Below are 72,089 nucleotides of genomic sequence, written 5' to 3' on the forward strand. Positions count from 1 at the left end.
CTTGACCCTATCCCATCCCACCTCCTCCCCAACATCACCATCACTCTTATGCTATCTGTTGTGAGTTCATTTTCCCCTTCACTACTGAGGCCCGAGGAACTCCCTCTTCTGGTAAAGAAAGGTAGTGAGCCTGATTATCAAACACCTGAGGCTGATGATGATGACTGGCTGAGTGGAGTTACTGACTGGATATAAGGCTGCCGACACCCTTCTGCCCTGCGGGTGATTTCTCTGTGGGATCCTTGGAGACCAGTCTGAATTCCTGCTCCTCTAAAGCTAAGTTTGCTGCTCAGCTTTTTGCATTTGTGCTTTGACTTTGTTTTGCTTTGTTTTTCTGGATTTCTGCCATTCCCTGCTGGGGTGTGCTGAATTCCTTTAGCTCTGTCTTCTGAAAATACCTGAGTGCTGATTTAGTTTTTGAAGCCTAGCTGCTTCAGGGCCTTTTTCTTATCAGCTTGTTGGCTTATGTTTTTGATAGGGTTTTGGCAGATTGCAGACAAAAGCCTTCCTGTCCTTTCCTGTCTAGCTAGTTTTGGGCCCCGTCTTTGCTCAGTCTATCTTTCTGTCTGTGTTAGTGTTTTCATCTTGCTTCACCGTCATTATATGTTGGGGGCTGCCTATTGCTTTGGGGTCTGCTCTGGGGCAGTTTAGATTTCCCCTTTCTTTCTTTAGGCCTATTTAATTCTCCGGCTGTGATCGAGGGGTCTAGGACATCGTAGGAACCCCCCACGGCTACTGCTAGTTGTGTTGATAGGTTCAGGGGTCTGCAATCTGATAGTTGCCAACTTCTCTGGTTTTCTGGAATTAGCTTGTATTTCTGTTTTTGCCTCCTACGGTGACTCATTCATAACAGAATCACCCCGCCATACCGCAGATCCTAGGGTACTCAATAGCAGGAAAGAATTGTAAAAAAAAAAAAAAAAAAAAAAAGTGTGTATATTTTTTCCTCTATATCTCTGAGGCCGTAGGGGGAATTTTTTTTCTCTCAATGTAGATAAAGCAATTGTCTGATCGTGTGGAGCAGCTCGCTGCGGAAGTGCGGGGAATTTCCGCCTACCTTGCTCATTCACATGCTGCTGAACCAAAGATTCCTACACCTGATGTATTTTTTGGGGATCGGTCTAAATTTTTGAATTTCAAAAATAATTGTAAATTATTTTTTGCCTTGAAGCCTAACTCGTCAGGGAGCTCCGCGCAGCAGGTTAAAATTGTCATCTCTTTGCTGCGTGGCGATCCCCAGGATTGGGCTTTTTCTTTGAAACCAGATGATCCTATTCTGACTAATGTGAACGCATTTTTTCAGGCCTTGGGGTTGTTGTATGACAAACCTAATGCCATTGATCAGGCTGAAAAGACCCTGCTGGCATTGAACCAGGGTCGTGATTCTGCAGAATTGTACTGTCAAAAATTCCGAAAGTGGGCAGTACTTACTACCTGGAATGATAATGCCTTGGCTGCTCTCTTTCGGAAGGGGTTGTCAGAAGCCGTAAAAGATACTATGGTGGGATTTCCTGTTCCCTCGGGTCTTGAGGATTCTATGTCATTAGCCATTCAGGTTGATTGGCGTTTGCGCGAACGCAAAGCTGCACGAGAGGTGTTGCCACCTGTTGAACAAATGTCTGAACCTATGCAATGTGATAGAGTTTTTTCCAGAGAGCAGCGTCAGGAGTTCAGAAGGCGTAATAAGTTGTGTTTTTTCTGTGGAGATGCCTCGCATATTATTTCTGTCTGTCCTAAACGAGAGAAACACTTTGCACACACGTTTTCTGTTGGGGGAGTTCAACCTAAGTTTCTTCTGGCTATTACTCTGATCTGCTCCCTTTCCACATTTTCCGCCAAGGCTTTTGTGGATTCGGGAGCAGCCCTAAACCTAATGGACTTGGATTTTGCTAAACGTTGTGGATTTCCGATGACACCTCTGCAGACGCCTATCCCTTTGAGGGGGATTGATGCTACTCCTTTGGCTAAAAATAAACCTCAGTTTTGGACCCAGGTGGTAATGCGGGTCGCCACAGACCATCAAGAAAATTGCAGATTTTTGGTGTTGCATAATCTGCATGATACTATTGTTCTGGGGTTTCCCTGGTTACAAATTCATAATCCAGTTTTAGATTGGAAATCTGTGTCTGTGGTGAGTTGGGGTTGTCGGTGTGCCTTTAGTGAGGCTCCGGTGTTTTCCACCTCTCCTCAGTCGCATGATGTTCCTGATTATTTGGCGGACTTTTATGATGTATTTAGTGAGAATGAGTCTGCGTCTCTGCCTCCTCATAGGAGTTATGACTGTGCAATTGAACTGAGCCCGGGGTGTAAATTTCCCAAGGGTCGGCTCTTCAATTTATCTGTACCCGAGCACGAGGCTATGTGATCCTATATTAAGGAGGCGTTGGAGAAGGGTCATATTAGACCATCCTCGTCACCCTAAGGTGCCGGGTTTTTTTTTGTAGCCAAAAAGGATGGATCATTAAGACCTTGTATTGATTATCGTGCCCTCAACAAAATTACTGTTAAATATCAGTATCCATTACCCCTGATTTCTGATCTATTCTCCAGAGTTAAAGGTGCTTGCTGGTTTACCAAGCTTGACCTCAGGGGGGCGTATAATCTTATTCACATTAAGCATGGGGATGAATGGAAGACGGTGTTTAATACTCCGGAGGGACATTTTGAGTACCTGGTGATGCCTTTTGGGCTCACTAATGCCCCTTCTGTCTTCCAGTGCTTCATGAACGATATTTTCCGAGATTTTGTCGATACATTTTTGATTATCTATCTGGATGATATTTTGATCTTCTCCAAGGATTGGGATTCTCATGTGGAACATATTCGGACTGTGTTCCGGATCTTGAGGGAGAATTCCCTGTATGTCAAAGGATCTAAATGCCTTTTTGGAGTACAGAGGATTTCTTTTTTGGGATTTATTTTGTCCCCGTCAACTATTGAAATGGACCCGGCCAAGGTACAGGCCATTTACGATTGGGTTCAGCCCACTTCTTTGAAGGCCCTCCAGAAGTTTTTGGGTTTTGCTAATTTTTATCGGAAATTTATAGCAAAATTTTCTAGTATTGCCAAGCCATTGACTGATTTGACTAAGAAGGGTGCTGATGTGTTAAATTGGTCTCCGGAGGCTGTTTCTTCCTTTCAGGGGCTGAAGCGAAGATTCACCTCCGCCCCGGTTTTGCGGCAACCTGGTGTCTCACTTCCATTCCAGGTAGAGGTGGATGCTTCTGAGATTGGTGCAGGAGCTGTTTTGTCCCAAAAGGATCCTGTAACATCTAAAATGAATCCCTGTGCTTTCTTTTCCCGAAAGTTCTCTCCATCTGAACGTAACTATGATGTGGGGAATAGGGAACTGTTGGCCATGAAATGGGCATTTGAGGAGTGGAGACATTGGTTGGAGGGAGCTAAGCATCAAGTCGTGGTCCTCACTGACCACAAGAATTTGATTTACCTAGAGTCGGCTAAGCGCTTGAACCCTAGACAGGCTAGGTGGGCCTTGTTTTTTACACGTTTTGATTTTGTGGTTTCTTTTCTTCCTGGAACGAAGAATGTCAAGGCAGACGCCCTCTCTAGGAGCTTCTTTGCTGATTCTCCTGTGGTGACCAAGCCTGCTACCATCTTAGGCGAAGGGGTAGTTCTTTCTGCCATCTCGCCCGATTTGAGACGTGCTCTGGAAGAGTTCCAGGAGGACAAACCTGAGCGTTGTCCCAGTGGAAAGTTGTATGTTCCTGACCAGTGGAAGAAGAGAGTGATGTCTGAAGTTCATTGCTCTGCTTTGGTTGGTCATCCAGGTATTTTTGGTACTAGAGATCTGGTGAGTCGGTTTTTTTGGTGGCCCTCCTTGTCTCGTGATGTCAGGAATTTTGTGCAGTCCTGTGGGACGTGCTCCCGGTCTAAATCGTGTTCTCGCTCTAGTGGGTTGTTGATGCCTTTGCCTGTCCCCAAGAGGCCATGGACCCATATTTCAATGGATTTCATCTCTGATATGCCTGTCTCTCAAAGGATGACTGTTATTTGGGTGATTTCTGATAGGTTCTCTAAGATGGTTCACCTTGTACCACTCCCTAAGTTGCCGTCTTCCTCTGAGTTGGTGCCCCTGTTTTTACAACAGGTGGTTCGTTTGCACGGGGTTCCTGAGAACATTGTATCTGACAGAGGAGTCCAGTTTATGTCTAGATTTTGGAGAACTTTCTGTTCCAGGCTGGGAATTCAGTTGTCCTTCTCCTCTGCTTTTCACCCTCAGACCAATGGGCAGACAGAGAGAACAAACCAGACCTTGGAGTCATATTTGAGATGCTTTATTTCTGCTGATCAGGATGATTGGGTTTCATATTTGCCCTTGGCCGAATTTGCTTTAAATAATAGAGCTAGTTCTGCCACTTTGATGTCACCTTTTTTTTGTAACTTTGGGTTTCATCCTCGATTTTCTTCAGGGCAGGTGGAGCCCTCTGCCTGCCCAGGTGTTGACACTGTGGTGGAGAGAATGCACCAGATCTGGGACCAAGTGGTGGATAAGTTATCTCTCTCCCAGGAAAAGGCCCAGCGGTTTTCCAACTGACATAGGACCATTGGTCCCCAGTTTAAGGTTGGTGATATGGTGTGGTTATCATCAAAAAATATTGCTATGAAGGTGGCTTCTCCTAAGTTTAAGCCTAGATTTATTGGACCTTACAAGATTGTGGAGATTATTAATCCGGTCTCTTTTCATTTGGCTCTTCCTGTCACATTTAAAATCCATAATGTGTTCCATAAATCTTTGTTGAAGAGGTTTGTTGAACCTGTTGTTCCGGGGGTGGCACCTCCAGACCCTGTATTGGTTGAGGGTAACATGGAATATGAGGTAGAGAAAGTACTGGATTCCCGTCTGGCTAGACGGAGACTCCAGTATTTGGTTAAGTGGAAGGGTTATGGTCAGGAGGATAATTCCTGGGTCTCTGCCTCTGATATTCATGCCAAAAGATTGGTGCGTGCCTTTCATCGGGCTCACCCTGATCGCCCTGGTGGCGTAGTTGAGGGTTCGGTGACCCCTCCTCAAGGGGGAGGTACTGTTGTGAGTTCATTTTCCCCTTCACTACTGAGGCCCGAGGAACTCCCTCTTCTGGTAAAGAAAGGTAGTGAGCCTGATTATCAAACACCTGAGGCTGATGATGATGACTGGCTGAGTGGAGTTACTGACTGGATATAAGGCTGCCGACGCCCTTCTGCCCAGCGGTTGATTTCTCTGTGGGATCCTTGGAGACCAGTCTGAATTCCTGCTCCTCTAAAGCTAAGTTTGCTGCTTGGCTTTTTGCATTTGTGCTTTGACTTTGTTTTGCTTTGTTTTTCTGGATTTCTGCTATTCCCTGCTGGGGTGTGCTGAATTCCTTTAGCTCTGTCTTCTGAAAATACCTGAGTGCTGATTTAGTTTTTGAAGCCTAGCTGCTTCAGGGCCTTTTTCTTATCAGCTTGTTGGCTTATGTTTTTGATAGGGTTTTGGCAGATTGCAGACAGCAGCCTTCCTGTCCTTTCCTATCTAGCTAGTTTTGGGCCCCGTCTTTGCTCAGTCTATCTTTCTGTCTGTGTTAGTGTTTTCATCTTGCTTCACCGTCATTATATGTTGGGGGCTGCCTATTGCTTTGGGGTCTGCTCTGGGGCAGTTTAGATTTCCCCTTTCTTTCTTTAGGCCAATTTAATTCTCCGGCTGTGATCAAGGGGTCTAGGGCATCGTAGGAACCCCCCACGGCTACTGCTAGTTGTGTTGATAGGTTCAGGGGTCTGCAATCTGATAGTTGCCAACTTCTCTGGTTTTCTGGAATTAGCTTGTATTTCTGTTTTTGCCTCCTACGGTGACTCATTCATAACAGCTATACCTAACCCACCTGATCAACCTATCACTAAATTATGGTAGCTTCCCTTCTGCTTTCAAACATGCCACAATCACACCTATCCTTAAACAGCCAACCCTCAATCCAACAGCCATGCCCAGCTATGGCCCAATATCGCTGCTCCTATTCGCTTCCAAACTCCTGGAACAGCACGTCCTTGCTGAACTTTCCTCCCACCTTTCATCTAACTTGCTCTTTGACAATCTACAATCTGGTTTCCGTCCCCATCATTCCACTGAGACAGCCCTTACCAAAATTACCACTGACCTACTTACAGCCAAAGCTAACGGACAATACTCTATACTCCTCCTTCTAGACCTGTTCTCTGCTTTCGACACAGTTGACCACTGCCTCCTACTACAGATCCTCTCCTCCTTTGGCATCAAAGACCTCGCCCTATCCTGGATCTCGCCATACCTTTCCAACCGCACATTCAGCGTCTCCCACTCCCACACTACCTCCTCATCCCACCTTCTCTCTGTTGGAGTCCCCTAAGGCTCTGTTCTCGGACTCCTACTCTTCTCAATCTATACACTTGGTCTGGGGCAACTCAGAAAGTCACATAGATTCCAGTACCACCTTTATGCTGATGATGCTCAGATCTACCTCTCTGGCCCAGATGTCACTTCTCTGATCTCCAGAGTCCCGGAGTGTCTATCTGCCATATCCTCCTTCTTCTCCTCTCGCTTCCTCAAACTCAATGTGGACAAATCTGAACTGATCATCTTTCCCCCTTCTCACAGATCTTCCTTACCCGACCTATTTATAACAATTGACGACATCATGCTTTCCCCCGTACCAGAGGTCCGCTGCCTCGGAGTAACCCTTGACTCTGCCTGTCCTTCAAACCTCCCATCCAAGCTCTCTCCATCTCCTGTCGCCTCCAGCTCAAAAATATTTCCAGAATCCGTTCCTTCCTCAACCCTCAATCTACTAAAATGCTTATGCATGCCCTCATCATCTCCCGCCTCGACTATTGCAACATCCTTTTCTGTGGCCTCCCTGCTAACACCCTCGGACCTCTACAGTCCATCCTTAACTCTGCCGCCCGACTAATTCATCTATCTTCTCGCTACTCCTCCGCTTCTCCCCTCTGCAAGTCTCTTCACTGGCTCCCATTCCCTCAGTGTATCCAATTCAAATTACTAATACTGACCTACAAGGCCATCTATAACCTGTCTCCTCCATATATCTCTTAACTAATCTCACAATATCTTCCCTCACTTAATCTCCGGTCCTCCCAAGTCCTCCTTCTCTCCTCCACACTTATTCGCTCCTCACCCAACTGCCTCCAAGACTTCTCCCGAATATTCCCCATCCTCTGGAATTCTTTGCCCCAACACGTCCTACTATCAACCACACTCGGATCTTTCAGACGGAACCTGAAAACACACCTCTTCAGGAAAGCTTACAGCCTGCCATGATCCCCGCTGCCTCCTCACCACTACTGGAGCTAGCGCCTCACCATCACTGGAGCTTCTGCAACACCCCAACCAGGGATGATTGTCAGTCTCATGATATTCCTGGCTATTTGGCTGATTTTTCTGATGTTGAGTTAATGCCCGGGTGTCAATTTCCCAAGGGTCGGCTTTTCAAATTATCCCTACCCGAACATGATGCTATGTGATCTTATATCAAGGGTACAGTGTATTTCTGATGTTTGATTTTGATATATGATCATGTCCCAAAATGGACACTGTACAAGGAGTCGTTGGAGAAGGGTCATATCATACCATCCTCTTCACCTTTGGGTGCTGTTTTTTTTTGTAGCCAAGAAAGATGGTTCATTAAGGCCATGTATTGACTATCGTCCCCTTAACAAAATCACTGTTAAATATCAGTATCCGTTACCCATTTTCCAGAGTTAAAAGTGCCTGTTGGTTTACCAAGCTTGACCTCAGGGGGGCATATAATCTTATTCGCATTAAGCACAGGGATGAATGGAAGATGCGTTTAAGGCCGGAGTCACACTACAGCGAGATACGGTCGAGTCTCGCAGGTTAAAACCAAGCTCTGTCACCGGCACTCCGGAGCGGAGCGTGCAGCTCCATGTATTGCTGTGCAGGTGCACGCTCCGCTCCGGAGTTCCGGCGCCAGAGCTTGGTTTGAACCTGCGAGACTCGGCCGTATCTCGCTGTGTGTGATCCCGGCCTTATACTCCGGAGGGACATTTTTAGTACCTGGTGAGTACCTGGTGATGCCTTTTGGGCTCACTAATGCCCCTTCTGTCTTCCAATCTTTTATGAACGATATTTTCCGGGACTTTGTGGATAAGTTTTTGATCATATATCTGGATGATATTTTGATTTTTTTCCAGTGATTGGGATTCTCATGTGGAACATGTCCGGAGTGTGTTCTGGATTTTGAGGGAAAATTCTATGTATGTTAAGGGATCGAAGTGCCTCTTTGGTGTACAGAGGATTTCATTTTTGGGATTCATTTTGTCCCCGTCTGCTATTGAAATGGACCCGGCCAAGATACAGGCCATATATGATTGGGTTCAGCCCACTTCTTTGAAGGCTCTCCAGAAGTTTTTTTCGTTTTGCTAATTTCTACCGTAAATTTATAAGTATTTTTTCTGGTATTGTTAAACCACTGACTGATCTGACCAAAAAGGGCGCTGATGTGGTGAATTGGTCTCCAGAGGCAGTCTCGGCATTTCAGGAACTTAAGCGGAGATTCACTTCTGCTCCAGTTCTACAGCAACCTGATGTCTCACTCCCATTTCAGGTGGAGGTTGATGCTTCTGAGATTGGTGCAGGAGCTGTTTTGTCCCAAAAAGATCCTGTGACTTCTAAGATGAATCCCTGTACCTTCTTTTCTCGAAAATTCTCCCCATCTGAACGTAACTATGACGTGGGGAATCGGGAATTGTTGGCTATGAAATGGGCATTTGAAGAGTGGAGACATTGGATGGAGGGAGCTAGACATCAAGTTGTGGTCCTCACCGACCACAAGAATTTGATTTATCTTGAATCAGCCAAACGCTTGAATCCTAGACAGGCTAGGTGGGCCTTGTTTTTCACGCGTTTTAATTTTGTGGTCTCTTTTCTTCCGGGCACTAAGAATGTTAAGGCGGATGCCCTTTCTAGGAGTTTCTTTGCAGATTCTCTTAATGTGGCTGAGCCTACTACCATTCTAAATGAGGGTGTAGTTCTTTCCGCCATCTCACCCGATTTGAGACGTGCCCTGGAGGAATTTCAGGAGGACAAACCTGAACGTTGCCCTATGGGAATATTGTCTGTCCCTTACCAGTGGAGGAAGAGAGTAATGTCTGAAATTCATTGCTCCGCGTTGGCTGCCTTATCTCGTGGTGTCAGGAATTTTGTGCAGTCCTGTGGGACTTGTTCTCGGTCCAAGCCCTGTTCTCATTCTAGTGGGTTGTTGATGCCCCTGCCAGTGCCCAGGAGGCCATGGACCCTTATCTCAATGGATTTTATTTCCGATCTTCCTGTCTCTCAGAGAATGACTGTTATCTGGGTGATTTGTGATAGATTTTCTAAGATGATCCATCTTATACCACTCCCAAAGTTGCCATCTTCTGAGTTGGTGCCCTTGTTTTTACAACAGGTGGTTCGGTTGCACGGTATTCCTGAGAACATTGTGTCGGACAGAGTAGTTCAGTTTGTTTCCAGATTTTGGAGAGCTTTTTGTTCCAAACTGGGAATTCATTTATCTTTCTCCTCTGCATTTCATCCTCAGACCAATGGGCAGACTGAGAGAGCAAACCAGACTTTGGAGTCCTATTTGAGATGTTTCATATCTGCTGATCAGGATGACTGGATCTCATATTTGCTCTTGGCCGAATTCGCGCTAAACAATAGAGCTAGTTCTGCCACTTTGATGTCGCCCTTTTTCTTTAACTTTGGGTTTCATCCTCGATTTTCTTCAGGGCAGGTGGAATCTTCGACCTGCCCAAGTGTGGACACTGTGGTTGAGAGAATGCAGCAGATTTGGGACCAAGTAGTGGTGATATAGTTTGGTTGTCTTCAAAGAATATTCCTATGAAAGTTGCGTCTCCAAAATTCAAGCCAAGATTCATTGGACCTTATAAGATTTTGGAGATCCTTAATCCCGTTTCTTTCCGATTGGCTCTTCCAGTTACGTTTAAGATCCATAACATGTTTCATAAATCTATTAATAAAGAGGTTTGTGGAGACAGTAGTTCCTATGGCGGCACCTCCTAACCCTGTATTGGTTAAAGGCAATTTGGAATATAAGGTAGAGAAAATATTGGATTCTCGTTTGGCTAGACGGAGACTCCAGTATTTGGTCAAATGGAAGGGTTATGGCCAGGAGGATAATTCTTGGGTCTCTGCTGCTGACATTCAAGCCGAAAGATTGCTTCGTGCTTTTTACCGGGCCCATCCTGATCACTCTGGTGGCGTGGAAGAGGGTTCGGTGACCCCCTCCTCAAGGGGGGTACTGTTGTGAATTCGCTTTCTGGCCTCCCTCTGGTTATTACTGAAGGTAGTGGAGCAGGTCAGATTGACAGAGGGGTTGTGAATTCTCTTTCTGGGCTCCCTCTGGTGGTTACTGGAGGTAATGGAGCTGATCTGATTAACAGAGGCTTGCCACCTGATAATGAGGACGATGATTGGAGATGGTTTCTGATTGGGATTTAAGACAGCCGACTCCCTCTTTCCCTGCTGGTGATTTTCTTCTGCCTCCAGAGGTCTGATCTTTCCAGCTCAGTCCCTGCATGTTCAGCTAAGTGTTCATTTGGTATTCTGTTTGCATTTGATCTGTTTTTTTTCTATCTCAGTTTTGTGTGGGTCAGCCAGCTCCGGCTGTGGCTGTGCTGAATCACCGTCCATATGTTACTGCTTGTGCCAGTTTGTTTTGTCCCTTATTAGATTGGCCTCTTTTTGCTCTGCTTTCAGAATATACCAGAGTGCTGATATAGTGGGCGAAGTCGTGCGACTTCAGTGTTTTTTGCATCAGACGTGTTGGACTTTTTGCAGGGTTTTTGCGTGATTGCAGACAGCGTCTTTCCTTTCCTGTCCTGCCTAGTCAGTGTGGGCACCATCATTTGCTCAGTCTATTTTCCTGCCTGCGTTTGTGTTTTCACCTTGTCTCACTGACAATATATGTTTGGGGGCTATCTATTCCTTTGGGGTCTACTCTGGGGCAGTTTAGATTTCCCCTTTTTTGCTTTAGGCTTAGTCAGCTCTCCGGCTGTGCCGAGGTGTCTAGGATCATCGTAGGTGTGCTCCACGGCTACTGCTAGTTGTGTGGATAGGATCAGGGGTCTGCAATCCGCTTAGTTACCAATCTCTCTGGTTTTCTGTGGCTTAGCTTGGGCTTGCTCTCCTCCTCGGTGACCCATTCATAACAGATTACCAAACCACCCCGTGTATCTACAGATACGGTTGGAGCTCCCGGAACTCTTCAAATGCCCATTTTGAGATAGATTGCTTGTTACAGCATTTTTTTGTGAAAATGTGGAAACCTATTTTTGTTGTTCTTGAATTTTTTCTGTTTATAGTGCTTACTGATCAGATTAATTGTTTTTATATTTTGATAGATCGGACTTTTCTGAATGCGGCTATACGAAATATGTGTATTTTTAATTTTTTTAACATCTTTATTTTCAATGGGGGGAGAGTGGTGTTATTTGAACTTTTAGTTTTTTTTCATATGTTTAAAACTTTTTTTACTTTTTACTGTTCTTGGTAACCCCCTCTTGAAAAAGCGATCATCCGATTGTATTTGATGTATGATACAATACTCCAGTGTCGCTGCATATAGCAGAAATTACAGTCTCCTTTGAAACCCTTTCGAAAGGTTTCTAAGGAGTTCCGCAATGACAAGAACGGGGGTCATCAGCTGACCTCTGGCTGTCATGACAGCCCATCGGAGACCCACGATCACGTCACGGGTGCAAGGTAATGTCGCAAGGGCACATATTTGCGTGTTAAATGCCACTGTCAGAGATTGATGGCGGCATTTAACAGGTTAACTCGTGGATGGAGCTCTTCTCCACCCACGAATGTTAGCGGCAGGTCCTGGCTTCACGAATGAGTGAAACAAATAAACCCCTTATGCCCTTAGCCTTTATGGCTATGTTGACGGAAAATAAAAAAAAAAGATATGGCTCTTGGTAGACGTGAAGGAAAAAAATAAAGTGCAGATATTAATGTCCAGGCCCTAAATCTTCATTGACTAATTGACTATGTCCAGTTAAACCTGTGCTTGTCAACTCTCCCAGAATGTCCCGTAGGCTCAGAGAAAAAGAGGAGACCTCCGGGACGCCAAGAGGAGTTGGAAAACATCTCACAACCTCCTGGTAATGCTTGGATACGTCATCATTAAACTGTTTCCTTCCATTCATACATGCCTTCAGTGGGAACGAAATGAGGATGTGAAATGGTCACAGCCTGTAAAAGGGATATGGTTATGCATAGGATCTCCCGTAAGGCCGTTTAAAAAAGTGGGCTGGGCAAGAATAGGATAACCTCTTTTCTAGGGATGATGTTCCTCTCAAAGAAGAGACCTATATTCAAAGAAGATAAGAAAACTAAAAGTCTGGCACATACGGTAAGTCTGTTTTTGGTGGGGATGGTTTCCCCATATTTGTGCGGTTTTTCCTTACAGAAGAACTTTTCTCAATATCCTAGCTTGCATTTAGCCTAGCATATATTTTTCTTAGTATAAAAATGCCGGGGCTAAAAGCCAAAAAGGCAATTTCTGCTCTTTAGAAATTGGGAACTGCAACTGCTTCAAATATTGATGAGGATTAGAAACAAGTGAAAATGCAATTGTTAGGTTTGCCAAATTTTACAAAACATTTTCCCACAATTCATTGTGCTCTAGCAGCCATTGAGGTTACTGAATAATTAATGTAATAGGTTAAACTGGCAAGAGCGTCCAAAATAGTAATGTGTATCAGCACCCTCCCCCCAACTAAGGACTCCCTAATGCTACTGTTCTGCAGTTTAAAAATGAGGCAAATACACCAGTGTTCTAGAACTTTAGAAATACATGTAATATATGTAATGCTTGTAAGATTTTGTCAATGTTATTGCATGTACTCTTCAACATTGAAATTACACTGAGAAGGAAAAGTTGTGAAATTACGGAAATCACAAGATGTATAGACAACGTCTATTAGACATCTTAATGATATGCAAATGATGAAAAGAAAGGAAGCAACATTTTAAAATGTAATCAGCATCAAGTATAGTCGCCACGAGCACTTACTGTATACCTCTCACATGCTATCATTGAGGTTATTAATGTTTGTCTGAGGAATATCTGCCACCCTGAATGCAGTTGGCCAAAGCATCAAGATACGCTGCTGGTAGCTTTTTTTGTAATTGTCGACTGATTACATCCCAGATGTGCTAGATGGAAGACAAGTCTGGAGATGCTGCAGGTCATGGTAGCATGTTTAGATCATGCAGGCTTCTCACAGTAACATGGGCTATATGCAGCCTGGTGCTGTATTGTTTAACATGGCCATAACCACTGGTTCACTGACTAAATCATTGTAACGTCGAGCTGTTAGTGTACCTGTAGGGTTCTGACTACTCTACATTATGCCAACCCACACCATAATCTTGAGAGCATTACTGGAGTCACATGAAGGTCTCTTCATGGCAGTAGTATAGCTATCCGGGCAGTGGGTGCAGTCGCCTCAGGCCCAGCGCTCAGAGGGGTCTACCAGGAGCTATGCTACCTTTAACTCTATCAGCATGCATAGCACTCAGTTACAGTTGAACCTCATGGTAATGCAAGGAGGCACGGTCTCACGGTTTCCCTCTTAGGTGCCAGTGCACTTGCAGAACATCGAGGTCCCACCTCTGTGACATCATTGCGCATCACCGATACTCATAGGTCCTGTGCGTATGTTCGCACTATGTTAGCACGTTGGTCCTCACGAGCCTAGGTGGTGGAGTCCTCAGGATCTTGGATTAGTTGAGTATATTATGTCTTTTAATTTTAATTAAAACTTGTGGGGGCATCAGAAACAATGGAGGACCCTCAAATAGTGGGAGTACTGTGGGGGCCCCTATAAAGTGTGGGACCTATTGTTTAGTTTGAGGGTTAACTTGGGGCCCATTTTACAGTATAGGAGCTAAAGTCGACCCATTGTACAGTATATTAGCTAAAGTGAGGCCCATTATACAATTTGGAGGCTAATGTGGGCCCATTATACAGTATAAGAGCTAATGTGGGCCCATTATACAGTATAAGAGCTAATGTGGGCCCATTATATAGCATAGATGCTAATGTGGGGGCCATTTTTCGGTTTTGGGGTTGAAGAGAAGCTGTCACTTTCAGTGTAGAAATCCATAGCCTGGTTTTTAAAAATGATCACTAGAGGTTTGAGTGCTCAGCTCTTTATCGAGCCAAGATTTCAATCTGCACATGCACTGCCACTGGGGCCATTTTCCCAAAGACTGCTAGAAGATCAATCTGCATATGCTCCTTTTACCGACGCCATTTTATTGAAGCCCATAGAGATATCAATCTGCGCAAGCACCACGTGCGGCTGGGATGGCGCCAGCAAGAATTTAACTAAGGAAAAAGATAGACAGCAGAAGCAGCGGAGGGGCAATGGTAGAGCCGAAGATCCTACCCCCACTCCCGCCCCACAGTCCCACCCTAATGCACGGAGCTAAAAACCTCTAATTATGATTTTATAAAAACAAAACTGCGGGTTTCTTCACTGAAAGCATGTATTAAATCATTATACCAGTGCCATTATGGCAATGCCTTTAGTTTAATATGTGTAAACTTGATGACAGGTTGTCTTTAATGCAGTGGCCTTTACATTGTTTGGGGGCAATTATACAGTTTGGGGGCTAATATGAGGGCCATTATTCAGTTTAAAGGCTAATGTAGGGTCCATTATACAGCATGGAAGCTAATGTAAGGGCCATTATACAGATTTGGGGCTAATGCGGAAACAATTTTACAGTTTGAGGCTAATGTGAAGGCCATTACACAGTTTGGGGCTTATTGTGGGGGCTGTTATACAGTATTGGAGCTAATGCAGGGGCTATTATACAGTTGAAGGGCTAGTGTGGGGCCTACTGTGGGGGAAATTATACAGTGGGAGGGCTTCTGTGGGGGTCATTATACTGTGTTTTGGGGGTGCAGTGAGGACTCATGCTATGTATAGAGGAGCTGTGGGAATATTATACTGTACAGCCAAGCTGTGGGCACACCATACTGTGTATAGGAAGTCTGTGGGTACTTCATACTCTGTATAAAGTAGCTTTGGGTCCACCATACTGTGTATAGCAGAGCTGTGAGTCCACCATACTGTGAAGAGGGGAGATGTGGGGACATGATACTCTATATAAAGGAGATGTGGGCACACCATATTGTGTATAGAGGAGTTGTACATTGGGGACTCAGTGGACATTATTAAATGTTAAGTGGGCACTTAAGAAGTATTATTGTTATAGGAGCACTCATAGTATTTTGGGCAAAATGTGGACATTGTCTTCTAGGGCATTAATATTTTTTAGCTGGCAATTTTACAGTCTAGAGGGCACAAGTGAGGCATTTTACTATGTAAGGGGCACAGTGGTGGGCATTACTATGTGGGACAGAAAGAGGAATGCTGCTATTGTGCCAAACAGCAGGTGCAGTAATAGGTACCCATACTGCAGCAGTGACTCAGTATTGGGGTATAAGCTGGATGATGCGTTTTTGCAGGTTGGCAGTAGATGTGAACAGTGATGAAAATGTGAAAAGTCATATGTGTCTTTGATGTAATCTCTGCAGACGAGTCCTGGCTGGAAGAAGTTGTCATGACGGTCTGGACCAGATGGAAAAGACAGGAAAAGTGAATGACTCCATCAGAAAGAACGTCATTTGGAATTTAGCATTGATAACTATACTGTAATTACTTGCATGTTCTGCAGCACAGGTGTCAATTACTATATGTCACCATATGGCAGAGACCTGGAGACCATGTGGGCAACACCATGAAAAGGTCTTCATGTCATTCTGGTGACAAATTTAGCATCTGTTTTTGGCACATTGTATCACTTGGTAAGCCATACTATTTCTTATAATCCATTCCCATTCTCAACAAGGTCTCACCATTAGACAGACAAGTCGTAAAAACATCTAAGGCTACGTTGACATTGCATTTTAGTCTACTGTCAGTGGATCCATCAGAATCTTGTTTTCCATGGCACAGACGTTTGCATTTGAATGATGCTATGTACTTATGTGCTCTGTCAGACATTATCCTCAGCAACATCCGCCTTTTTCAGATGGGTACCATGACTTCTTGCCTTATTAAATAGGCAGATACTGCAAAATAAAGGGAACATACCAGGAGATGAGGCTCGCAGTCGTAGAAAAGAGGCAACTCTGATGAACAAATGGCGGGCAGTGAAGAAACAGGAACAACTAAGCAGTGATATAAATTTTATTTATTTTCTTTTAAACATTTTGCCTGCCGTTTATGGAGGACGTGCAAAGCGAATTTACAAAAATCTGTATTCTCAAAAATGAGGTCCGTGAAAAAAAAATTTGCTCCATGGAAGAAAAATGTTACCTATTGAAAGACAATGGTCCGAGTGCTGTCTGTTTTTTCACGGACAGCACCAGGACTGAAAATACGGTCGCGTCAATGTAGTCTTATAGATCTGTTATTTCCTAGAATGGAAATATTCTCAATTCTAGTCTTTTGCAGCATGGTCATTGGAGAAAAATAAACCACCGCTTCAAAGTAATTTCTGTATAAATGTGGTTCGATCTATCAGCTGCCGCTGTTCCAGTCGTGTCGTATATGTTCTGCTTTAGTCCAGTCTATTGACCTCACCACCTTTACAAATCATTAAAACAAAAGGACTCGCCAAATATATTGCTTCCCTAAACTAATACACAGCGTTAATTAAGGTCAAGGCGAATTGTCTCGATTTCCTCTAATCTCATTGATGACTTTCCACAATCCGTCAATATGGTAGTAATGCCATTTCATTTGTTGAGCCTTCAGTTTAGCAGAGATGAATTTTTAAGCAAGCATAATGAACATCTTGTTCAGCACATTGCACATATTTGCTTACAGCTTTACAAACATAGGTTTTATAGATTTAACACAGATCATTTAAAGCACTGAGTTTGCATTACGTGGGAATGGTCAGACACTGTGTTCAAACTCCCAGTTTTAGGCTCCTGGGAGCTGATTACAGGGAAACGTCTGAGATATGATTTCATTCACACACGGGCTCAGCATTTATTAAAATAAAAAGAAATGTGACTTTGTGGACATAAGAATAATCTTTTCAATTAAAACTGTTTGCATTTCTTAATGTAAAAAAAAGAAATATAAGAATATGTTTTAGCAGCTTAACACTAAACTGTCACAATGGGTATTTCCTAAACTACCATTGACTGTTTTGTACAGGACTTAGCATCCATGAATGCTCCCTATTGCTTACAACTGCTTAGACGCAATCTGCTGCCCATGGATCAGAGGTGTGAACATGGGAAAGAAGCTTGCACTTAACATGGTGGTGGTCATATAGATGACCATATTAGCTGCTAACCCAGATGCATATACTTTTAAAAGTATTTAGTACAAGTGAAAGTACAGGAAACATAATCTGCTGTGTCTGCACAAAATGTATTCTTTGCCTATGTAAGGGGGTGGCGTTGCTATGAACAGTAGAGACAAGATGCCACTTTAAGAGACAGCACCCCCCTTGGTTAGAGCAATGGGACATTCTGCTCTCCCCTACATAAGAGACTGTGTGGGTTATTCTGCCAGCACTGGAGAGGGGAGGGGCTGCTTTTCTGTGTGTGTTGAGAGCCCAGATTTCTGCAGGAAGCAGACATGCCTTGAGCTGAGAGGAAAAGAACGTATAGCCTGACACTGACTGAACTTGCGTGACTTTGTAAACTATTCTGGGGATAGCAAGGTGGCTTTCCTGTGTTGCCGTGAGGAGCCACGAAGAAATACAACAAAGGAATACAGAGGAGGGAATCCACTGTTTCTAGGAGCATCTCAGGACCCGCACACAAGGGGAAGACCACTGTTGTGAATTCCCTTGCTCGGACTTCTGAGCCAAAGCTCCCTCTGCTCCCTCTGGTGGTTACTGGGAGAAGTGGAGCTGGCCAGGTTGATGGAAGTTTCCCACCTGACGACGATAATTGGGAACCTGGGATTACTGGCTGGGAGCATACAATTGAGCTGGCTGCTCTTGGTGGTTGCTGGTGATTTCCTCCTTGTGCATTTGGAATTCTTTTGTCTACTGCCTGATCTGCATGGTTCAGTTAAGTGATTCTTTTGCTAATCCTTTGGTTGTGCCTTTTTTTTGCTTTCTGCTTTGATGCTAGGGTTCAGCGTACTCCCTGCTGGGGGCAGAGCTGGGCCCTGCTCCATACGTTACAGCTTGTGTCAGTTTGTTTAGTCTCCTGTTATGTTAGTATCTTTTGCTTTGCTTCCAGTTTATACCAGAGTGCTGATCTAGCAGGGGAGCGGTCTTGTGGCCTCAGGTTTTTTGTGTATCAGATGTGTTGGACTTTTTTAGGGTTTTATGAGTGATTGCAGACAGTATCTTTTCTGTCCTGTCCTGTCTAGACAGCTTGGGCCCCACCGTTTGCTCAGTTTGTTCTCTGCCTGTGTTTGTGTCTCATCTTGTCTCACTGATAATATATGTTTGGGGGCTGTCTATTCCTTTGGGGATCTGCTCCGGGGCAGTCTAGATTTCACCTTTCTGGCTTTAGGCTTAGTTAGTTCTCCGGCTGTGAGGAAGCGTCTAGGGCATTGTAGGAATGCTCCACGGCTACTGCTAGTTGTGTTGATAGGATCAGGGGATTGCAATCCGCTTAGTTACCAACCTCTCTGGTTTTCTGGTGGCTTAGCCTGTTCCTGCCATCCTCTTCGGTGACCCATTCATAACAGACCACTTTGCACAGAGCTTCCAGGAAGACGTGCACACCATCTTGCAAAGCTGCCGGGGCTGAGATACCAACGCTACTGTGAGTGTTAACCCCTTCTGTGCACATGCTAGGGCCTAGGATAGGCTGCAATAGATAGAGCACGGCAGCCGTGTGGACTGGGTAGCAAAGGCCAGATAGCCTATAGTTAGAGTAGCATCATACTGTACCTTACTGTGTTGTTTTGCCTGTTGGATAAATACACTGAGCTGTGATAGTTGGTGCACCGTGCTATTTGACAGCCCAGCTAAAGAATATCCCTCTTGTAAATTGTCTGTTTTCATTGCATACACCTGTTTTGCACTTTCCTAACATTGCATTCCTTGCCTGTCAATAAATTAACCCTTTGTTGTTTGCACCTCATCTTGTGTACCATAGTCTCTCTGCATTGTGGTGGTCCCCCGACCATCGCTTCACCTGTGCAAAAAAAAACCACAGACACAGAAGTAGTCATACCATTGTCCACTTGACGGTTGTCATCTTAAAGAGTTTGGCCACTACTTTTTCATTGATGACCTATCCTTGGTCTTAGTTTTGTCAGTCTGTGGAAATCAAGCTGCACTCAGATGTCATCTGAGTGCAAATAACAAAAAAGTCACTGTCACTTCCGAACAGAAAATTGGCACGTACAGGTGCAAACTAGGAGAAGCCATCTCTACACATAACTAACAAGTAAAGTAGCACTCTGTAGTTCTATAGCATGAAAACATGAAATACAGTGTGTCTGTAAAGTCATGGTGCACTTTGGACCAGTCACAGGAAAGCAACAAAAGATGATAGAAATCTGAAATCTGCACCAAATAAAAGGAAAACCCTCCCAGTTTGGGATTATGTGAAGCAACATGTGTACATTGAACGTATCAATGACATTAATCACTTAAAACAGAAAATCATAGACGTTATTCACTCTGTTACACCAGACATCCTTACCTGTGTGTTGCAAGAACTTCACTATCGTTTGGATGTGTGTAGGGCAACAAATGGAGCCCACATCAAACTGCACTGAATAGGTATGAAACTGGGAGAGTTTTTCTTTTATTTGGAGCAGATTTCACATTTCGATCATCTTTTGTTGCTTTCCAGTGACTGGTCAAAAGTGCACCACGACTTTACGGACACACTGTATATGAAATGTGAATGGAATTACTGCTCTAGATAATAAGAAAAAAATTGAGATATTTAGCACATAATGTGGCCAATTCATTCATGCCCAGCAGCCAACGACAAAACGATTTCCTGTTGCTAGGAACCAATCCTAATGTGAATCCTCTCCTAGACTGAAACTTGCATTTATATGGGCAGATAGGATCCTGCTGCAATTAAAACCACCATAGACTGATGAGTGGTTGAAAATTGGATCAAACTCAGGCATGGTGCAATTTTTTGGCATGGACCGAGGAAAGAATCTGACATGGGCGGCACCATAGAAAAACATTGGTCTGAGCACGATCTGATGCTTTGTTGGTTGCACTCAGATGGAAAATACGGTCATGTGCTCGAGTCCTTGCAAATAGTGATTGCTGAAAACATCATATTTTCGGAATAAGGATCGGTCACAATGTGACAAAAAGAAGGTGATTCAATGATGATACGTGTCGGCAACATTCCGTCATTGGCCAGCTTATATTATCTTCTGCACAATTTCTGGATCCAGGCTTAGATGAATGCCGTTTACCGTAGCGCCCACAACTCTTCTCCAGGATGTTCAGATGCTTAACCTCTTCCCGACCGCCCACAGTAGATAAACGTTGGCGCTTGCTGGGCTTTGTGCAGCGCTGACGTTTATCTACTGTCGGCGGTTTTGTGCCCCCCGGGACCCCCACGTACCTTATAATGCAGGGATCCCGGCGCACAATGCATGCTGGTACCCCTGACATCATCGAGACCTGATTGGTTCAGGTCCTGATGACGTCAGATCACAGCAGCCAATGAGAGAGCTCGCTGGGAAAAGTTTGTTGTAGCAACAAACTTTCCCAGCGATCTGCCTTATAAAAATGCTGTTTCTCCTCAGAGCTCCTGTCAGTGAGAGATTTGAGGAGAAACAGCGTTACAAGTGCTGCTGGCAACAGCTGTGCCAGGCAGCAATTGTGCTATAAAGTGAAAAAAACAATAAAAAACCCAGATAAGGCAGGTTAGGGCTAGTAACAGTTAGGGTTACTGTTAGGTTAAAGTTAGGGTTACGTCAGTCAGTCACGTGACGTCAGTCAGTCATGTCACGTCAGTCACGTCACGTCAGTCACGACACGTCAGTCAGTCACGTCACGTCAGTCACGTCACGTCAGTCACGTCACGTCAGTCACGTCACGTCAGTCACGACACGTCAGTCACGTCACGTCAGTCAGTCACGTCACGTCACGTCAGTCACGACACGTCAGTCACGACACGTCAGTCACGACACGTCAGTCACGACACTTCAGTCACGACACGTCAGTCACGACACGTCAGTCACGTCACGTCAGTCAGTCACGTCACGTCAGTCACGTCAGTCACGTCACGTCAGTCACGACACGTCAGTCACATCACGTCAGTCACGTCAGTCAGTCACGACACGTCAGTCACGACACGTCAGTCACGTCACGTCAGTCACGACACGTCAGTCACGTCACGTCAGTCACGTCACGTCAGTCAGTCACGTCACGTCAGTCACGTCACGTCAGTCACGACACGTCAGTCACGACACGTCAGTCACGTCACGTCAGTCACGTCACGTCAGTCAGTCACGTCACGTCAGTCAGTCACGTCACGTCAGTCACGTCACGTCAGTCACGACACGTCAGTCACGACACGTCAGTCACGACACTTCAGTCACGTCACGTCAGTCACGACACGTCACGTCACGTCACGTCAGTCACGTCAGTCACATCAGTCAGTCACGTCACGTCAGTCAGTCACGTCACGTCAGTCACGTCACGTCAGTCATGTCAGTCACGTCACGTCAGTCAGTCACGTCACATCAGTCAGTCACGTCACCTCAGAGTTTTCTATTTCTGGAAAAAAAATAAAAACTAATAAAATGGCCCGTCCGTATTATAGTACAGAGGAAGCTTATGCACTGTTATGTTCTGACAGTGAAGAAAGCGCAGTGTCAGATGGCGATGTGGATTTCGAGGGCTTTAGTAGCAGCGACAGTGATAGCTCCGAAATGAGCAGTGATTCTGGTCCATCTTCACACACAAGGACCAGTACAACAAGAAGGACAAATAGCGCTTCTGGAGAAACGTCTCCAACTCAGGGAACAATGCCCAGTACTAGCGCTGTCCCTAGTGCTCGTGAATTGGCGCACGTCAGTGTCCAAGGGGCTTTGCCTCTTGATGTAGCATTTCCCAGATGGGAGGCTTCGGATTCGGCTACTCCATTCATCCCTAATTTTAATGCCATTCCTGGTATAAATGTGGAGGTGGAAAATTTTGGACCAATTAATTTTTTTAATTTGTTTATGACAGATAGCTTGCTAGAGCATATTGTCCTACAAACAAATTTATATGCGTCCCAATTCATCAGCCAGAATCCACGATCCTATTATGCTAGGTCAAATTTATGGACACCAACTAATGTCTTAGAAATGAAAAAATTTTTAGGACTTACATTCGCTATGGGGCTTGTAAAAAAAACGAGCATTCGGTCCTATTGGTCCAACCGCCCTGTTCAAGCCACCCCTATGTTTTCTGCAGTTCTTCCTAGGACCCGTTATGAAATGCTCATGAGGTTTTGGCATTTTAACGACAATAGTCAATCCCTGCCCAGAGATGCTTCAGAACATGACAGACTATTCAAAATCAGACCCATCATCAAAGACTTAACAGAAAAGTTCTTGAGGCTCTACACCCCAACAGAAAACATTTCCATTGATGAGTCCCTTGTAAAATTCAAAGGAAGACTGCACCTCAAGCAATTTATTCCTTCTAAGAGAGCAAGGTTCGGAATAAAGCTCTATAAAATGTGCGAGAGTTCAACCGGATACACAGCTGCTTTTCGCATTTATGAGGGGAAAGATAGCCAACTAAACCCACCAGGATGCCCTACTTATCTGGGGACATCTGGAAAAATTGTTTGGGAGCTGATAACTCCATTTTTACAAAAAGGCTATAATCTGTATGTTGACAACTACTACACCAGCATACCCCTATTTAAAAGTCTGGTTGACCATAACATAGGGGCTTGTGGGACCATTCGCAAAAACCGTCAAGGGTTTCCACAATCGTTGGTCAACGAAAAGTTCCGAAAGGGGCAGTCAGGGGCTTTACGCAATGGAGAGCTGCTTGCCCTTAAGTATAAGGATAAAAAAGATATTTTTATCCTGAGCTCGATCCACACAGATGCCACAAAGGCCATTGCAGACCATCAGGGATCCACTACTCCAAAACCTGTGTCTGTCATTGACTACAACAAATATATGGGGGGTGTGGACCTTGCAGATCAGGTTCTACAGCCATACCAGGTATCAAGAAAATCATATACCTGGTATAAGAAGTTAGTCATTTATTTGTTTCAGGTGGCCACATATAATTCCTTTGTGTTGTACAGAAAAGCCGGAAATACAGATACTTTCCTTGATTATCAGGAAAAGGTCATTGAACATCTTGTTTTTGAAAATTTTGTCCCCGCCAATCCTTTAGAATCTGAAGATGTTAGAAGACTCACTGAGCGACATTTTATTGCACTCATTCCAGCAACTGAAACAAGAAAGAACCCCCAGAGAAGATGTCGTGTATGTTCCAAGAGAGGAATGAGGCATGATACCCGCTATTATTGCCCACAATGCCCATCATTGCCAGCCTTATGCCTCCATGACTGCTTTAAAATCTTCCATACAGAACCACGTTTTTAAACTTTTTTGACATTCAATGCAGTCACTTTTGGGGGCTTATGCTGTTCTGGCACCTCAGGGGCTCTGACAATGTGACATGACATCCTCAAAACATTCCAGCAAAATCTGAACTCCAATATGGCGCTTCTTCCCTTCCAAGCTCTGACATGCGCCCAAACAGTGGTTTATCCCCACATATGGGGTGTCATCATACTCATGACAAATTGCACAACAACTGTTGGGGTCTAATTTCTCTGGTTACCCTTTGGAAAAAAAATTGAGGGCGAAAAGGTAATTTTTTGTGGAAAAAATATGATTTTTTTTATTTTCACGGCTCTTTGTTATTAACTTCTGTGTAGCACTTGGGCGTTCAAAGTGCCCACTACGCATCTAGATACGTTCCATGGGGGGGTCTTGGTTCCAAAATGGGGTCACTTATTGGGGGTTTCCACTGTTTAGGCACGTCAAGGGCTCTGACAATGTGACAGGTCACCCACAAACAATTCCAGCAAAATCTGCTCTCCAATATGGCACTCCTCCCCTTCCAAGCTCTGCCGTGCGCCCAAACAGTAGTATTCTCCCACATATGGGGTATTGGCATGCTCAGGAGAAATTGCTCAACAAATTGTATGGAGCAATTTCTCATGTTACCCTTATGAAAATGCAAAATATGAAGCTAAAACAATTTATTTGTGAAAAATGTTGCTTTTTTTATTTCCACGGCTCTATGTTATAAACTTCTGTGAAGCACCTGTGGATTCAAGGTGCTCAATACACATCTATATAAGTTCCCTAAGGGGTCTAGTTTCCAAAATGGGGTCACTTATTGGGGGTTTCCACTGTTTAGGCACGTCAAGGGCTCTGACAATGTGACAGGTCACCCACAAACAATTCCAGCAAAATCTGCTCTCCAATATGGCACTCCTCCCCTTCCAAGCTCTGCCGTGCACCCAAACAGTATTATTCTCCCACATATGGGGTATCGGCATGCTCAGGAGAAATTGCTCAACAAATTGTATGGAGCAATTTCTCCTGTTACCCTTATAAAAATGCAAAATATGAAGCTAAAACAATTTATATGTGAAAAATGTTGCTTTTTTTTATTTCCACGGCTCTATGTTATAAACTTCTGTGAAGCACCTGTGGGTTCAAGGTGCTCAATACACACCTAATTAAGTTCCCTAAGGGGTCTAGTTTCCAAAATGGGGTCACTTGTTGGGAGTTTCCACTATTTAGGCATGTCAGGGGCTCTCCAAACGCAACATGGTGTCCGCTATCGATTCCAGGTAATTTTGCATTCCAAAAGTCAAGTGGTGCTCCTTCCCTTTCAAGCCCTGCCATGTGCCCAAACAGTATTATTCTCCCACATATGGGGTATCGGCGTGCTCAGGAGAAATTGCTAAACAAATTGTATGGAGCAATTTCTCCTGTTACCCTTATGAAAATGCAAAATATGAAGCTAAAACAATTTATTTGTGAAAAATGTTGCTTTTTTTATTTCTATGGCTCTATGTTATAAACTTCTGTGAAGCACCTGTGGGTTCAAGGTGCTCAATACACATCTAGATAAGTTCCCTAAGGGGTCTAGTTTCCAAAATGGGGTCACTTGTTGGGGGTTTCCACTATTTAGGCATGTCAGGGGCTCTCCAAACGCAACATGGTGTCCGCTATCGATTCCAGGTAATTTTGCATTCCAAAAGTCAAGTGGTGCTCCTTCCCTTTCAAGTCCTGCCATGCGCCCAAACAGTATTATTCTCCCACATATGGGGTATCGGCATGCTCAGGAGAAATTACTCAACAAATTGTATGGAGCAATTTCTCCTGTTACCCTTATGAAAATGCAAAATATGAAGCTAAAACAATTTATTTGTGAAAAATGTTGCTTTTTTTATTTCCACGGCTCTATGTTATAAACTTCTGTGAAGCACCTGTGGGTTCAAGGTGCTCAATACACATCTAGATAAGTTCCCTAAGGGGTCTAGTTTCCAAAATGGGGTCACTTGTTGGGGGTTTCCACTATTTAGGCATGTCAGGGGCTCTCCAAACGCAACATGGTGTCTGCTATCGATTCCAGGTAATTTTGCATTCCAAAAGTCAAGTGGTGCTCCTTCCCTTTCAAGCCCTGCCATGCGCCCAAACAGTATTATTCTCCCACATATGGGGTATCGGCATGCTCAGGAGAAATTGAAAAGCAAAATGTATAGACCATTTTCTTCTGTTACCCTTGCGAAAGTAAAGAAAAAAAAGTCTAAAGGAAAATTTTTGTGAAAGAAAAGGAAATGTTTATTTTTCCCTCCACATTCCATTCATTCCTGTGAAGCACCTGAAGGGTTAATAAACTTCTTGAATGTGGTTTTGAGTACCTTGAGGGGTGCAGTTTTTAGAATGGTGTCACTTTTGGGTATTTTCTGTCATATTGACCCCCCAAACTCACTTCAAGTGTGAGGTGGTCCCTAAAAAAAATGGTTTTGCAAATTTTGTTGTAAAAATGAGAAATCGCTGGTCAACTTTTAACTCTTATAACTTCCTAACAAAAAAAAATTTTGATTCCAAAATTGTGCAGATGTAAAGTAGACATGTGGGAAATATTATGTATTAACTATTTTGTGCGATATAACTCTCTGATCTAAGGGCATAAAAATTAAAAATTTTAAAATTGCAAAATTTTCACAATTTTCACCAAATTTGCATATTTTTAACAAATAAACGCAAGTCATAGCAAAGAAATTTTACCACTGTCATGAAGTACAATATATCACGAGAAAACAATGTCAGAATCAGCAGGATCCGTTGAAGCGTTCTAGAGTTATGACCTCATAAAGTGACACTGGTCAGAATTGATAAAATTGGCCCGGTCACGAAGGCAAAAACAGGCTCGGGTGCGAAGGGGTTAATTACACTTTACAGAGGCTAGTTGGAGTATTATTAACAGACATTTCAGTTGCCGAACAATCGCATTTGTCTTGGGTTATTCCACAGAGCTGGAGAAGACAGCGCTCTGTTCTAGAACACGGCTTGTTTGTTCTCGCGTTTCATTTCCCTATATACTGCTCTTCTCCCAGATAAAAAGAATTATTATAAACATTATGCGCCTTTATTGTATAACATAAATGAAAACAGCCTGGCTAATTTAATTCAGATTTCTCTTTTATCATACATTGATTTATTTAGCACCATTAACAACATCACATTGCGGAATGCTCATTCTTGTACAGGGAAAAGCAACAGTAATTAATCATTTTTATCATGCTCGCATTATAAATGAGTTTGCATTGAAATGTGCTCTTTACAAGGTGTTTGTTATGCAGATAGTCATCATGGTTATAGTTCACCCCCCACCTAAAGTTTTTTTATTATACCGCTATGTGGCTTCAATATTGGTTCATTGATTAAAGGTCTTGTTGATATGTAGGTGGTGGTCTAGATTTCATTTCAGAGGCTGATTATTTTAAAGGAAAGCTTCATTAAAAGTTGTAAAATCTAGCATTACTGTATTATATTATCTTTTTTTAGGCAGTTTTACATATTTTTAATTTTCATTTATTCTGTGTATGCAGAAAGATATATGGTTATTTGGAAATAACAATATTGAATAGTGTTTTCTACGATATCACATTGATGGCCTATTCATAGGATAGGCGATCAATAAATACAGCGGCATGTGTAAGTTTGGGCACCCCTGCTCAAAGTTACTGTTATTGTGAACCGTTAAGAAAGTTGAAGATTAAATTATTTCCAAAAGAACTAAAGTTAAAGATTACACATTTTCTTTGTATTTTAGGGAAAAAAATAAATAAATTATATATAGATTTTCATCTTTTTCATATTAAAAGTACAAAAAGAAAAATGGGCTGATGCAAATGTTTGCACATCCTGCATGGTTAGTACCTAGTAGCACCCCCTTTTGAAAGTATCACAGCTTGTAAATGCTTTTTTCAGCCAGACCAGAGTCTTCCAATTCTTGTTTGAGGGATTTGTATCCATTTCATCCCTTACACATGTAAGGGCCCCGTCACACATAGCGACTCACCAGCGATCCCGACAACGATATCAACGTGTCAGGATCGCTGGTGAATCGCTACATGATCGCTGGTGAGCTGTCACACAGACAGCTTCACCAGCGATCAGCACAGCGACGCCGGGCGCGTGGCGTCGCAGTGTACGTTAGTTACCAGCGCTCTGATGCAGGGAGCTGGTAACTAAGGTACACATCGGGTATCTAAGGGACGTGCATCCCTTAGATACCCGATGTGTACCTTAATTACCAGCTCCCTGCATCAGCGCGCTGGTAACTAACGTACACATCGGGTATCTAAGGGACACCCGTCCCTTGGATACCCGATGTGTACGTTAGTTACCAACAGATCGCTGGTCTCCTGCCTGTCACACGCAATGATGCGTGCTGGCCAGCGGGAGACCAGCGACCAAAGAAAAGTCCAAAGGTTTCCCAGAGCGATCAGCGATACCGGCAGGGGGGCCGGTCGCTGATCGCTGTCACACACAGTGATCTCGCTGGTGAGATCGCTGTTGAGTCACAAAACTTACCCTAGCCGAATACCATGGGTGGCGTCACGATTTCTCCCTTTTCCCTACGATTATCCTACCATCTTCCCCCTCATTGAACTTCCATCTTCACTGGACACCCAGGGCCACGGACTGGGTCGCTGCCACCATGACACATTCCCCTTTAAAGAACCTGACCGGCCCGGTACCGAGTAACCCCCGGCCCTGCTGGGCATTCCACCAACCTTTAACAGAACGGAGTCGGTAGCTTCTGGAAACTTCTCAATGTAGCCACATGTTAACAGTTGGTGTGAACCTCCCCCATCGATGGGCTGATCCCAGTACACAGGACAATAGACTCATGTTTTTGGCCGAGTCAGTTGTGTGGTGACCTACGAAGGGCTGGGATCTTATGGTGAGGTGAGATCCTAGTGACCGTGCGTAATGTTAGAAGATTCCACGTGGGACTATGATGTATCCCTCATCTGGTGGATCCATTGAACTCAGCCAAGGAATATTTCTATATTTCCCTGGTGTCGGATTACCGGGTGACGCCCCCGAATCGGCTGCCTTTGTGTGGACTCATTGTGGACTCATTACGGACGCTGTAGCATTACTCTCATTAGTGCTGCTCAGTTCCCTGTTACAATATATCTCATTGGATTGTTTATCGATCTTGTGTCTCTCCCTGCTCTGTTGCATACCCCGTCACACAACCTATCCTGAGAACTGAGGTTGGAAGAGCCCCACATGAATGGAACAGCGATTGGTCATATGCACTGCTGCACCATTCATTTTTATGTAAGTGCCAAATACAAGCCTACTGTAGCTTTCAGCTAACTCCAGCAGTCCCATTAATAATGTATGGAGGGGATGTGCACATGATCAACCTCTGCTCTACTCACTCATAGTTCTTTTAAGTCCTTGGGATTGGTAACAGTCCCAGCAGTTGGAGATCCAGCGATCACGAAGATATTCCCTGTCCTGTGGATAAGGGATAACTTCCAAACTTGAGAATAGTATTTTAATGGGCTGAAATTAGAGATAAACAAGCAATGACAGTTGTTGAGGATGGCATAAGCTCTCTTTTTGTGCCACCACGATCTCCATGATGTAATAGTATGGTGGTTAATGAGAATGAACAGCTTTTTATAGAATACAATTAGTGTGGAGTGAAGAGGTTAATCAAATATGATAAACTTCCACACATAGTAAATAACAGGCATCCGATACATACACCGATGATTTAGAGGCTTCTAACCAATTCCTCAGACGTAGTCAGTATGATTTATATATTTGAGTTACAGAAGTGGCTTCCTCTCACTACTGGAGTCAGATTTATGTTCATTTTCTTAGAAGTCATCTGTTGGAGGCAAAGGTCAGAAAGAAATTCAGGAGAGACGGAAGAAGAGTGTAAGGGATAATGCTGGCCGAGATGTGATTCAGAAGCCTCAAACACCGTATACATTGGTCCCTGCTTGGTGTGTCGTCATTCTAGTTGTATTCATTTTCAGACCGCATCCTGATGAATGTTTTGGCAGACCAGGACCCAATGACTTCATGATGAAGAAGACAGATGGGGAAGCGAAAATAAACTGTTGTTTTCTGAATATATACAACCAAAATATATCCATTAGGTGGCCGGAATTGTTCTTGCAGGTTTCGTCTTCTGCACACAATAAAGTCACAAACTTTTGTGGTTTACAGGTGTTGGCACATAACTTGTGAATAATGTTATAGGGAAACAGAAAACTTCCTTGAGGACCTCCATGTTTTGCTCATGAGGGTCGGCTGGGTCAACGTGTGTTGCTCTGGCTCCGTACACCACTGTTCTATTTCCAAACTTATAAGGATTACATCGATCGATATGTGTCGCTGTGACTTTTTATTAACATATCCCTGCCTTCCTAGTCCAGTATTCCAACACTTAGACTTTTTTTATTATTTCACTCTCACTATAGGCACGCTAACTTGCCTGTCCTCAGGTCCACTACTGTCACACCAGCATGGCAGCTCGGCAGCCAACCACTGTTCTTCTCTAACTAGGCCATTGATCTCACTGTCTACTCCACACAGTACAATACAATCCAGGACTATTTCTCTACAGGCCACATAAGTAAACCTTAGAATAGAAATAAAATGTAGGGTGCTCTGTAGGCCAGGTACTGTTGTTCAAGTAGGGATGTGAAGGGTGACAGTAAAGGCATATGGTAGTATGCTCAATATAGAGATGTGCATCTTCCAAGCACAACCCTGTTTTAAAATCATAGTTAGAATAGATCAGCTGCAGGTTGCCCTAGTTGATAATAATAATATAATAAATTTTATTTCTATAGTGCCGACATATTCCACAGCACTTTACATTTCAGAGGGGACTTGTACAGACAATAGACATTACAGCATAACAATAATTACATAGATTATAACAAATACCAAGAGGAATGAGGGCCCTGCTCGCAAGCTTACAGTCTATGAGGAAAGAGGTAGACACGAAAGGTGGGTATTAGGTGCAGGCTTAGCCTAAAAATCAGGACCGACTGGTGGCATGATATTACCGCAAATCGGTATACCTCTACCTATTGAAGGCGGTTTGACTGGCTTTTTCCATAGGCAGACTAAAGAAAACGATGCTCACTGAGCAATCTACAGTATATTACTGTATTAGATGCTCAGTGCACATAGGCTGCCTTAGGGCCCCGTCACACATAGTGACTCACCAGTGATCCCGACAATGATATCAACTTGTCAGGATCGCTGTTGAGTCGCTGTGTGATCGCTGGTGTGCTGTCAAACAGGCAGCTTCACCAGCGATCAGCACCAGCGACGCCGAGCAAGCAGCGTCACTGTGTTCGTTAGTTACCAGCGTGCTGATGCAGGGAGCTGGTAACTAAGGTACACATCGGGTTTCTAAGCGGCGCGCGTCACTTAGAAACCCGATGTGTACCTTGGTTACCAGCTCCCTGCATCAGCGCGCTGGTAGCTAAGGTACACATTGGGTTTCAAAACTTGTGACTCAGCAGCGATCTCGCTAGCGAGATCGCTATGTGTGACAGGGGCTTTAGTTCTCGGCAGTACAAGTCTTGCTTACACGGGATAATGCACCGCCGACAGCGATGATCATTTGTGCTGCACAAAATATCATTTCATCAGATGAATGAGTGATTTGCTTGCTCATAGGGTGAACGGCAGTCTGTTTACAAGGCAAGATAATCATGAAAAGAGCATTTTTAACACTTGTTTACGACTATCTTGCAATGTAAATGCCCTTTAGGCTTAATGATTCCCATTGATTTTTTATCACCTGTAATATATACCATAGGTGTAATGTGTTATATGTAAATTATAATTGTCCTGCTTTATGGGTAATATTCATGAAGCATCATATATTATGTGTAATATAATGTATAATACATGACACATATTACATAATAAATATACTACACACAGCACGTTTTACACATAATACATGACACAGTACTTGCACACACTACACATATTTCATGCACTACATGGCATATTACACTTATTAATGTTCAGCTCACTGGCCAAAGCCTTGTTAACCCAGATACTAGCACCTGTGTTGTTTCTGACTGCCTCTACCCTAAGTTCCGGATTTTCTCCACCCTGAGTTCCTGATTGATTATCCTTGATTGAATGCCATACTTAAACCTGGCATTGCACTACCTTCCTTATGAGATTATTGAACTCAAGATTATACTGCTGCTACTGTGTACTGACTCCTGGCTATTCCTGACTACGCTACCTGCTGATCATTTAACTACATTGTTTCTCCTGTGTACTGACCCCTGGCTATTTGTGGCGCTCGCGGCCGTGCCCGGCCGCGCCGCCGCTCCGGTGGCACCGGCTATTGCCGCCCCCCGCCGGCGCTCCCGCCGCAGCGCGATCTCTTACCCTGCGCCTCGTCCTCCGACGTCCTTGTGCCCCCTCCTTAGGTCACGGGCGCGCGCCAGCGCTCTCTCTTCGGTCAGCGGTGGGCGGCGCTGAGGGCAGTGCGTACTGCCCACTTCCGGGTTCCATGATATTTCAGGCGTTCTCTCCGTAGAGAGAGGACGCCTGAGGATAGTGTGTTGCCTTACACTCTGTTCTTGCCCCCTCTGTCGTGTTAGGGATCTAGTTTAGGTCCTCTTTCCGTCCCTCTGCTGGTCTCAGTCCTGTCTCGCCTCCTCCTTGTCTCTCCCTCTCTCCGCTCCCTGGGTCTCGTATGTAACCGTCTCTGTACTTCCATCTGTGTCCTCCTAGTGTGCACTCCCTCTGCTCCTGTGCCTCCTCCTGTGTCCCCACTAGTAGCGGCTGCCTGCCGCCTCCTCATCCTATAACCCTGCTCTGTCCAGTATTCTTGGCCGCGGTGTCGCTCCGTGTCCCCGAGCCGTCCCTCCTGGTACCGGCTGTCGCGGTTCTGTCCTCTGCGGTGTTGCCCCTAACGATCCCTGTATAGGGGTCGGTCATCACCTGGCGTGCTCGACCCAGGGGCTCCAGATCCGCGACCCAGAGGGTCCACTCTCGGACATTGTCCTTCCCTGTCCGTTACAGTATCCTCAGGCCATGGACCCCGCCGGTGCCGCGGCCGCTACGCAGAAGGAACTGCTGTTCCTGCATGAAAATCAGACCCGGATAATGTCCTTCATGAAGTCCATGGACACCCGGTTGTCTGCTCTGCAAACCTCAGACCCAGGGCACACCCCCCTCCTGTCCGTCAGCCTTCAGCAGGAGCTCGCGCAGCAGCGCGATGCCCTGTCCCACATTTTGGGTTATATGGCGTCCGTTGACGACCGACTGCTTGCCTTGCAGTCTGCCGCGGCCGCCGCTACCCCACCCAGGGACGTAGTCTCGTCTCCGCCCCCCGACTGGGAAAGCCTCCCCGGTATGGTGGAGATCCTAAACTATGTCGGGGATTTTTAAATCAGTGCAGACTGCACTTTGAGCTCTTGCCCCAACAATACCCCACTGATCGCGCCAAGGTGGCGTTCATCGTTTCCCATCTTGAGGGAGAAGCCCTGGCCTGGGTGAATCCCCTATGGAAGAGGGACGATCCTTTCGTGTCTAGTATCCAAAACTTTCTGGAGACGTTTCGCAAAGTTTTTGATGAGCCCGGATGCTTAGCGTCTACTACAGAGGCCCTCTTTAACCTCCGCCAGGGGTCTGTTATGGTGGGACAGTACGCCATCCGCTTTCATCAGAACTTGGATGGAATAATGAGGCACTTGTGGGGGCTTTCTGGAGAGGCCTATCAAGTAAAATTAAGGATGAACTTGCCGGTCGGGATACCCCAACCACCCTGGAGGATCTCATATCTCTGGCCACGCGCATAGACCTGCGGTTCCTGGAGCGCGCTCGAGAATCGGTTAGGGAGCGCAGACCCTTCAGGCTATATCAAGCGCCCATTCCGCGCCCCTTAGCTCCCTCTACTAGTACCGGTCCCAAGCCTATGCAGGTAGATCGGATTAGGCTGACTGAGCAGCGTCGGAGGGAGAGGATGACGAACGGGCTCTGCCTGTACTGCGGTGGAGCCAATCACTTTGTGCGCACCTGTCCGGAGAGACCGGGAAACGCCTCCACCTAGGTCAGGTAAGAGGGGCCTCCCTAGGTGATCATAATTCCTCTCTGACCCTTACCCTTTCAGCCTTAATTATTTCAGGTCGGGAGCGCAGATCTGTGGAGGCGTATGTGGACTCGGGTGCGGCGGGTAATTTTATCCGGCAAGATGAGGTGGATAAACTCCGGATTCCGGTGGTCATCTTAAAAGATCCGCGTACTATCTCCTCCGTCGATGGAAAACCTCTTCCCGAGCTCGTCACCATGGTTACGGCCGAAGTAGACCTACAAATTGGAGCACTTCATGTTGAAAGAATTGCCTTCTATGGCCTGCCTAATTTGTCCCACGCTGTCCTCTTAGGATTACCCTGGCTCCGGCTGCACGAGCCAGTCATCGACTGGCGCTCAGGGGAGATCCTACGCTAGGGCCATTCCTGCCACGCACGGTGTTTGCGGCCCATCCATCATCCTCGTTTCCTGCCTATGCCAGCCAATCTTCCGGGTCTTCCCGCACCGTACTACGCGTACGCCGACGTTTTTAGTAAAAAAGAAGCCGATTCCCAGCCCCCGCATCGGGCCTATGACTGCCCCATCAACGTGATTCCTGGAGCCATGCCGCCCAGAGGGAGAACGTACCCCTTATCCCCAGCTGAGACCACAGCCATGACTGAGTGCATACAGGAGAACTTGGCCAAGGGGTTTATTCGGAAATCCACATCCCCAGCAGGCGCAGGCTTTTTCTTCGTTCGGAAGACGGACGGATCCCTCAGACCATGTATCGACTACCGGGGCCTGAACAACATCACGGTTAAGAATCGATACCCGCTCCCGCTGATTCCGGAATTGTTCGACCGGCTGAGAGGGGCTCGGATCTTCACGAAGCTGGATCTACGGGGAGCCTACAATTTGATCCGGATCTGCGCAGGGGATGAGTGGAAGACGGCCTTCAATACCCGTGACGGCCATTATGAGTATTTGGTCATGCAGTTTGGTCTCTGCAATGCTCCAGCCGTGTTCCAGGAGTTCGTTAATGAAGTGTTTCGGGATCTCCTGTTTTCGTGCGTAGTAGTGTACCTAGATGATATTCTTAGCTTTTCGCCTGATCTATCCTCTCATCGGAGAAGCGTACGCATGGTCCTGCACCGACTCCGGGAGAATCACCTCTACGCCAAAATTGAAAAGTGTCTCTTCGAACAGACCTCGCTACCCTTCTTGGGGTATATTATCACAGACTCCGGTCTAAAGATGGATCCCGAGAAACTCTCTGCGGTACTCAAGTGGCCCCATCCTGTCGGTATAAAGGCCATCCAGCGTTTCCTTGGATTCGTGAATTATTACCGACAGTTTGTGCCGCATTTTTCCACGGTGACCAAACCCCTCACGGCCCTGACCCGTAAAGGAACTAAGCCAAACAGCTGGTCTCCCGAGGCTGAAGATGCCTTTCTGGCGCTAAAACGCTCCTTTGCCTCAGCGCCAGTCTTACATCGGCCGGTGGTCAGTAGGCCTTTTGTTCTAGAAGTGGACGCCTCTTCCACCGGAGCTGGGGCGGTTCTCTCTCAGCAAGCCTCCTCAGGTCAACTGGTGCCCTGCGGGTTCTTTTCCAGATCCTTCTCACCTGCAGAGTGCAACTACTCCATTGGAGACCGGGAATTGCTGGCCATTAAGATGGCTCTAGAAGAATGGCAGTACTTGCTCGAGGGGGCGGTGCATCCCTTTACTATCTTCACGGACCACAAAAATTTGGCCTATCTGCAGTCCGCGCAGAGGCTCAACTCCAGACAGGCCAGATGGGCCTTGTATTTTTCTCGGTTTGATTTCAAGCTGCACTTCCGACCCGGCGATAAGAACGTCAAGGCGGATGCACTCTCCAGGCCCTTACAGTCGCCTGAGGAGGACGAGAGTCCATCATATATTATCGAGCCTACCAAGATGATCACAGTGGCCCCTGTGAACTTTTCTGCTCCTCCACCAGGCAAGACCTTCGTGCCTCGGAATAAGCGTCTGGAGGTGTTACGCTGGGGGCACTCCTCCAAGGTTGCTGGGCACGTCGGGACCAAGAAGACCCTCTCGCTCCTCGCCCGTTATTACTGGTGGGCCACCCTCCGCCAAGACGTGGTGGATTACGTTGCTTCTTGCACAACCTGTGCTCGGAACAAGGTCCCAAGGACCCTTCCCTCTGGCCTTCTCCATCCGTTGCCTGTTCCGGAGGCCCCGTGGCAACAAATTGCTATGGATTTCGTGACTGACTTGCCTCGCTCAGCCGGTTGCACCACCATCTTAGTCGTAGCAGACCGCTTCTCCAAGATGGCTCATTTTGTCCCTCTGGCCGGATTGCCGTCAGCCCCGAAGTTGGCCGAGATCTTCATCCACCAGATCTTCAGGTTACATGGTCTCCCCCTACGGATTGTGTCTGATCGTGGGGTTCAGTTTACGTCTCGCTTTTGGAGGGCTCTCTGCCGACTTTCTCCTCCGCTTATCATCCACAGACCAACGGGCAAGTGGTACGGATAAATCAGGGCCTGACAACCTATCTGCGTCACTTTTCCAATGCTCATCAGGACAACTGGGTCTCACTTCTACCTTGGGCAGAATTCGCCCATAACAACCACCCCAGTGAGTCGACCACCAAATCTCCGTTCTTTGTGGTCTCTGGTCGCAATCCGGGGGTTCCACTGCCCTTTACCACGTCATCTGGAGTTCCGGCAGCAGATGCTCTCGCCATAGAATTTTCTAAGATTTGGAGGGAGACCAGAGAGTCCCTCGTGAATGCCAGTGCTCGAATCAAGAAACATGCGGACAAGAGATGAAGGGACCTTCCTCCGTACCATCCTGGCGACAAGGTCTGGCTCTCGACCAAGCACATCTGCTTGAAAGTTCCTTCCTATAAGTTGAGTCCTCGTTACATCGGCCCCTTCGAGGTGCTAAAACGCATCAATGAGGTGGCTTATAAACTGAAATTGCCGGCCTCACTCCGGGTCCCCAACGCCTTTCATATCTCGCTCCTGAAACCAGTAGTTCTGAATCCAGTTCCAACCAGCCTCCATTGCCCCTCCTTCGCCTGTTGGTTCGGATGACATCTTTGAAATAAGGGACATTTTAGCCATGAAAAAGGTCAGGGGGAGATCCCTCTTTCTTATTGATTGGAAAGGGTTTGGCCCTGAGGAGAGGTCCTGGGAGCCTCGAGAAAACATCAACGCCCCCCTAATATTGAAAAAATTTCTGGCCAATCTCAGAAAGGGGGGATGTAAAGGGGGGGGTACTGTGGCGCTCGCGACCGTGCCTGGCCGCGCCGCCGCTCCGGTGGCACCGGCTGTTACCTCTTACCCTGCGCCTCGTCCTCCGACGTCCTTGCGCCCCCTCCTTAGGTCATGGGTGCGTGCCAGCGCTCTCTCTTCGGTCAGCGGTGGGCGGCGCTGAGGGCGGTGCGTACCGCCCACTTCCGGGTTCCATGATATTTCAGGCGTTCTCTCCGTAGAGAGGACGCCTGAGGATAGTGTGTTGCCTTACACTCTGTTCTGGCCCCCTCTGTCGTGTTAGGGATCTAGTTTAGGTCCTCTTTCCGTCCCTCTGCTGGTCTCAGTCCCGTCTCGCCTCCTCGTCTCTCCCTCTCTCCGCTCCCTGGGTCTCGTATGTAACCGTCTCTGTACTTCCATCTGTGTCCTCCTAGTGTGCACTCCCTCTGCTCCTGTGCCTCCTCCTGTGTCCCCACTAGTAACGGCTGCCTGCCGCCTCCTCATCCTATAACCCTGCTCTGTCCAGTATTCTTGGCCGCGCTGTCGCTCCGTGTCCCCGAGCCGTCCCTCCTGGTACCAGCTGTCGCGGTTCTGTCCTCTGCGGTGTTGCCCCTAACGATCCCTGTATAGGGGTCGATCATCACCTGGCGTGCTCGACCCAGGGGCTCCAGATCCGCGACCCAGAGGGTCCACTCTCGGACATTGTCCTTCCCTGTCCATTACACTATTCCTGACTACGCTACCTGCTGATCATTTAACTACATTGTTTCTCCTGTGTACTGATCCCTGGCTATTCCTGACTGCGCTACCTGCCGGTGATGCACGTAGTGGTTGCAATACCACTACTCCAACCTAGGTCAGTCCATATCACTTTTCATGCAAAGCAGCAGTAGGTAGAGAGTGGTAGTACTGCCACCATTCAGCCTCTTCACCCTGGCAGTGTAGTAGGAGTGCCTGACCCCTCCCTTCTTGGTTTTGGACTGCCAAGCTATCCTTGGCCAAACTAGTTTTCTCCATCTCACCTATCGCTTTCCTAGCATTAAACAGCAGTCCAAACAAGCCCGTTCACATGAATGTGGTTGAAGCCTGAAGTATAAGCAGCAACTTTCCCTAAAAGTGAAACATGGCATTCATCTTGGGTCCAGAAATAGTCCAGGTGCTGCCACAGTTTGGGTCTGAGTGACATCATGAAGTTGAATTCACTCTGCAACTGGATCAAGCCCTGCATTTGATTTACCCCAGCTTGGCATCGATTCATATTAAATGGGCCAGTTATATTTTATCGGAGCAATGCCATTGGAAGCCTGCAGCTCTTTAAATGGCTTCAATGGACAGGCTTTGCATAAGCTACTTCATCTAGCAAGTCCAAGGGGAACCATGGACTTCACCCTTTGACCCCTATACAGTGATTTGAACTTACACAGGGCTCCCTGCGATGTGTCTATGGAGTGGCAGCTAACTGGTAGAGTGGGCTTTCAGAAGAAGTCAGAATGTTGGGTAAAGGAAACCAGGTCCCGGCACTCATGTGTTGGATAATTGCTCAGAATGTTGGATCTGTTCTAAAAGGTCAATATAAGGAATAAATAATCAGGAACAAAATCATAATGCAGTTTAGGTAATAAAATTATAAAGCAGTATAGAAGTATAAACACAAGCTGTGGTCAAGGATTCAATAACGAGACTAAGTCAGAGCAGTGCAACAGAAGAGAACCAAAGTATAACCTTTGACTGCCAACTAAAAAAAGGGCTGGTAGGGTTTACATAGTGTGCAGCCCTTCCCAAGGTTCACAGAAGGGAACGAATGAGACAAAAGGTTCAGGAAATAACCCAAAGAGCATCACAAGTTCCAGAATACTAAACGGAGCTGCCCCAGTGTTGCATTGTGTTGTCTGCAATGAAGGTGCGACACCTAGTGACATATGCTGAAGTAGAAGGAGCAAGTTCAGATATGGATGTTACAGAACTGAGAGAAGAAATTTTAGATATATAATTATATTACTGTACAGTAGGACATTTAGCATTGGGTCCCAGGAGCTTTTACACATCTCAAACCAACTATTCAGATGTAGAGCTATTTTCTGGAGCTCTGTTTGTCTCTTGGTTGTTATTTTCCTATTTGCCAGCCTTCTTTTAATATAAATGCATCTGATTAATGTACAACACCTGCATGCAATCTAGTTTTAATGGAATGGGAATGTTAATGCAGAAGAAAATGCTATCCTGGTCGTTTGTATTCATTGTAGGTTAGTGTGCTCAGAGGTAACAACAGATCAATGCCTTCTAGAAAATCAGCAAACTTGTATCCCTTAGCATGCTGGACGGTAATAATGTGCAAATAAAAATCAGCATATACAGATTAAAGAGAAAAGCACTGTAATGGGATATTATTAACCCATGTTTTGATGGAGATAATTTGGCAGAAATGATGCAGTCTACATAGATAGTGGAGGAAGACCCTCGTAAAACCAAACAGGTAAATCCATTGACAGATAGCCAGTCCCATAAACAGACAGTATAAGGGGTCTTCTTGAATAACAAGTATCCTTAGGAATTAAAATTATAGAAATTTGTGTGAATCTACAATATTAAACATAAATGAGTCAGCTGAGCTTAGTACTATACAAAATGAATATTTTCTTTATAAGGTCCTACTTCTATTCTTCAAAACTGAGACCACGCACATAGTGGGAGTGGAAGAGCGGTAAAATGAACCTCAATTTGCCATGTTCAAAGAACCTATTTTCAACCAGTTAGGAATTTCTGAATTGTGTCGTCCCTTATTCATGACCATCACATTTAAAAAAAATATAAATAGGTCAGAGGAGAACCAAGTAAAATCAAACTCTAAAACTGTCAGCCATCTTTCTAGCATTCATAACTCCCTTATGAATGCGCATCTTTAGATATGTTGACCAAAAAGCAGACGGGATAACAAATTGTCAGATACTTCTGGACCACAGAACTGTTTCAATGCGTTAGCTTGCTGGCTCATCCTATTAAAAACGACAAAAAAAATATCAGATTTCTGTGAAGCATGTAGGCTATAATAATTTTTAATATTAAAGTGGGAAGTCTCATTCGGTGTCACCCAAAAATCTGCTTACCGTAATAACGTCTTTAGATTTACCATAATTTCCAAAACTTTCTGCCTCCGAAGAAGACTATACGAGTAACATCAAAGTTGGAAGCTGAAACTTTTCTACTAGTCACGTCTTTTTCCAATACCCCTATGTAGGTATGTAACTTACTGCTACAGATATAGATTGGTTGGTCCAAGTTGAAGACAATGGACCAACTGCTTCCCCGGAGCAATGCCCCGGCAGCACCAGCAGTGAGGAAGCAGTAATCTATAGACCTTTCAATCCCCTCATTTTGAATAGGGAAACAGCTTTCAGAAATATATGCCAAGGTTCACTAGGCAGACATAAATTAGTGCTAATCATGCCATGTTAACTAAACAGAAACAGCAGTTAACTCCAGATTTAAGATGCTAATTATATGTAGAAATAATTTTAATTATAAAATAATTAACACGAAGAATGTGGTTAGAAGAAATGTGTAATTTATAATTAGGAAGTATTTAGCTACTGTAACCATGTTAATTGACTACAATTTCAGGAATTCATAAGTTGTATTTTGTTCATGGCTCCTACAAAATGCAAAATTTTAGGTGTATTGATAGTTTCAGAATAGTGTAATTGGGTACAATTAGGTAGTCATTCTTCTCACTCAGCTGGAGATGTTTGTATATTAGGTAGAAAGAGAACTGGCCTCTTACCTGGTACCTTGTTGGCTGATCCTATTAAATACTATACAAAGAAAAAAAATACCATTTTTTTAAATTAAAATAATATTAATTTATTCACTAAAACGTAAGTAAAACTAGAAAACTTTCACAACCTCAACTCTGCCCCAATGTCTTCCCACTCTAGTATGAAATCTCATGTCAACCAACTAAAGCGGAACTGGCATTAGATTTTGCAATGCAATCTGCATACACTATTATACTGGTGTACTTACTGTGAAAATCTATGTGACGATTGCTGTGTAATCTTAATATTAAAATTAGCATTTCGTGAGTCCAGCTAACGAGTGATAGAGCTCATTAGCTCAAGTGTATTCAATCTCCATCTGCCCATATATACCACACTGTACTCCACCTCACTGTATATATTATATATAAAACCACTGTATGGCTATACAGTGCCAAGTCTCATACAGCCCCATGACCTTCAATGGGGATAATCTGTGGCATTTACTACAAAGTTGGCTGCAAACATATACATTCTATGGATTTTACAATATGCTCTGATTTCTTCTGTGCATGGAAATAGGGTACATATTACCTTATGTATTTTAGAATCTTCATCTAACAGTATGCGGAACATAAGAGCATGGTCTATTTCATTGTCTTAAGGTCAGAAAGGTTACCTTGGACAGTCTTGATGCCACTTATTCTATCTAGCAGGTCTAAGAGGAACCCTGACCTTCAGCATTTAACCCCCTAATGTCATGGGGTTACCCGCAACAGAGAGAAGCCAGAAGACCACATTATCTGATTGCTCCAACTCCTGCGTTGAAAAGAAGCACTTCTCCTTCTTTTTAAATGGTGTTAATTTCTTTTGGCAGAACTGGGGTTAATTGGCCATGATGGGAGCTCTGGGAGTCTGAGCTCTCAGCTGAGCTCAGTTAGCCACTCTTATCCCCTATATAATCTGAGTCCAGACAGAAACACAATGTCAGAGCTAGCCTATGCTCCACGGCTTGGAGGAGAGGTGTTTTGGTGCTTATTATGAGAAGGAGTTTGGTGGAGTTATCTGTGACTGTTGAGTGGGTTTGTAAGTGTAATCATTCCCTTCCCTCCTCTTACTTTGTTTTTTCCCCATCCTCCACCCCACTGTGCATTCCTCTGTTATATGTTAGTGAATATTTGTATGCCTGGTATTTTCAGTTACCCTTGTTCGTCGGGTTGGTATACTGCGGTGCACAGCAGCTCACCTCTTTCCTGGGTGGGGGAAGGGAACAGACGGAGGGCTGATTAAGGATATAAGGCAAGGGTGGAAACTCCGGTGTCTTCACCTTCAGAAGTATCCTGGTGATTAGGGCGCTCTCTAGTGTTTGGGACAGGGAAATGCCCCTGGTCCGGGGTCACCCGACAGTTAAGTCGTGACACCTAAAAAGGGATCTAGACTTACAACCGGGCACTCTGGGTTGCGTCAGTGGTGTAGCTGCTGACCAGAGGAGCAAGCTTGAGGCAAGGGTAGTCTAACTGGATCAATAGCACAATGGATAGAACCAGAAACAAAATCAGCAGACAAAACTGTAGTTAGGGAATAATCCAGGGTCAGATCCACACAGCCAGTTAAAACAAAATCGGGCTAGATTGAGCTAGATACAGGAGGGATATAATAATAGAACAGACGTGGTCAGGTCACAAGATGGGTCATAATCAGGATCAGAGAATAGTGATTAGCATCAGAGGAGAAAACGAAGCCATAACTTGAAATTTCTAGCTTTTAATTGGGAGTTTATGTAGGTTGTGGCACTGCCCCATTGGCCACAGAGTTTAATACTCCTGCCAAGCTACCTAAGAGCACGCACACTTATGAGTGGCTGAGCAGAACCATAGGTCCCAACCACACCAGTATACCTGGGTGGACAGTGCCTGCACCACCCAGAGCTATTGGGCATGATTTATCCCCATCACCACCCACAGAATGAATACAGCAGCACCTGGAGACAAAAGCAGATGTTTATAGGCCAGGTCCAGATAAGAATGTGACAACTTAAAGGAAACCTGTCATGTAAAAAAACAGTATTAGCTTGCAGATATTCTTTATTTATTTTGCTCATTTATATTGCGTCATTAATTCCACAGTGCTTTACAGACAATATTGGCACTGTCCCAGATGGGGCTCACAATCTAAATTCCCTATCAGTATGTCTTTGGAATGTGTGAGGAAACCCATGCAAACATGGGGAGAACATACAAACTCCTTTCAGATGTTGTCCTTGGTGGGATTTGAACCCAGGACCCCAGCGATGCAAGGCTGCAGTGCTAACCACTGAGCCACCATGCCATAGTTAATCTGCAGATTAACAGCGTTCTGAAGCTGCCTGGTGCCCGCACTGAGAGCCCTCCTACTGGGAGGAAATTAACTTTATTCCTCCCGGCAGCTTCAGACTTTCAGTCATAGAGGTGGGCTGGCGCAGCTTAAGTGGCCATACTGTGCATACTCTGACTACGCCAAGACACTCACTTACAGCTGGCTCATCATTAGCGCTAGTTGTCATTCAGTGTTTGGACGTGATTTCAGCCGATGCTCATGTGGCGCCCCTGAGGGTTCAGTCGCCACAGAGGTACTGCACCTCCTCCTGAGGTGTGGTACCCCACCATCCAGGTAAGGTGGGGACCCCTGACCACACTCCAACACCTGCATCCCACACAACATAGTAGTGTAGCAAAGCACCCTTTGGTGGCTCCCTGCTTGGAACACGAAGATTGCTGGGAGGTGGGTGGAGCTTAGTCTGCACCAAAAGGATTGGGAAGAGTTTAGGATTTGGTGAGTCTGATGGTGTCAGAAGGAGAGAGAAGATCCCCGGAGTGGGATGGACGAGGGAAGTGCTGCAGCGGACCTCAGTGACCTGGGTCTGCTGGCACAGGAATGAGACATTGATGGAAAGCCTGACTCTTTATAAGAAAGATAGATTTGAACGGAACGTAAGGAGAAAAGGAGGACTGAGGATTAGGGTTAGAGGAGAACCCTTCCCAAGTTCACAGAGCAAGGCCGGGGTCCGGTCCCCGAGGTTGTATGGATACTAATGGTCCTGCAGCAGACACCGGAGGAATAGAAGTTGTCACCACTTTATTCCCACACCAGACTTGGGGGCACAACAGCAACGTGAGTGAGCCGGGACATAGTAGCAAGGAGTCCCCGAAGCAGGCTACAGCTGTCTGCCGTACAAGTAGAGTTCATAGGAACATCTGACAGGAGGAACTCCAGTGTAACTCAGTACTGAGAGTACTTCACTATAGGTGCAAAAAGGGAGACGTTCAGAAAAGGCACATATGTTGGCGGAGTGTTGGAACGGAGTACTTAATCTTGCCTGGAGGTTGGCTGAGCCCCTGACCTGGAAGACACAGCACCGAGGCGGGCACCTGCATGCGCAACAGACCGTGAGTAAAGCTTTGGAAACTACTTGCCCTGGTGTCCTCCGCTTATTCCTGCGCCAACCCACTCAGCACTGCTACATCTCTGTGCTCAACACTGCACCATTACGCTCTTCTCACTAGCGCTTCATCTACACTGCCCTGGTACTACAGCCCTGCCTGTGGAGGGCCACAACATCATTTCTGCACCACACCATCTGTCCCAGAGGATCTGTCTGCCGCGTCTGCTTAACATCTTCATTGCCGAACACCACAGGTGGCGTCACGAATCATTCACTTATAAACTTTAATCATCATCCACACGCTCAACATTCCCCTTTTACAATGGACGCCCAGGGCCACGGACCGGGTCACAGCTACCGTGACAACTCTCATTGAAACCAATGGGCCCGGTAACGAGTACCCCGCCGCCCTGGGTGCGAGGGCGATCCACTCACTATGTAATGAGCAGTGACTAAAGCCACGCAAGCCCACCCCTATGACTGAAAGCCCGAGGCTGCTCTCAGTGCAGGCACCTGGCAGCTTCAGAACACTATTAACCTGCAGCTTAACCCCTGCAGGTTAATAGCGTTTTTCTATTTGTCAGGTTCCCTTTAAGCCCCAGCTACTTTTTAAACCTTGATAACATTGCCTTTAATTTATTATCAATAACGTATTCTCATCAGTCGTAGGGACTAATATGGTGCTAGCAAAAAGGAAACTTTGAATCCAGTAGAATCCAAACGCAGATTTTCTAATCTAAAACAGTTAAACAAGAAAAAAACTAGAATAATTCGTTTTCCTAACATTTTATATGTATTTTGTGCTCTCGCATTGTACAGAATGCCTTCTATTGTTAGAGATTATTGAATGATAGGTGTTAGAAAATCATCCAACACTTCTCATAAAGACAGCTAGGGTATTCTATTCAAAGGAGGATTGCTAGTTTCATGACTCAATTAACCATTCGGTTATTCTTTGCACTGTTAGCTGATTAAGGCTACTTTCACACATCAGGTTTTCGGCGTCAGGAGCGATCCGGCGTCGTGCCGGAATGCCGGATCCGGCAAATGTTTTGTAAAACCTGAAGTGCCGGATCCGGTTTTCTGCCGGATCCGTCTTGTTCTTGAAAGACAAAACCGGATCCGTCTCATCCGGTTCATCCGTTTTTCTATCCGTTTTTCTATCCGTTTTTCGACGGATTACGCCGGATCCGGTTTTTGAAATTGACCCTTCTGGCCTTCCGAACGGGATTGGCTACTGGAAAACTAGATATAGCATGTTCCTACAGCCCTTCTTTGACAGGTTGTAGAGAAGAAAGTGCAGGTTGGAGAGAAGAGCAAGTTACTGGCGAAGATGGATGTTGTCATTGGAAATATTACCACTAGAAGTTCTGTGACAGTTTCAGGGACAATTTTCCACTATACTTTATGTCACCTCAAGGCAGAGTACACTGGGATGACAGAGTGTGAAAGATTTGTGCCCTAAACTTGTGTACCTTCTGGACCAACAGTATATACCTTTGCCAACCAAAGTTGGCTATCTTGTCATGGTCTTACTATTTTTACCTTTAGGCCACAGGTGTGTACCTGGTTGTGTTTTATGCAAAGTATTTCACCTTTTAACAAAAGTTGTGTACATTGGTAGGAAATCACCAACAATAAACACAACTTTTTAGGTGAAATACTTTGCTTCAAACACAACCAGGAACACAACTGTGGCACAAAGCTAAAATTTACCCACAGTTATATACCTGGTTTTGAATACCTTTTTACCTTTGAAATACCCTGTATTTAACCTTTTTTTAAAACATAGTTCGCCGCAGAAAGAAATGACAGACAACCATTGTGAAACGATAATTTAACTTTTATTTAAAATTTTTTTTTTTTTGTAAAATGTTTTTAAAGTGCAAAAAACTTTTTTAATAAAGGTTTTAAACCCAATGGGCATTTTTATTAAAAAACACACATTACAAATCTGTGTAGTGTGGGGTGGAAATACTGCTGGAGGGGCTGCGGGACACTTCGACACTGGGTGTGTGGAGAGAGGACTGGGATCGTGGTGGGGAAGGAACAGTTAGAGGTGAAGGTGTGGAAAAAGCTACAGAATGGGTGGACATGTGGGAGGCAGAAGAGGTGGTGGGCGGTGGAGTGGAGGGTTGGGCAGGGACTGTAGGAGCAGATGATGTTGATGGAAAGTTGTATGGGGAAGGACTTTGGTACGGGGAAGGAGTTTGGTACGGGGCAGGTTGCTGGAAGTGGGGAGATGTCTGGTACTGGGGAGGTTGCTGGTATGTAATAGGAGGGGGAGGATGGAAAGTGGCTGGAGGGGGTACAGATGTAATAGGAGGGGGAGGATGGAAAGTGGCTGGAGGGGGTGCAGATGTAATAGGAGGGGGAGGATGGAAAGTGGCTGGAGGGGGTGCAGGTGGAGGAACTACAGTGGTGGGAGGTGGAGGTTGGGAGGTAACCTGCTGTAGAGCACCGTGGCACGAATGCATTACATGCATCTGCTGGGTAGGAGATAGTGTTGCCATGCGCTCCACAACAGACCTGAAAAAGGTGTGGTTTGGCGAAGATCTTGCTTCTGAATGCATGGTTTGCAGAAGTGTCTTCACCTCCAGAATGCTGGAGTTGATCTGCTGAAAGCCTGCGGAGATTTGCTCTGACAAGACTTTGAGACAGTTCTGGAAAGATGCATTCAGATGCAAGAACTCTTGCGCATAACTCTTTTCCTGACCCCTCTGCCGCTGCCGCCCAGTACCCTCAGGTGTACTAGAGGTGGCAGGGGCAGAAGGGTGGGGTAAAGGGAAATCGATCTCCTCACCAGCAGCTTCATGTAATGTAGGCGGCCACGATGCTCCTGTGCTGGTGGATGGGACAGATGGGTCGAATGTGTGGGAAGGCTGGGATGGTGCAGATGTACCGGGGCGGTCGAAGTGTCCCTCGGTGCCGGTCTCCTCAGGGATCGCCTCAGAAGGGTCCAATCGTGCAGGCTCCCGAGTGCTGCTCACCGTGCTGTGGAATAAAGAGAAAAAAAAACAATTAAAATACTGACATGGTATGGCCCTGGCTGAAAAAAAAAAGTTACATTTAACATTTTTTTCACATGTGGTGTGTAATATTTACCTTCTGGTGAGCATTGTTTCCCGGAGGAACGACAGGGCTTCTGCGTACTTGTACTTGCTCCTGCGTCCTCCAGATCCACTCGGGGCCCGCATCTCTTTATTGAACTCCTTCTTGAAACGATCCCTCACAGACCGCCACCGATTCACAATTCTGTTCCCTGAAACGAGAAAGGAGTGGTTAGTATACAACATCAGTGTTTCACAAACTCCAGTCCTCATGGTCCCCAGGGGTCATGTTTTCAGGATTTCCATAGTAAATAGAAATCCTGAACACATGATCCGTGGGGACCACGAGGACTGGAGTTCGGGAAACACTGGTTTACATCAAGCAAGCGGTACTGTATATACTTACGCTCTTTAATCTGGGCCCGAGCTTCGAGGTCCTCCCAGCGGCCCACAAGGAGAGAACAGATTTCCTCCCAGAGTCGTCGGGTAACGAAAAGGTCAGCGTGGCGGCGGTCAGCCATATTCCAGAGCGGCTCCCTTTCTCTGACGAGATCGATGAGGTGGTCCACATCGAGTCCTCCATCCTCACCGTCAGAGTCGGGAGCACGCTGTGAAGGCTGTTAAAGAAAAAGACAAAAATAACATAATTAGCCTCCACAAAAGAAATGAAATAAAAAGTGCAAAAAAAAAGCAAAAATATTTATACTTACACGCTGGTGACCGCCGCGTTGCTGTCGCCGACGACCCTGGGAGGCACTGCGAGGACCTCTTGGCCGAGCACCAGATTGGGAAGACTAGAGAAGAAAACAAAAAATGTTATGTCTTTGGATGTAGGCATTTGTTTGCTGTGTGTGGTCTGCAGAACATTGTTTTCTATGTGTTGTGTGTAGTGTGATGTTGTGTTTCTGCGTTTGATGCAAAAAACTTACCAATTGTGAGCCCACTCCAGGTGTCTGTCCACCCCTTCCTTCTTCTTCTGGGAGCTCCTCTTCATCTTGTGATTCCTGTTTTGAAATAAAAGGCAATGAATAGACATATATTACAGAGATGATGGATTTTGGAAATAAAAACTTACCGTCAAACGCTGACGATGCGAGGGAGGGCTCCCAGAAGAAGATGTGCTGTCCTGTTGATGGCCAGACTCCATGGCTGTGGGTATTGCTGCTGCCAGTGATGCCATTTCTGCTGCTGCTGCTGCTGCATCTCTTTGGCGGCTGTTGAATAAAGAGAAACAAAGGGCCAATGAATATCTTGATATTCCATGGCCCTAGTTTGGAGGAATGGGGGATTTGATAATTACCGTCTCTCATCTGCTGCTGGCCTCCCCTCCTCAGCATGTTCTATTTGCTGCTCCATTTGGGGTGGTGGTGGTGCTGATGGTGCTGCAGTGGTCTCCTGCCTTCTCCTGCTTCGCTTGGTTGCTTTCTTGGGTGGCATGTTGGGTGTGGCTGTGGGTCCCACTGTCTTGCTTTTATATATGTCTTGTGGGCAGAGCTACTGAGCATGCTCAGACCAAAAAAACCGGATCCGGCTTTCGCCGGATCAGGCGCATTGCGGCACTCATAGGCTTTCATTGTGTGAAAAAGCCGGACGCGCCGGATCCGGCGTATCCGGCTTTTTCGCCGGAGACAAAAAACGTTACAGTAGACGTTTTTTCCAGACGCCGGATCGCGACACATTGCGACACATTGCCGGATCCGGCGAAAACCGGATGAAACGCATGGCCATCCGGCGCGATCCGGCGCAAATGCAAATCAATGGGGGGGAAACCGGATCCGGCATTGCATTTCGCCGGATCCGGTTTCTGTCAAAAGCGCCGGATCGCGCCTGACGGCGAAAACCTGATGTGTGAAAGAGGCCTAAGATGGCAGTTCAGATGTTCCCACATAGAAGCTGAAAAGATGTGAAGCATTGTCATATGTGTACAGATACTGTATATATATATATATATATATATATATATATATATATTGTATATATATATAGTAGGGATTTGACTCGCTCAGGTGCAGTGGGAGACAGTCAAGAGGCAGGTTCCTTTAAAGTTCATGCGGTTTATTTGCACCATAAACCACAAATCAGCATATCACCAAAAATAGCCTTTAGCTTAGGCTCAAAAAAACAGAAATGTCCGTTACTTCAGGCTCAGTCCTGGAGCCTCAGCACAGCACAGGAGGCTTATCCCTCCTCACATACAGCCAGCATACATAGGCCTCACCGGGTCAGCAGCCTCAGCACGTGGTCTTCAGGAAGGTAGCCCACCTTTCTCCACCTAGGCCTGCCGGGACCTTCCACATGGGCCAATCTGATCCATGCGCTCTCTCCCATGTGACCAGACCTCAGGTACCTTATATGGTCCATAAGTCCATAACCACACCCACAAGTGATCACATGGCTATGACCTCACTAAAGGTCCTATTACACACATCCACACACAGGCTTCCCTGACACATTGTAACGCAAACGTCAGCAGTACCTCTGCTGATCAATACTCGAGCCTGCATCTCAAGGCCACCTACCTTGGGATACATAGCGGTCATTCAGCATTCTATACCCATTACCACAATGGATATTCCTGTAGGCCCGTCCTGGGACACCCACACAGCGCCCCCTAGCGGACATAGTGGTCACTACACCACAATATATATATATATATATATATATATATATATAGATGAGTAAATGTGCAGAAGAGCTGATTAACACAATACATTTATTATGTCTGCCTATAATTTGTTTTATTGATTATGTTAATATTGTTCAACCGTATTAACTGATTTTCTACCTATTTTTTACACTGATCTCAATTTAGTTCAGTAAAACCATGGTGTCCTAGGTGTTCTGGGTATAAAGAATATCAGCTGGAGTCTTGTTCATCCCAACTGACTTTCATCCCATGTGTATGGGCACTTCAAGCCCGTTTTCCATATCCAACATTCACAGTCAAAGTTTGGACCTACATGTTCAGACTGTCTGCTCACCCCAACTCAACAACCTTGACAGCTACAAGCGGTTGAGTCATTTTGGTTCATACTGTGTGACCTGTGACATCAGCCGTACCGGTAGCATACCAGTTTTATTTTTATTTGCAAATTAAATCCAGATACTGATAAATATTGTTTTTTCTACTCTATTTTTATTCTCTCATTTTAGATTTTTCGGTGATCGGTGGTGATGTCAGCCTCTCAACAATTTCATATTGCACAGCCCGTAGTCATCCATGAAGCAGTATGGCCACTGAATTAAAAAGTTTAATAAATAGTCAAATTCCCTCCAAGCCAATCACATCCTTTTCTGAAGCCGACGGCTGACTTCAGCATGCAGTGGGAGCTCATGACATCACTGCCATGTGCTCCCAGTCACATGCACGCCGACATCAGCTGCTGTCCTTCTATTGGCTGGCAGCATGTATTGCAGCCCATGGACATGATAGGTCTGTGTGGTGCAATACACTTCAGCTGGCGTCGGATGGGTCCCAGACCCGCTGGGCCTGGTCGCAGCAGCAGCTACCATTGTTATGCCACTGACTGCATCCCTGCCTCTTCTTTTCACCATGATAGTCCCTCCTGACTGGCTGAGCTAAACTATCTAATATAATACCAGCAAAGCACTATAGGGAATCCTACCTATTTGCATATGCAGTCATGTTAGCCTTTTCGGGCTGATACAATGTTCTGCAATGTGAAAAATGGTGTGAATCATAAATTGTTCAAATTCTCCTGGTTCAGTAAATTAATAAAAATTCAATATAAATTTGATTCAAATTGAATTGATTCGCTCATCTATAAATTTAAATATGTGTTTTTTTCTGATAAAATTTTTTCTTTAAAGAGGTTAGCCACTACTTTTTTAGGCATGACCTTTTCTTAGGATAGCCCATAAATATCTAATCGGTGAGGTTGCAACACCCAACACCCCGGCTGATCAGCTGTTACCAGTGCCGTTGGCAGTTGGATGCTCTTGAAAGCTGCTGGAACACAGAACCCATTTTTATAGTGGCCACAGCTAGGTACTGCAGATCCACCCCAGGGTGGGTCTATAGCCCCTGCCCACTGTCAATATAGTTTTGACAGAGCTGCTGTGTACCATATGACAAGCTCCATCCAATGCTGGCGCCGATAACAGTTGACCGGTGGAGGTGATAGGTGTCATAACCCCACCAACCAGATATTGATAGGCTATCCTAAACTAACCTGAAAAGTTAGTGGCCAACCTCATTAAGTGACACAGTAATTCTGGCTTTGGCATTCTGTATAGTGTTATAGACTACATCCATTAGAAGAAAGTTGGAATGCAAAGTATCTTATAGTGGAAGTCCAAACAAATTGTGAGACATTTTTGTGCTTTTGGAATTTGTAACCCTTAGTTGATGTAAGACCTTACAAATTGGAGCTCATACAAGGGTTTAACAAATAGAGTTATATAAATGTATTATAGCACATACCTATTGACTAAACACTACAACAAAAATGCAAAAAATGCTGGGATTGTAATAGGATTTCATCAAGGTTTTTGCACTTTTGCTGCTCATATTGTTGACACAGATGGTTTTGCTGTAGGACAGTAACCTTTTTTTAATTGAAGCTTTAATAGTAAAGTGCAATCTAAAAATTAATTACCATGTAATAACCAGAGACTTTGCCACTATTCACACTAGGTAGGTTTTAACCGTTAGTGTAGTTACTGTCTCAAATGGGTACACCTTGCCGTGGTGGGACAGCTTTATACTTTTTTGATCAAAATAGTGTATACCAAGTACCCTATGTTATTTAATGCACTTGCTTTTTTACTTACCGTATATACTCGAGTATAAGCCGACCTGAGTATAAGCCGACCCCCCTAATTTTGCCACAAAAAACTGGGAAAACGTATTGACTCGAGTATAAGCCTAGGGTGGGAAATGCTCCATAGATTATTCCCCCATATGGTGTCCCCAGAAGAAGCTCCATAGATTATTCCCCCATATGCTGCCCCCATAAGAAGCTCCATAGATTGTTCCCCCATATACTGCCCCCATAAGAAGCTCCATAGGTTATTCCCCCATATGCTGACCCCATAAGAAGCTATTTAGATTATTCCCCCATATGCTGACCCCATAAGAAGTTTCTTAGATTATTCCCCCATATGCTGACCCCATAAGAAGCTCCTTAGATTATTCCCCCATATGCTGACCCCATAAGAAGCTCCTTAGATTATTCCCCCATATGATGACCCCATAAGAAGCTCCTTAGATTATTCCCCATGTGCTGCTGCTGCATGTAAAAATAAAAAAAATGACATACTCACCTCTCCGTTGCTGGGTGTCAGATACTCACCTGTCCTGTGCCCATGGCTGCTCACCGCTATCTGCCACGTCATCGGTCAGTGATGTTCAGACTGCAGGGGGCGCGGTGCGCACTAATCACGTCACCGCGCCCTCTGCTTTCTGAAGTCACTGACCGATGACAGACAGCAGCAAGAAGCCATGGACGCAGGACAGGTGAGTATCGCTATACTTACCCGTCCTGACGCTGTCTCTTGAGCCCCCAGCTTCTCCCCGCTCTCTTCCTGCGTTCAGCGGTCATGTGATACCGCTCATTAAAACTCATGAATATGCGCATATTCATGAGTTTTAATGAGCGGTACCACGTGACCTCTGAAGGCAGGAAGAGAGAGCGTGGAGAAGCTGGGGACTCCAGAGACAGCGTCAGGACGGGTAAGTATGACCTGACACCCCCGCCCCCCCTCCCCCTCCGACCCCCCGATGTATATGACTCGAATATAAGCTGAGAGGGGGACTTTCAGCCCCAAAAAATGGGCTGAAAATCTTGGCTTATATTCGAGTATATACGGTATTTATTTTCATTAGGGTATATACACACATGGTTTTTCCTTTGGTTTTGCTTTCTAATCATGGCTGTGCATTGCTTGGACATCCACTAATTTAACTTCTCCACAATCACACACTCAATTGCATGAAAAGTTGCGTCACCCATCTCTGGTGAAGGGAGAACCAACGTTATATTATAATGATAATAATAATCTTTATATAGCGCTAACATATTTCGCAGCGCTTCACAGTTTGCACAATTTATTATTGCTGTCCCCGATGGGGCTCACAATCTAAATTCCCACTCAGTATGTCTTTGTAATGTGGAAGGAAACCAGAGAACCCAGAGGAAACCCACACAAACACGGGGAGAATATACAAACTCCTTGTTCTTGGTGGGATTTGAACCCAGGACTGCAAGGCTGCAGTGCTAACCACTGAGCCACCGTGTTGATAATTATCATTGGAGTTGAGCAAAAAGTTAGCCAGGACCCTGGCTCATCGGCCCTAGTTCATTGGTGGATGCTGGACCAGAGCTTTGGAAACCTCATCCCTGGCTTTTCATCTGATTGGTAAGTCCAGCATAAGATCATTGCTGTGGCGCAATCCACACATGACATTGCGCCAGGTCTACTAATTTGAAAAGTTGCTGAGAATGCCAGCAGGTTAGAGGGGCTTCACAGGGTTTTAGTTCTGCAACTATAGGCTCCCATTGTGGCATCTGTGTAATAAGGTTCAGGTGCTGGGTATGTCACCATTCAACAGAGACAGACCAAAAGTTAAAGGGTTTTATTTACAGGGATCTAAACCTCCTCACAAGGAGGAAACAGTGGGGGTTAAACTGGTAAAAGAATGATGAAATAACGGTTTATGAAAATTAGGCAAAGTTATCAAACAGTCAAGGCAGATAATGGTAATTAACAGGTATTCGTGAAACTTATCAGTCTGAAGAAATCTTGCTTGAAGGGTCGTCTTCTCCAACGTCGGCGCCGTTAGCAGTGGCACTTGTAGTCTCTGTAGTCACTGTATATGCTGTGGTCTGTTAGATGGTAACCGGGATATCCAGGGTTAAGGTAGTAGGCAGGGGGACACTGGGACTGACTGGGTCTCCCCTGCTCTGAGTCTCTGCTTTCAAACTAACAATCTCTTGTTAAGCCTCTCTGCTGGAACAATTCTCAGTCTCTTGTTAAGTCTCTCTGCTGGAATCAGGGGCTCTGACCTGTCACCATGGACACCAGAGTTGCGCGCGTGGGTCTCTATCTCTGCGCGGTGAGGAGTACGTCTTCCCCTAATCAGTGGGGGCTTCGCTTCACCATAGTCACAAGCAGAAGTCTGTATGTCACGTCCTCCTGTCTTATCTTTCTGGCTGGGAGAGCTCTCTCCTCCCCTGCGTTCAGCTGCATCCTGTTCTGTCTCCTGCACAAGCTGCTCTGCCCTGAGTGAGCTCTGTCTTCACGCCCTCTGCCTGCACCCATTCCTGTCCAGCACAACTTCCTCTTCTCCACTGTTACTCACAGGCCCATGATGCAGTCGTTCCAGGTCCAAAAGTCTTCCCCCTGGCAACCCTACTGCGCAGCTATATGGTCCCGGACACGGAGCAGAGGAGGAAAACCCTTTCTTGTTCTTCTTGTGCTTCACCCCCTTACATTCCCCTTCCACGGGCGAGAGTTTCTGAAGTTCTCATTGACAATCTTCCAATCCCTGCATAATCTGCTGCCAGATGAACTGATCTTGATTACAGCTAACAGGGGGTACACCAGCCGTTGAACGCTCAGAGCATCGCAAATCAGAAGGAGCAGCGGTGTCAGTTGTAGAGGGAAGGACAGGAGCTGGGGTCACTTCCGGCATGTTGGTAATTTCGGGCACCAGTCCTGTTTCTGTATCCCCCGGGGGAAGTTGGGAGTCTTCCTCATCTTCAACATCAACATCTAACGGCCTGGGGGGGCGCTGGAGCCACTTGCACTGGTTCAGGATCCAGACACAAACATGGTCGCAACATATTTCGATGCAGAGTGCGAGTGGGAGCCCCTTCCTCTGTTTCTGGCTGAACCTCATAGACGGAACCTTTGTTGCCAAGTCGCCGCTTCACCCTGTATGGGCTCTTCTCCCACCGGTACTCCAGTTTGATGTGTGGACGCTTTTCTCTCACCAAAACTCGGTCTCCAGGCCGTAGAGCTGTCCCCTTCTGAGGGGTGACCTGAGGAAGTTCCAACTCTTGCAGCCTGCTCAGCACTAGCTGATGGCATTCAGCAGCCGACGCCGATGTTCTCGAACCCAGGAGTACACCCCCGTCCATGGGTAGTCCTCCTCGGGCTCTAACTCCAACTCCGCCAACTCTTTCCCGGGTTGTCCGAAGAGCAGAGAGTAGGGTGTAAAGCCGGTGGTGCTGTGTTTCCGATTATTATATGTCCACACCAATTCAGGGGTGAATTCAGTCCAACGTGCCTTCTGGTCCTCTTCCAGAGTACGCAGCATTTGAATCAGGGTGTGATTAAACCTCTCACAAGCTCCGTTCCCCTGTGGGTGTTAAGGAGTTGTCCGGGACTTGTTGATCTTATACAGCTGGTGCAGCTCCTCCATCACTTTCCCGAGGAAACAGGCTCCCTGATTGGAGTGAATAAGTTTGGGGCACCCATACACCTGTATGAAATGCTTGCTGATTGCGTATGCAGCAGACTCGGCTGTTTGGTCCATGTAGGCGTCACTATGGCAAACTTAATAAAGTGGTCTATCATCATTAAACAGTGCCTCATAGCCTTGATGCGCTGGCCCGATCGTCAGGTAATCTATGGCTAGCAGGTCCAAGGGTCCAGAGGACATCACCATCTCCGTGGGAGCCCGCTGTTCAGGTGGTTTGACCAATTCACAACTCGGGTACTGCTGGCAGGCTCTTTCCACAACGTTCCTCATATTGGGATGGTAAAACAGGCGCTGCAACCATTGGAAGGTCTTTTCCGGGCCGAAATGTGTTCCTTTTTCTTGCGCTTCTGTAGCCACCTGCTCTATCAAATACGAGGGAATCACCGTCTGTTAGAGAAGACTAAGTTCCAATTGGAGGAATATCTTCCTATACAGGATGCCATCTCACAACTGCAGCCTTTCCCATTAATGCAGCATCCGCAACATCTCAGGAGATGCAGATCTCCTCTTGTGCTGGCTGGGCACCTGTTTGGATGCGTGCCACCGTCTTAACTATCTCCTGGTAGGCCTGCTGCATTCGGACCCACTCATCGTGGGGTTGCTCAAACAAACTCTCACGGGTCTTTTCCTTAACTCTTTCCTGCGTTGCTGCCACCGTCCTGGAAGTCTCTTCAAACTCTGGGACTTCCACAGCCTCCAACTCTTCGTCACAACTGGGCGCTGGTTTGCGATAATTTAGTCGAGAAAGGGCATCAGCATGAGTATTCTCCATTCCCCTCTTATAGGAGATCCTGTACCAGAACTTTGCCATTCGGGCTACCCAATGTTGTTCTAGGGCGCCTAGCTTTGCTGTCTCGAGCTGAGCCAACGGCTTGTTATCCGTACACACGTGAACTTCTGAGTCAGCCAGATACTCTGCAAACTTCTCAGTCTTCGCCCACACCAGCGCCAGCAACTCCAGCTTGAATGAACTGTAATTATCTGGATTCTTTCTAAGTCATGTAAGGAACGACTAGCGTACGCTATGACGTGCTCTTTCCCGTCCTGCATCTGTGAAAGCACTGCCCCGAGTCCCTGTAGGCTACCATCGGTATGCAAGATGAACGGCTGTGTGAAGTCAGCAAAGGCCAGCATGGGGGCCTCCGTCAAAGCCTTCTTCAGGGCTTGGAATGCTTCTTCCTGGCGCTCTCCCCATTGTATGTTCCTGTTTTTTGCACAAGAAGGTACTCCCCTCAACAACTCCAGAAGGGGATTTGTGATGCGAGTAAAGTCTTTTACGAAGTGCCAGAAGTATCCTGTGAGTCCCAGGAATGCACGCACATCCTTCACTGTCTTCGGGGTCGGCCACTCCTGTACCGCGGCAATTTTCTCCTGAGAAGGCCTCACTCCCTCAGCGGAGACAACGTGCCCCAAGTATTCAATCTGGGTATGGAAAAGGAGACACTTTTGGGGTTTCACTTTCAACCCATACTTTTGCAGCCGACTCAGAACTTACTCCAGTTTTTTCAGATGTTCATCAAAGGTGGGGGCAAAAACGATGACATCGTCCAGGTAGATCAAAGTGGCTTTAAAGTTCAGGTCTCCCAGACATCTCTCCATGAGGCGTTGAAATGTCCCCGGGGCTTTGCCCAGCCCGAAGGACATGTGGTCGAACTCATATAACCGCATCGGAAGGATGAAAGCTGTCTTGGCTCGATCTTGTTCAGACATGGGTACTTGCCAATAACCGCTGGCCAGGTCTAGCGTGGAGAAGTACTGGGCATTCCCTATTGCCAACAGGGATGCCTCTATCCTCGGCAAAGGATATGAGTCTCACACCGTACAAGCGTTGAGCCGGTGGTAGTTCAGACAGAAGCGTAATGATCCGTCCTTTTTCCGCACCAAGACTATGGGGGTAGCCCACGGGCTCTGACTCTCACGAATCACTCCTTTCCTCAACATCTGTGATAGCATCCCTTTCACTTTCTGATACATCTGTGGGGGTATCTGGTGATACCAGTCCCAGATTGGTGCCGTATCCCCGGTGGGTATCTCGTGGGTGATGGCCGTGGTGCGCCCAAAGTCATCTTTGTCTTTGGCGAACACTTCCTGGTATTTTCCAAACAAGGCTTCCAACTGGGGGACCTGCTGAGGAGTCAGCTTTGAGACCTGTGCCCACATGTGTTCCAGTATCCATCTCTCTTCCTGCAGCAATCTGGGATCCGGGGCTGCCTCTGCCTTGACGGTCACCAGCCACCGGTCTTCTGGCTTTGCAGTCAGCTGTAGTGTCTCAGATGGGACTAGCTCGTCCGGCATAACCAGGATATGGGCAACTTCACTCCTGGGGGGCAAAGTTACATCGGTCTCCCCCAAATTCACACAGCGTACGATGACAGTGCCATCCCGCACAGTAGCCAAGGTCCATGCTACCAATATCCCCGACGGCAGCAGGTCAGCTTTGCTGGGTTCAACTTGTACCTCCACACCCTCCAGGGGAATACCAGTTCGGACAGGCAGGGGGAGCACGGTCTGTCCAGGGGCAACACTCGATTGATGGAGGCGGGTGCAATGACCTTGCCGAGTTCCTTCCTGTCGCTGTATGCTTTGCGGACCTGTGCTGTCCATATCAGCTGTTGGAAGACGCGTCTCTGAGGGGTCTGGTCACTCCATTGTCACAGGAACTGCTCTGGGGACTCATTGAAAGGAAGACTCCCGAGATCTTTAAGCACATTCATGCCCAGGGTTACGGTATGGTCTTTAGCTGTTTCTCCATCTACCAGTACTACTCCTCTTCTCCCCACATCTCTTCCACAGACCTCTATGTTCATCCATACTACCCCTGCGACCGGGATGGGTAAGTGGTTGGCCGCTGTGAGCTTGATCACTGGGCCCCATTCTGGCCGCAGGGCTTCCGCGAAGTGTTGGCAGAAATATCTTACAGACGTGGTGGTCACTTGGGAGCCGGTGTCTATCAGGCACCGCACTGCTTTTCCATTGATTTTGGCCCAGACCAGGGGGCATGTGGAATCAAGGCTGGTGGGACTTTTGCTACTCCTTCTCCAATTTTCACGCTCCGGGCGGCGTCCCTCAGACTTGGAGCCACCTAGTTTAACGGATGGCGTGGGGATGGTCAGCTCCACCGGGGACACCACCGGGCAATGTGGCCAGGTTCTCCGCAGGTATAGCACGTAAGGGAGCTTCTCCTATGGGTAGCACCAGTCTCTCGTCGGCGGGCAACTTCTTTGTCTCGCACTAGAGAGCTGGACTCTACTGCCTGAGTTCTTTTTGATGCTGCCATCTCTTCACGGAACTGTCTCATTTCCTGCTTCAGGTCTTCCACCCATTGAGGGTTTGGTAGTGGGTCAGTAATGGTGTGGGGTGGCATTTCTTTGGAGGGCTGCACAGCCCTCCATGTGCTCGCCAGAGGTAGCCTGACTGCCATTAGGTACCGAGATGAGATCCTCAGACCCTGTTATGAATGAGTCACCATAGGAGGCAAAAACAGAAATGCTAGCTAAGTCCAGAAAACCAGAGAAGTTGGCAGCTATCGGATTGCAGACCCCTGAACCTATCAACAACAATTAGCAGTAGCCGTGGGGGGTTCCTACGATGCCCTAGACCCCTCGATCACAGCCGGAGAACTGCCTAGCCTAAAGACAGAAAGGGAAATCTAAACTGCCCCAGAGCAGACCCCAAAGCAATAGGCAACCCCAACATATAATGACGGTGAAGCAAGAAGAAAAAACACTAACACAGATAGAAAGATAGACTGAGCAAATGATGGGGCCCAAGCTAACTAGATAGGACAGGATAGGAAAGCTGCTGTCTGCAATCAGCGAAAAACCCTATCAAAATAAGAGCCAACAGACTGACAGGGAAAAAGGCCCTGAAGACGCTAGGCTTCAAAAAGACTATGTCAGTGCTCAGGTATTTTCTGAAGACAGAGCAAAGCGACAAAAAGGAATTCAGCTCACCCCAGCAGGGAATGGCAGAATCCAGAAAAGCAAGGCAAACTAAAACCAAGACACAAATGCAAAAAGGCAAAGCCTCACTACCTTCCTTCACCAGAAGAGGGAGTTCATCAGACCTCAATGGTGAAGGGGAAAATGAACTCATAACAAGACCCCTTGTGAGACCATATCCTGGTGCGGTTGGCCCTGGGTTCCTCCTAATGCAGGACAATGCCAGACTTCATGTGGCTGGAGTGTGTCAACAGTTCCTGCAAGATGAAGGCTTTGAAGCTATGGACTGGCCTGCTCATTCCCCAGACCTGAATCCGATTGAGCACATCTGGGACATCATGTCTTGCTCCATCCACCAACGTCACGTTGCACCACAGACTATCCAGGAGTTGGCGGATGCTTTAGTCCAGGCCTGGAAGGAGATCCCCCAGGAGACCATCCGCCACCTCATTAGGAGAATGCCCAGGCGTTGTAGGGAGGTCATACAGGCAAGTGGAGACCACACACAATACTGAGCCTCATTTTGACTTGTCTTAAGGATATTCCAATTTAATTTTGTGTATGACTCCAAATCCAGGCCTCCATTGGTTAATAAATTTGATTTCCATTGATGATTTTTGTGTGATTTTGTTGTCAGCACTTTCAACTTTGTACAGAACAAAGTATTCAATGAGAATATTTCATTCATTCAGATCTAGGATGTGTTATTTGAGTGTTCCCTTTACTTTTTTGAGCAATATATAAAAACATTGAATATACTAATATAATCCAGAAAAAAATTGACAGTATTTACTCTTACTAAAAAGGTGGTGGCTTTTAATTCACATGAGAATAAATCTAAATGAATAATAATTTTATTAATATTCCAGCATTTAGTAATTTGTAGTCCTGGCAGTATATTATCTATGAAGAAGGTTGATATAAATGAATGTAAAGCTTAATGATGTATAGCTCCCACACCATATCACTATGGGAGTCAGCTAATGATTAGTTCATTTTAATTTTCGAAGATTAAAAGTAAAGATGGCTGCTGCGTAGAAAATGCTCTAATTATAAGCCAGAAGCATCGAATTAGCATTTTGCCTAATGGTTAATTTATCTAATTGATATATTTTACATGCTTTGTTTTTTAGATATTGCTTGTTTGAACTGTGTATATTTAGGGTCAGAATTGGCCACACAATACCAAAATAATGTATATCCTATTACATGCCAAGGCATGTCAAATTTACATTTTTTCTCATCAGTATGCAGGATCCAATTTTCATCTATTTTTGGTCTTGGTCTCCATTTTTACCATTTGTATTTTATCTGATTGCTTATATGAGGAATAAAAAAGCGATGGGGGTTTTTACATTTTTTCTCATCAGTATGCAGGATCCAATTTTCATCTATTTTTGGTCTTGGTCTCCATTTTTACCATTTGTATTTTATCTGATTGCTTATATGAGGAATAAAAAAGCGATGGGGGTTTCCCGACCTTCTCCTAAAATTAGTGAGTGAAAACGCAAAATGCCATCCATGCGCTGTATGGCTTTGCAGACCCCTGCACTTGAATGGCTGTTTTGCACCACAAGATAAACCAAATTTGAATTTCCTCTGTATTTTTGGCCTACAAAACAATGGACACATCAATAAGGTTCATAGACTTAAAGGGGCATGTATTCTATCCATGAAAAATGCAGATATAACACATATGAGAGACTCCAATATATGATTGGGATCTTGATATAGAGACCCCTTCGATTCCCAGTAAGCTAATTCTGCAGCATCTATTCATATCTTACTAGTAGATAGGGCCACATGATCTGATAGGCTGTAGGATATGGCAGACACGGAGTCCGCCATTAGGTCTCCGGTTGCCATACCAACCCATTGGTAGTCCACTATGCTGTAGGGGGGTGCCAATGGGTTGGTCAAGAGAGCGATCTCCCGCTGTCAAACTCCCCACATGCCACTGCCATGATAAGCAGCAGCATTTATTGGGCTAAAGTTCTGTAACTGGAGCTAGTTCTGGTCCCAGCACACTCAGCAGGAGCCGAGCTCTGTGTAACAGCTTGCTCCTGCTGCAGATGGCGCCGCCAAAACTCCTGTGCTATCCCTGACATGTAACTATACATCGAATTGCAAGCTGGACGTTCAGTTGCGCCTATTTGTGGGAAAGGGTTCTTTTTAAAATATTCATTAATGACCCGGTAGGGGGCATACAGTGGAAAATTTCAATATTTGCACTAAACTATGCACAATAATCAACACTGAGGAGGATAGTTTAATATTACAGAGGGATTTATATAAACTGGAGGATTCGGTTGAGAAATGGCAATTAAAGTTTAATGTAGATAAATGTAAGGTCGCGCACTTGGGCCAAGGTAATAAAATGTATAATTATGTACTAAATAAGGAAACACTGAGTAAAACTGTCACTGATAGAGATTTGTGCATTTAGGTGGATGGCAAACTAAACCTTCGTGACCAGTACCAAGCAGCTGGGAGACATTAAAAGAGGCATAGATGCTCGTGTCAAGAACATAGTTTTGCCTGTATACAAGTCAGTAGTGTGGCCACACTTAGACTACTGTGTACAGTATTGCTCTCCAGTATATACGAAGGACATAGCTGACCTACAGGGGGTTCAGAGACGGGCAACAAAGGTTATTAGGGGAATGGGTTAACTCCGGTAACAAGACAAGCTATTAAACCTGGTTATTTGGTTTGGAAAAACTAAGGCTTAGAGGCGATCTTATTACAATGAAATGAATATACAGAGATCTTCCTACTGATTACACCTCATGCTGCAATGGAGCTTCCTCTACGTCTAGACCAGTGGTCCCAAACCTTTCTTACCTTGAGAGACACATTCAGTTCTGAGAGATGGTTGTGACCCACATCCCTGATTCCTGATATATTGACAGCCAAAGCTTCTCCACAGAAAGCACCTTGTGCCACACTCCCTTGTTGAGGGATTCCAACTATACCCTTATTCAGAATCCTCACATGAGGTATTGCCACCAAACTATCGCACTCAGGAGGAATGACTCTCTGACTAATAGTATCTTCCTATCTCCAACTTGCCACATTTGTCCCACCACTGCCAGTATATGCGCATCCAGTTCTGCTCTTCTGTGCAGTGCTACTCATAAAAGTCAACATCTGGAGATCTTGTCTTCATAGCCATTTGATAGACTTTGTGCTAATGGACCAAGTTGACAGACAAACGAGAGCCACACAGCATGCCTGAGCCACAAGATGGGGACTCCTAGTCTAGAGGAAAGAAGGTTTGAACATAATCACAGGTGGCAATCCTTAAGTGTAAGAGCAGGGAGATTTTGGAATACTCTGCCACATGAAGATGTCATGGTTGAATCACTAAACAAGTATAAGGAGACCTGGATGCCTTTCTTGAAAAACGAAATAATTACAGCTTATTTTGGAAATGGAACATTAATCAAGGGTACTCATCTGATCGCCATACAGGGAGTCAAGAAATAATTTCCCCCAATATTAGGCAATTACAGTAGCATCTGACTCATGTTGTTTTGAGCCTTATCGATAGTTTTCAAAAGGAGCTTGATCGGCATATTGGATTGTGACAAACTATATGATTGTTATGGTGTACAATATGCTACAATGTTTACAATAATTTGTGAAAAAACAAGTGTTATCTCTAAATATGATTAAAGAGGTTCGGGAGAAGCACTATGGCTGCCATCTGCATTTTCTGCTTTGTCTCTCACCCTGTATGCCATAAAACAGTTATTATGTTATCTGCAAAAAAAAACAGAATTATACCATGTTAATCAAAATGTAATCTCTTGCCCAAGGGCATATCTCACAATACATGATTTCTAGATTATCGCTGTCACTTATGTGCTATACAATGTTAGTATCTTGAGTACATTTTCATTGTTTTTACAATTCATTTGTTTTAATTGCTACTTTACACCAGAAAATACAATAAGTCTCATCAGGGAGGGTTCACGATTGTTTTCAATTTCAGCAAAAATGATTTCAATACTTTGAGGGATATCCAACACTTTACAAGACAAATCACGCTTCCTACCTAATTCCTTCCAGCTAGTTTGTTTTGTCTTTTCCTGCCTGTGACCGGCATCCTTTAAATTATAGGGTATGTGCACAGAAGTTTTTGAGTAGTCTTTTGGAGAAGGCTCGTTCCCCAAAAAGTGAAATAACATAAAAAAGATTGAAAGACATGTTTTATTTTGCGTTTTTAATTAACTTCAGGTCTCCAAAACTGCAAAGCATTTAGAAAAACTGACCTGTCCAATCTTCAGGCATTTTTGTTATGATGCTGCTCCACTCTTTTCAAGATGTCCCTCTGTCTTTTGAGTATTTTAAAAGTTTTTTCAACATGTTTTCATTTAAACACTAGCATTTTATTCATTAGCTAATGGTATATTCACATGGTGATTTTTTTTTCAGGCAGTAAAAACAAGTGTGAAACATGTAATGACTGACAGTCTGCTCTCATTATCTACATGTCTCACACTGGTAACCTTCCTTTCATTTAAAATAAAATAATCTCTGGAGCCAGATTCTCAGGGAGATCAATGACTGACCCATAGATCCTAACAGCTCATTTATATATTAAGGAAATGTGGATTACTTTGGAATAATATATTGGATCTCAGATATCAAGGTATCATTTTATTCAGCTTCCTATGTTTGCATGTCCATATAATTGGTTAGGAGGGTTGATCCTACTGACAGATTCCCTTTAACCCCTTAATGACAGCCAATACGTCTTTTAACTGACCTGAGATGTAAGAGAATAGCCTCCCCATACAGGTGACAATCCAGCAGCTGTCGGCTGTCCACTATAGCTGACAACTTGCTGCATCAGTAACGATCAGTGTTTGCACCGTCCAAATCTGTTTAACTCCTTAGATGCTGCTGTCAATAGTGACAACATCATATAAATGGTTAACAGAGTGTGGGGACTCCCTCTTTATCCCAATTGGTGTCATCAGATGATCATGATTGTGTGGTCCTGATATTTGCCACGGCAATTCATGACCAAATAGCGGCCTTAGAGTCTGACGGCTGTTGTAACCTGTTCAGAAGTTAGCGGCATTTAGGTGGTAAAAATACACATTTTCATTTCTGTCATGCCATTAATTCCTGAAAATCACCTAAAGGGTTAATAAACTACCTGACTGCAGTTTTCAATATGTCAGGAGGTGCTGTCTTTAAAATGGTCTAACTTTTGCGGGTTTCCAAATATATAGCATCCCCAAAGTCACTTCAAACATGGATAGGTCCCTAAAAAAAGAAATTTTGCAAATTTTATTGAAAAAATGAGAAATCACAGTAACATTTTTAAACCTCCTAAAATGCTAACAAAATAAAATAACATTTTACAAATATTGCTGATGTAAAGCAGACATGTGGGAAGTGTTATTTATTAATGTTTTGCTGTGGCATGACTATCTGGATTAAAGGGATATTAATTCAAAGTTTGAAAATTCCTATTTTTTTAACATTTTTGTTCAAATTTCTGATATTTTTTATAAATAAACACAAAACATATCACCCTAAATTTACCATTATCATAAAGTATAATGTGCCACGAAAAAACAGTCTCTCAAAATCAATGGGATTTGTTGAGGTGTTTCAGAGTTATTACCACATAAAGTGACACTGGTCAGATTTCAAAAATTTGGCTCCATCACTAAGGGTTTAAAAGTATGGTACACATTTAGGTAGGTTTTCTGCATTAGCTTTTTCCACATAAGGCTTTAATCCTACAATGGGGTTTTGGTGAGCTTTTTACACTATGTATTTTGGAAAAAAAATGCAAGTGTCACTAAAGTACTAACTCAGGAATGCTTCAACAGATCCCACTGATTCTGAGAATACTTTTTTCCATGTCATATTCTACTTCATGATAGATATTAAAAGCTAGACCCTCAAGTAATTTATCTAGATGTGTGGTGAACACCTTGAGCACACAGGTGCTTCTCAGAATGTTAATCTGTGAAAATGAAAAAAATATATTTCCAGAACGTCCCTCCTGACAGCACCACCAGGAGGTTGTCCTTATCCTTGATAGGGACAGGAACACAGAAGAGGTTAAATAGCTCCTCCCCACTACCACCCTTCAGTGTTTTTCCTGTCCCTATCAGGGACAGACGCAGAGGAGCGCAGGTGCAGGAGTACCTGTTAGGCCGGCGTGGAAGCGTCAGGACCCGGTGTCAGGAGCTACCGGGAGAAGCGGTGCCCTCTCCAGAGGGTTCCCAGTGGAGGTGGCAGGACGGATCCCCTCCGCAGCAGCGCTGATATCGCTGGAGGTCCCTCAGCGCTGGGGTCGAGCTGGCTGCTCCCCATCGGGCCGCATCCCCTCAGAGGGCTCTGTGCCGCGGCAGCTGCTGCTCCAGGCTGCAAGACGTCGGCGCTTTGTGCCCTGGTTTCCGGTGTCATCGAGGGGTGCGCCAGTTACCACTTCGGGGGCGGGGCCAGGAAAACATGGCGGCGCCCAGCGCAACATGGTCCCAGGCAAAAGGGATCCCACCGAGGCTGGCGTCGCATGGATCCGGGTGCCCGTGCATGGAGGGGCGTCGGTAAAGGCAAGGATTCAGACCCGCGCAGATCGGCGCATCGGGAGCATGTGCAGCAGGGCAGCCACTTCATTAGCAGCAGCTGGGCTCAGAAGGAGGATGAATCAGATGTCTTGAAGCCGGTTAAGGCGACTACTTAAGAACACTCTGACGGACAGCACACTGAGTAAAGATGGAAGGATGGAAGGTAGTAGCCATCCAGACGTCCAGTCACTAGAGCCAGCTTCGGACCATGTGAGTAAAGGGGTTAGTAGGGGTCTCTTACAGGTCTCCATAAACAGACAGGACCCTCTTTCCTGTATATGTTTTGCAGGCCAAGGAAGCACCTAAGCAATCCACTTCAGCCACCAGGTAGAAACCTAATAAATGCCCCTATGCTCGGCCAGGTTCCCATCGGGACATACAAAAAAATTATGTGAGGACTGCATATCAGGACTCCTCAAACAGGAGCAGTCCTCTCTCCTGGGCAATATAAAATCTATGATCAGAGAAGAGGTGCAGTCCACAGTCGCAGTGCTTGCACCATCACAGTTCCCGTGACCTAAGAGGCCCAGATGGGAGCTGGAACAGAGTTCAGAGGAAGGAGAGGTGTCAGACTACTCCGATCCTGACTCCGGAAAATGATCCTCGGCAGCTCGTTCAGAAGAAAGGAAGAGATACCTTTTTTCCGCCAAAGACACTGACACACTCCTACAGGCGGTCCGGAACACAATGAATGGAGAAGATTCTTCAAAACCACGAACAACCCAAGATGAGATGTTCATAGGGCTAAATGCCCGCAGAAATGCGGTGTTCCCTGTTAATAAGCATGTAACAGCGATGATATTGGAAGAATGGAAAGAATTGGGAAAGAAACTGATAGTCCCAAAGGACTTCAGGTACCATCTTCCTTTTGATCCAGAAGAGACAAAAGTGTGGGAGACAGTTCCGAAGATCGACATACCCTTAGCCAGAGTGTCAAAGAAAATGGCTATCCTCTTTGAGGATTCGTCCGGCCTGAAAGATCCGATGGATAAGAGATCAGAGGACCTCCTCAAGAAAGCCTGGGAAGCATCAGCAGCCGTTATGAAGGCTAACATAGCAGCCACCTCGGTTGCCAGATCAATGAGCTTATGGGTGAGCGAGCTAGAAGACCAACCCCCCAGAGAGGAGATCCTGAAATCACTGCCTCTCCTAAGAATGGCTACCGACTTCATGGCGGACGCCTCGGCGGAATCAGTCCGTTTTGCCGCAATAAATAATGTCCTGTCTAATGCAGCAAGACGAGCGCTGTGGCTGAGATCTTGGCCAGGAGACACTCAGTCGAAAAACAAACTGTGCTCTATACCATTTCAGGACTCCACGCTTTCGGGCCCATATTAGACGAGCTACTCGAGAAAGCTTCCAACAAAAAGAAGGGCTTTCCGGAGGAAAAGCCTAAAAGAATGCCTTTTGTTCGGAGGACCTGCTCCCATCCCAGACAGGACTATAAGGGAAAGGGAAAATCTGCTAGGTGGAGTTACCCAAAGGGAGGAAGAGGGAGAAGTTCTCCTCATGAGCAGAAGGCAAGACCTAACAGAGAATTGTTATGATGAGTCACCGAAGGAGGAAAAAACAAAATACAGCTAAGTCCAGGAAAACCAGAGAGGTTGGCAGCTATCGGATTGCAGACCCCTGAACCTATCCACAACAACTAGCAGTAGCCGTGGGGGTTCCTACGGTGCCCTAGACCCCTCGATCACAGCCGGAGAACTATATAGCCTAAAGACAGAAAGGGGAAAACTAAACTGCCCCAGAGCAGACCCCAAAGCAATAGGCAGCCCCCAACATATAATGACGGTGAAGCAAGATGAAAACACTAACACAGATAGAAAGATAGGTTGAGCAAATGATGGGGCCCAAGCTAACTACATAGGACAGGATAGGAAAGCTGCTGTCTGCCATCTGCAAACACCCTATCAAAATGAGCCAACCGACTGATAGGAAAAACAGGCCCTGAAGTCGCTAGGCTTCAAAAGACTATATCAGCACTCAGGTATATTCTGAAGACAGAGCAAAATATCAACAGATCAGAGACAAAAATGGAGTTCAGCTCACCCCCGGCCGGGGATGGCAGAACTCCCGAAAAAACAAGGCAAAACAAAAACAAAACTGAAGAGTACAAAGCAGAGCAGAAAAACTTAGCTTTGAGATGCAGGAATGAGACTGGTCTCCAAGAATCCAGCAGGAAAATCACCAGCCAGGAAGAAGGGCGTCGGCAGCCTTATATCCAGTCCTCAATTCCAGCCACCCAGTCATCATCTAGCTGCCCATGTGTTTGGTAATCAGCCTCACTACCTTCCTTCACCAGAGGAGGGGGTTCATCAGACCTCAATGGTGAAGGGAAAAATGAACTCACAACAGAGAATAATGCCAGGAAGATAGGAGGGAGACTCAGTTACTTCCAAAACAACTGGCAGGATATTACCCAAAACCCGTGGATTCGGAATACAGTCGCAGAAGGTTACAAGATCGAGTTCATTGCGTGACCGCCCAGGAGATACTGCGTAACCCAGACCCAATCTCAGGTGACCCACCAAAGACTGTTAAAGGACGTACGAGACCTAATAGAGATAGGGGCCATAACTCAGGTTCCCCATGCTCAGAGATTTCAGGGTCACTACTCAACATTATTCTCCATAAAAAACAGGAGGAGAATACTGAACCATAATAAATCTAAAACCACTAAATCGGTGGGTGACCTACAAGAGATTCAAGATGGAATCTCTGAAAGCAGTCATACCATTAAAAAAGAAGGACTCGGCCATGAGCACCCTAGTTTTAAAAAGTGCCTATTATCACGTGCCTATCCACATATCTCACCAGAAATTCCTCAGGTTCACGATAAAAGATCACAGGAGGATACAACACTACCAGTTCCGTTGCTTACTATTCGGACTCACCTCGGCACCCCGGATCTTTGCAAAGCTTATAGCAGAGATCATGGCCCATCTAAGGGAAAGAAATACCCTCATCATACCATACTTGGATGACCTGCTGCTAGTGGCAGACTCTCCACAGCAGGACCTTGCATCCACCGTATCAATCCTACAGAACCTAGGATGGGTAATAAAATGGAAGAAGTCAAGTCTAAAACCAGAAAGAGAGAAAGTGTTTCTCGGAGTCATACTAAACTCGGGGAAAGAATGTTCCTTCCTTCCCCTGCACAAACAGCAGGCAATCAAACAAGAGGTCCAGATGGTCCAGAGGCGCAAGTACGTCTCCATAAGGAAGAAGTCCTGGGTCTCATGACTTCATGCATATCCAGTGTACAGTGGAGCCAATTTCATTCAAGAATCTTGCAAAAAGAAGTCTTGGTGACCTGGGACGGCAGAGAAGCATCAATGGACAAAAATATTAGACTCTCCGAGGAAGGAAAGCAGTCCCTATCCTGGTGGACGAACACACAAAACCTTGGAAAAGGAAGACCCTGGAGACTGTTGCCATGTACAAACATCACTACCGACGCCAGTCTTAGAGGTTGGGAGGCTCACATGGAAGGTCGATACCTCCAAGGGACATGGGACCCATCAATACGCAACCTGTCCTCGAATTACAGAGAGCTCAGAGCGGTCTGGGAGGCACTAAAGGCATGCCAAGAAGAACTGAGGGGTCAGAATGTCAAGATCTTCTCGGACAACTCAACGACAGTTGCCTTCCTTCAACATCAAGGAGGCCCCAGACACCGTCACCTACAGGACCTAGCACACGAGATCTTTTGCTGGGCAGAATGGACGATAACATCAATTACGGCAGTCCACCTGAAGGGATCCAGAAATCAGGTAGCGGACTTCCTGAGCAGAGAGAAGGTCCAACCTTCAGAATGGTCACTAAGCGAGGAAGTCTTAAGACAGCTATCCCAACACTGGGGGACACCAGAAATCGACTTATTCGCTCCAAAGAAATATTCAAAAACAAAGAAATTATATTCTCTCAACCCGGCAGACAACCCAACAGGAGTAGATGCTTTGGCTCAGGAATGGAACATGGAGCTCGCTTACGCCTTCCCGCCACTCCCTCTTATACCAAGGGTCTTAAGAAAGATCTGGGAAAGCAGAGCATCAGTAATATTGATTGTTCCTTACTGGCCCAAAAGAAGCTGGCTCTCCCTACTAAAATTGATAGCACGGGAAGATCCGATACTACTACCGGTGAGACGGGACCTTTTAACTCAAGGACCCCTAGTACCCCAGAGACCAGAAATGCTACAGCTATCTGCCTGGATCCTGAGGCAGAGATCCTAAAATCAAAGGGACTCTCTGACCCAGTAATATCTACTATGCAGAATAGTAGGAAGCCGGTAACCTCAGCCATATACCCAAAAATCTGGAAAACATTCTGTGCTGAAATGTAAGGTGCCAGTATCAGTCACCCAGGGTCCAAATATTCATCATATTCTCAACTTTCTCCAGGCGTACTTTGACAAAGGACTAAGGCCTAGAACGCTGAAAGTACAGGTGTCAGCCTTAGGTTCATACTTTGACTTTCCCCTAACCAATCAACCCTGGGTAGTGAGGTTCATAAAAGCCACACAGCGTATAAGACCCACAATCCGCAACCTGGTCTAAATTTGATACCTTTTGTAAACATTATAAATTAAATGTTATGGCTAATCATCAAACGGCCTTTGGGAGGAAAGTGCTCCAGGCAGTAATCCCGCCCTAGTTGGAGTAATTTGGTGATTCTCCTGGTGGTGCTGTCAGGAGGAACGTCCTGGAAAGTAGAAATTAGTCCTACCGGTAATGGTATTTCCAGGAGTCCATCATGACAGCACCCCTTATATACCCTCCCTTGGACTTCCAGTCTGATATGTGATGTAAACATGTGTAGAAGGAAGTTCAATAAAATTGCTCTGCATCCATCCTGGTGTGGTACTTAGAAAATCACTGAAGGGTGGTAGTGGGGAGGGGCTATTTAACCTCTTCTGTGTTCCTCTCCCTATCAAGGATAAGAAGGACAACATCCTGGTGGTGCTGTCATGATGGACTCCTGGAAATACCATTACAGGTAGGACTAATTCCTACTTTTTCCCACAAAAATGTTATAGCCTCAAATTCTTTCATTTTCACAGGGATAGCAATAGAAAATGGACCCTAAAATTTGTTGTGCAATTTCTCTTGAGTACGTTAATATGTGGTTGAAAAGTACTTTTGAGGCAAAGTGCAATGCTCAGAAGGGAAGAAGTGCCATACTGGAGTTTAGATTTTGTTGGACTGGTTTGAGGGTGCCATGTCATATTTGTAGAGGCCCCGAGGTGCCAGTACAACAGAACCCCCCATAAATGACCCCATTTTACAAACTACACCTTTTAATAAATTTATCCAGGGGTGCAGTGATCATACTGACACCACAGGTGTGTCACAGAATTTTATACCATTGAGCAGTGAAAAGAAAATAATTACATTTTTCCTACTACACTGACAAATTGGTAAAAATGGCACCAAAATTTGTCCAACAATTTTTGCTAAATGTAGAAATACCCCACATGTGGCTGTACAGTAATGCTTAGCCATATGGCGAGACTTGGAAGGGACGGAGCACTATTTGCCGCCTGGAGCACAGATTTTTTTAGAATAGTTTTCAGACTCCATACACAGAGCCCTTAAGAGCTGAATCCCTCCTCAATTGACCCCATTTTGGAAATTATACTTCTTTGGGAATTTATCTACAGGTGTAGAGACTACTTAGACTCAATGGGTGTTTTCGAGACACAAGCAGCAGTGGATGTTGCTGAGTAAAAACTGCAAACTGCTGTTGTAGTGACCAGTATGTTGGAGTTACTAGTACATTATAATGAGCAGTATGTTGTAGGGACCAGTATGTTGCAGTGAACAGCTCATGCTTCTGGAGACACGCACCTGTAAATTAGGCGGGCTCTCATTACTGCAGGGATTAAATAGTGGGACAGTTTTATAGATCGGGTCTATATTAATGTATTAATTGGATTAATATTTTTTCATTTTTTGTTCTTTATTTTGTGATTTTTTAAAAAAAATATTTTTACAATTTTTATT

This window comes from Dendrobates tinctorius, unplaced genomic scaffold (genome assembly GCF_039654945.1).
Source record: "Dendrobates tinctorius isolate UK_male_01 unplaced genomic scaffold, ASM3965494v1 ptg000083l, whole genome shotgun sequence".
In the NCBI taxonomy this organism is placed as follows: Eukaryota; Metazoa; Chordata; class Amphibia; order Anura; family Dendrobatidae; genus Dendrobates; species Dendrobates tinctorius.